General features: G+C 44.3%; 2 protein-coding genes across 2 annotated transcripts; one reads left to right on the top strand and one right to left on the bottom strand.

The window, feature by feature from the left end:
• Nucleotides 1–14,490: 14,490 nt before the first annotated feature.
• On the bottom strand, nucleotides 14,491–17,022 carry LOC115124453 (trypsin inhibitor ClTI-1-like). Its single transcript, XM_029653887.2, has 4 exons — nucleotides 16,916–17,022; nucleotides 16,628–16,668; nucleotides 14,981–15,090; nucleotides 14,491–14,891 (listed from the first exon to the last, which is right to left on the bottom strand). The coding sequence occupies exons 1-4, from the start codon at nucleotides 16,959–16,961 to the stop codon at nucleotides 14,846–14,848; spliced, it is 243 nt and encodes an 80-aa protein (XP_029509747.1). The 5' UTR covers nucleotides 16,962–17,022; the 3' UTR covers nucleotides 14,491–14,845.
• Nucleotides 17,023–22,563: 5,541 nt separating this feature from the next.
• LOC115127259 (uncharacterized) lies at nucleotides 22,564–71,787 on the top strand. Its single transcript, XM_065019014.1, has 11 exons — nucleotides 22,564–24,865; nucleotides 33,292–33,424; nucleotides 47,165–48,003; nucleotides 48,482–48,975; nucleotides 49,396–49,511; nucleotides 52,521–52,651; nucleotides 52,857–53,017; nucleotides 57,678–57,764; nucleotides 57,945–57,967; nucleotides 58,018–58,096; nucleotides 69,242–71,787. Exons 1-11 carry the CDS (start codon nucleotides 24,731–24,733, stop codon nucleotides 70,203–70,205), a joined length of 3,162 nt encoding a protein of 1,053 aa, XP_064875086.1. The 5' UTR covers nucleotides 22,564–24,730; the 3' UTR covers nucleotides 70,206–71,787.
• Nucleotides 71,788–72,089: the final 302 nt, after the last annotated feature.

Below are 72,089 nucleotides of genomic sequence, written 5' to 3'. Positions count from 1 at the left end.
GTTTCCTCTAGTTATATTCAGTTTCCTCTAGTTATATTCAGTTTCTTCTGGTTATATTCAGTTTCTCTAGTTATATTCAGTGTCTCTAGTTATATTCAGTTTCCTCTAGTTATATTCAGTTTCCTCTAGTTATATTCAGTTTCCTCTAGTTATATTCAGTTTCCTCTAGTTATATTCAGTTTCTCTAGTTATATTCAGTTTCCTCTAGTTATATTCAGTTTCTCTAGTTATATTCAGTTTCCTCTAGTTATATTCAGTTTCCTCTAGTTATATTCAGTTTCCTCTAGTTATATTCAGTTTCCTCTAGTTATATTCAGTTTCCTCTAGTTATATTCAGTTTCCTCTAGTTATATTCAGTTTCCTCTAGTTATATTCAGTTTCCTCTAGTTATATTCAGTTTCTTCTGGTTATATTCAGTTTCTCTAGTTATATTCAGTGTCTCTAGTTATATTCAGTTTCCTCTAGTTATATTCAGTTTCTTCTGGTTATATTCAGTTTCCTCTAGTTATAATCAGTTTCCTCTAGTTATAATCAGTTTCCTCTAGTTATATTCAGTTTCTCTAGTTATATTCAGTTTCCTCTAGTTATATTCAGTTTCTCTAGTTATATTCAGTTTCCTCTAGTTATATTCAGTTTCCTCTAGTTATATTCAGTTTCTCTAGTTATATTCAGTTTCCTCTAGTTATATTCAGTTTCTCTAGTTATATTCAGTTTCCTCTAGTTACATTCAGTTTCTCTAGTTATAATCAGTTTCCTCTAGTTATATTCAGTTTCCTCTAGTTATATTCAGTTTCCTCTAGTTATATTCAGTTTCCTCTAGTTATATTCAGTTTCCTCTAGTTATAATCAGTTTCCTCTAGTTATAATCAGTTTCCTCTAGTTATATTCAGTTTCCTCTAGTTATATTCAGTTTCCTCTAGTTATATTCAGTTTCCTCTAGTTATATTCAGTTTCCTCTAGTTATATTCAGTTTCTCTAGTTATATTCAGTTTCTTCTGGTTTGAAACTGTTTTTTTATGTAGCTTATTTATTTGTGAATCAGGGTGAACATTATATCCTAATGAAACATGAAGAACATTCAGTTTCAGGGAACGTTCTAGTTCAGATGAAATTCAGGGTTTCTAGTAAAGTCAGATGAAATGTTTCAGGGAACTCTAGTTCAGATGAAATGTGTTCAGGGAACGTTCTAGTAAAGTCAGATGAAATGTTTCAGGGAACGTTCTAGTAAATTCAGAGTTTCCTCTAGTTAGATTAAAGTGTTCAGGGAACGTTCTAGTTCAGATGAAATGTGTTCAGTTTCTCTAAAGTTAGATGAATGTGTTCAGGGAGCGTTCTAGTTATATGAAATGTGTTCCGTTCTAGTTCAGATGAAATGTGTTCAGGAACGTTCTAGTAAAGTCAGATGAAATGTGTTCAGGGAACGTTCTAGTTATAAGTCAGATGAAATGTGTTCGTTCTAGTTAAAGTCAGATGAAATGTAGTTTCAGGGAATCGTTCTAGTAAAGTCAGATGAAATGTATATTCAGTTTCGTTCTAGTAATATTCAGATGAAATGTGTTCTAGTTCAGATGAAATGTGTTCAGGGTTTCCGTTCTAGTTATATTCAGTTTCTCTAAAGTCAGATGAAATGTTCACGTTTCTCAGATGAAATGTGTTCAGGGAAACTGTTTAGTAAAGTCAGATGAAATGTGTTAGGGAACGTTCTAGTAAAGAATCAGATGAAATGTGTTTATATCTAATGAAGTCAGATGAAATGAAGGGAACGAGTAAAGTCAGATGAAATGTGTTCAGGGAACGTTCTAGTAAAGTCAGATGAAATGTGTTCAGGGAACGTTCTAGTAAAGTCAGATGAAATGTGTTCAGGGAACGTTCTAGTAAAGTCAGATGAAATGTGTTCAGGGAACGTTCTAGTAAAGTCAGATGAAATGTGTTCAGGGAACGTTCTAGTAAAGTCAGATGAATGTGTTCAGGGAACGTTCTAGTAAAGTCAGATTAAATGTGTTCAGGGAACGTTCTAGTAAAGTCAGATGAATGTGTTCAGGGAACGTTCTAGTAAAGTCAGATGAAATGTGTTCAGGGAACGTTCTAGTAAAGTCAGATGAAATGTGTTCAGGGAACGTTCTAGTAAAGTCAGATGAAATGTGTTCAGGGAACGTTCTAGTAAAGTCAGATGAATGTTTTTCCTATAAGGAACACTGTATAATCATCTGCACAACTGGACAGTTTTTGTGTTTTAGGAACATATCTCTTGTGATGTCACCACAATGTTCCCCCCTGACTGTTCCCCCCAGACTGTTCCCCCAGACTGCCTCCCCCAGACTGTTCCCCCCAGACTGTTCCCCCCAGACTGCCCCCCCCCAGACTGTTCCCCCCAGACTGTTCCCCCCAGACTGTTCCCCTCAGACTGTTTCCCCCAGACTGTTCCCCACCAGACTGTTCTCCCAGACTGTTCCCCCAGACTGTTCCCCCAGACTGTTCCCCCAAACTGTTCCCCCCAGACTGTTCCCCCAGACTGTTCCCCCAGACTGTTCCCCCAGACTGTTCCCCCAGACTGTTCCCCCCAGACTGTTCCCCCCAGACTGTTCCCCCAAACTGTTCCCCCAGACTGTTCTCCCCAGACTGTTCCCCCCAGACTGTTCCCCCAGACTGTTCCCCCAGACTGTTCCCCCAGACTGTTCCCACCAGACTGTTCCCCACCAGACTGTTCCCCCAGACTGTTCTCCCCAAACTGTTCCCCCCTGACTGTTCCCCCAGACTGTTCCCCCAGACTGTTCTCCCCAGAATGTTCCCACCAGACTGTTCCCAACAGACTGTTCCCCACCAGACTGTTCCCCCAGACTGTTCCCCCAGACTGTTCCCCCAGACTGTTCCCATCAGTCTGTTCCCCCAAACTGTTCCCCCAAACTGTTCCCCCAGACTGTTCCCGTCAGACTGTTCCCTCCCAGACTGTTCCCCACCAGACTGTTCCCCACCAGACTGTTCCAGACAGACTGTTCCCCACCAGACTGTTCCCCCCAGACTGTTCCCACCAGACTGTTCCAGACAGACTGTTCCAGACAGACTGTTCCCCTCAGACTGTTCCCCTCAGACTGTTCCCACCAGACTGTTCCCACCAGACTGTTCCCACCAGACTGTTCCAGACAGACTGTTCCCATCAGACTGTTCCCATCAGACTGTTCCCCCCACAACCTAATGAAACATTCTGGGAACCTTTAAAGAACATATTGACTGTGTTCCAGGAACATTCTCACAACACCAACCTAATGAAACATTCTGGGAACCTTTAAAGGGCATATTGACTGTGTTCCAGGAACATTCTGGGAACCTTTAAAGGACATATTGACTGTGTTCCAGGAACATTCTGGGAACCTTTAAAGGACATATTGACTGTGTTCCAGGAACATTCTGGGAACCTTTAAAGGACATATTGACTGTGTTCCAGGAACATTCTCACAACACCAACCTAATGAAACATTCTGGGAACCTTTAAAGGACATATTGACTGTGTTCCAGGAACATTCTCACAACACCAACCTAATGAAACATTCTGGGAACCTTTAAAGGACATATTGACTGTGTTCCAGGAACATTCTGGGAACCTTTAAAGGACATATTGACTGTGTTCCAGGAACATTCTCACAACACCAACCTAATGAAACATTCTGGGAACCTTTAAAGGACATATTGACTGTGTTCCAGGAACATTCTGGGAACCTTTAAAGGACATATTGACTGTGTTCCAGGAACATTCTGGGAACCTTTAAAGGACATATTGACTGTGTTCCAGGAACATTCTGGGAACCTTTAAAGGACATATTGACTGTGTTCCAGGAACATTCTGGAACATTTTATAATCAGCACAACTGGACAGTTTTGTGTTATTAGAACATTTCCACAACTGGACAGTTTTGTGTTATTAGAACATTTCCACAACTGGACAGTTTTGTGTTATTAGAACATTTCCACAACTGGACAGTTTTGTGTTATTAGAACATTTCCACAACTGGACAGTTTTGTGTTATTAGAACATTTCCACAACTGGACAGTTTTGTGTTATTAGAACATTTCCGCGACCTAACAAAATGTTCTGGGAACTTTCACAGAATCAATTTTGGTTTGCTGGGTGGGCTAGCCTGGATGGATTTTATAATACCACATTAGGTACATTATACAGGAATTAAACATTTAAGGAAGTTTTTAAATTCTGTAGCCAAAACAATGACAATATCTCTTCATAAGTAAGTGGCTTCTTGGTGGGAAGCATATCCACCCACAAGTAGTCCAACTGTTGTTCTGTCAGAGAGTGTAGGGTTGTGTCCTAAATGCCAACCTATTCTCTAGCCATTTGGGAATCAACCTAGTGGTGTAGTTCACTTCTACAAGGCAACGTTCTTCTAATCTTGGTTCCACAGTTTTACAGGGGCATGCATGCTTTTGTTCCCACCCAGCACAAACACACCTGATTCTACTAATCAAGGTGAGTAATTAATTAGTTAAATTGGGTGGGTTAGTGCTGGGCTGGAACTAAAGCCTGGAGCTCTCCAGAACACTGTTAACTCTCTCCTGAGTCCTGCTGGTAGACATGGCTCCCCCTAGTGTTGAAACACAGTTAACTCTCTCCTGGGTCCTGCTGGTAGACATGGCGCCCGCTAGTGTTGAAACACAGTAAACTCTCTCCTGGGTCCTGCTGGTAGACATGGCGCCCCCTAGCGGTGAAACACAGTAAACTCTCTCCTGGGTCCTGCTGGTAGACATGGCGCCCCCTAGCGGTGAAACACAGTAAACTCTCTCCTGGGTCCTGCTGGTAGACATGGCGCCCCCTAGTGTTGAAACACAGTAAACTTCCTCCTGGGTCCTGCTGGTAGACATGGCGCCCCCTAGCGGTGAAACACAGTAAACTCTCTCCTGGGTCTTGCTGGTAGACATGGCGCCCCCTAGTGTTGAAACACAGTAAACTCTCTCCTTTTATTTTTTTATTTTTTTATTTTTTTATTTCACCTTTATTTAACCAGGTAGGCTAGTTGAGAACAAGTTCTCATTTGCAACTGCGACCTGGCCAAGATAAAGCATAGCAGTGTGAACAGACAACACAGAGTTACACATGGAGTAAACAATTAACAAGTCAATAACACAGTAGAAAAGAAATGGGCAGTCTATATACAATGTGTGCAAAAGGCATGAGGAGGTAGGCAAATAATACAATTTTGCAGATTAACACTGGAGTGATAAATGATCAGATGGTCATGTACAGGTAGAGATATTGGTGTGCAAAAGAGCAGAAAAGTAAATAATTTTTTTTTTTTTTAAATTAAAAATAAATAAAAAAACAGTATAAAAACAGTATGGGAATGAGGTAGGTGAAAATGGGTGGGTTATTTACCAATAGACTATGTACAGCTGCAGCGATCGGTTAGCTGCTCGGATAGCTGTTGTTTGAAGTTGGTGAGGGAGATAAAAGTCTCCAACTTCAGCGATTTTTGCAGTTCGTTCCAGTCACAGGCAGCAGAGTACTGGAACGAAAGGCGGCCAAATGAGGTGTTGGCTTTAGGGATGATCAGTGAGATACACCTGCTGGAGCGCGTGCTACGGATGGGTGTTGCCATCGTGACCAGTGAACTGAGATAAGGCGGAGCTTTACCTAGCATGGACTTGTAGATGACCTGGAGCCAGTGGGTCTGGCGACGAATATGTAGCGAGGGCCAGCCGGTAGACATGGCGCCCCCTAGTGTTGAAACACAGTAAACTTCCTACTGCAGTTAGACATGGCGCCCCCTAGCGGTGAAACACAGTAAACTCTCTCCTGGGTCCTGCTGGTAGACATGGCGCCCCCTAGTGTTGAAACACAGTAAACGTCCTACTGCTGGTAGACATGGTATGTGAGCGCCCCTTAGTCTTGAAAACGTAGAGCTACTGCTGTTCTCTCATTGTGATGTGTGTTTTGTCCTATATTTATATTGTATTTATTTTTTATTTTTTAAATCCCAGGCCCCAGTCCCAGCAGGAGGCCTTTTGCCTTTTGGTAAACTGTCATTGTAAATAAGAAATTGTTCTTAACTGACTTGCCTAGTTAAATAAAGGTTCAATAAAGAAATGAAACAAGTATTTGTTTTCCACCACATGGCAGTTAAGAGCTCGTTCCTCTCCACGTGTATCACTGCAATATGATCAGAAAGATGATTTATACTTGATAACTTCAAAGGGATATAACTTTATTAACAACACCACATTATGACATTATGTTCTCAGGCCGTCATTGAAAATAAGAATTTGTTCTTAACTGATTTGCCTAGTTAAATAAAGGTCAAATATATATATATATAAATGCAAAAGCTGACACTTGACTTTAACTGCCCAGAGTGTCAAGTCACTTGACTACTGAATGGTTGGCCAAGATTATTCTGAGCCATGGAGCCATTAGAGATGAGGTGAAATGAAATATGTCTGACTGTATACTAATGGGACATAAATAACCCTGGGACCAGTGTGATGTGCTGCGTGTCACTATCTATCTAGTCGGCAAGGCTACATTGAAGGTAGGTAGGGAGGACCCTGAAAGAGGACAGGCAGGCAGGGCCCTGAAAGAGGGCAGGCAGGTAGGAAGGCAGGGCCCTGAAAGAGGGCAGGCAGGTAGGAAGGCAGGGCCCTGAAAGAGGGCAGGCAGGCAGGAAGGCAGGACCCTGAAAGAGGACAGGCAGGCAGGAAGGCAGGGCCCTGAAAGAGGACAGGCAGGTAGGAAGGCAGGGCCCTGAAAGAGGGCAGGCAGGTAGGAAGGCAGGGCCCTGAAAGAGGGCAGGCAGGTAGGAAGGCAGGGCCCTGAAAGAGGGCAGGCAGGTAGGAAGGCAGGGCCCTGAAAGAGGACAGGCAGGCAGGAAGGCAGGGCCCTGAAAGAGGACAGGCAGGTAGGAAGGCAGGGCCCTGAAAGAGGACAGGCAGGTAGGAAGGCAGGGCCCTGAAAGAGGACAGGCAGGTAGGAAGGCAGGGCCCTGAAAGAGGACAGGCAGGTAGGAAGGCAGGGCCCTGAAATCGAACAGGCAGGTAGGAAGGCAGGGCCCTGAAAGAGGACAGGCAGGTAGGAAGGCAGGGCCCTGAAAGAGAACAGGCAGGTAGCCCCGTTTATACCTGGTGCTTTGTCCTGATCTCTCTGGCCCCGTTTATACCTGGTGCTTTGTCCTGATCTTGTCTACATTCTGATTGTGCCCACATTTCCAGAAATATGTCTACACGTGGTATTAACATGCGTCTGTTATCCGTCCGCTGTGTCTGCATCCTGACCAGACTAATTGGTCCTTTCCTTTATGCAAATTATTTCACAGCTCTTCTTCCAAAACAATATTTATTTATTTATTGTAAGATACCTAGATTAAATCAATCAATGGAGCCACCAGTCAATGATTTTAGAGTGCAGAATAATTATGATTTAAATGGTTTCTCTGTCCAGATCTGTCTACACTTGTAAAATATCCAGACACAATGAATGTGTCTGACTACCTCTGGAGGTGATCAGGAAGATCTGATCACAATGTGTCTTTTGTTTGTCCACGTCAGTCTAAAAAAATGTGGGCACAGTCAGAATGTGGACAAGATCAGGATAAAGGACGAAGTTAGAACCAGGTATAAACAGGGCTTCTGTGAGAGGATAGAGACAGGATGCATTTAGTTAATTCACCCCTAGGGGTCAGCCTCTGCATTGAGACGTGATAACCATCCTTAATCAAGAGTCCGCACTATGGCGATCACTACATTTTGTATATATATATATTTTTTTTAACATTTTCTATTCCCACTGTACCTTTGTAGGAATCATAATGACTAAACAAAAATAACCAGACGTCATGGACCCAGCTGAACCAGTTCCTTACACATTTCAGCCATCCATCCGGACCCTTCCAGTTGACAAGGAAACAACAGAACCTTCTAGTTGAAAGTGTTGTGGAGTTAACTAAGAAGTACATTGGTCACAGTAGGCAGATTTATGCAACAAAATAAGAAGACTGTCTGTAATGTAAATGAGAACAAGATAGAACCGAATGATGGTTTATTGTTCAGGGCTTTTAACTATGAAGTATTCATACCCCTTGAGTTGTTACAGCCTGAATTTAAAATGGATTAAATTGATTTTCTTCTCCCACCCATCCTTGGGGTATGTCTATCAGCTGAGAGTCGTCTTGGGGTATGTCTATCAGCTGTGAGTCGCCTTGGGGTATGTCTATCAGCTGTGAGTCGTCTTGGGGTATGTCTATCAGCTGTGAGTCGTCTTGGGGTATGTTTGTATAAACTTTGAGTCCTCTCGGGTATGTCTTTATCTGCTTTGTACATCTGGATTTGGGGATTTTCTCCCATTCTCCCTTGCAGATTTTCTCGAGCTCTCAAGTTAGATGGTGACTTTCGGGGAACAGCAATCTTCAAGTCGTTCCACAGGTTTTCAATGGGATTCACTTCTGGGCTTTGCTATAAGCCACTCAAGGACGCTCACATTCTGAAGCCATTCCAGCGTTGCTTTGGCTGTATGCTGATTGGTCACATTGTCCTGTTGAAACGTAAATCTGCACCCCATTCTAAGGTCGTTTGAATTCTGAAGCAGGTTTTCATCAAGGATTTGCCGGTATTTGGGTCCATTCATTGTTCCCCTCTATTCTTACTAGTATCCCAGTCCCTGCCACTGAAAAACATCCCCATAGCATGATGCTGCCACCACCATGCTTCATGGTAGGGATGATGTTAGACAGGTGATGAGCTACGCCTGTTGTTTTTCTCCGTACATAGCACTTTGCATTCAGGACAAAGAGTTCTGTTTTGTCTCATCAGACCACAGAATCTTTTGCCTTATGATCTGTCTTTCACGTGCCTTTTGCAAACTCCTGGTGTGATGTCACGTGCCTTTTGCAAACTCCGGGTGTGATGTCACGTGCCTTTTGCAAACTCCGGGTGTGATGTCACGTGCCTTTTGCAAACTCCGGGTGTGATGTCACGAGCCTTTTGCAAACTCCGGGTGTGATGTCATGAGCCTTTTGCAAACTCCGGGTGTGATGTCATGAGCCTTTTGCAAACTCCGGGTGTGATGTCATGAGCCTTTTGCAAACTCCGGGTGTGATGTCATGAGCCTTTTGCAAACTCCGGGTGTGATGTCATGAGCCTTTTGCAAACTCCGGGTGTGATGTCATGAGCCTTTTGCAAACTCCGGGTGTGATGTCATGAGCCTTTTGCAAACTCCGGGTGTGATGTCATGAGCCTTTTGCAAACTCCGGGTGTGATGTCATGAGCCTTTTGCAAACTCCAGGTGTGATGTCATGAGCCTTTTGCAAACTCCAGGTGTGATGTCATGAGCCTTTTGCAAACTCCAGGTGTGATGTCATGAGCCTTTTGCGAACTCCAGATGGGATGTCATGAGCCTTTTGCAAACTCCGGGTGTGATGTCATGAGCCTTTTGCAAACTCCAGGTGTGATGTCATGAGCCTTTTGCAAACTCCGGGTGTGATGTCATGAGCCTTTTGCAAACTCCAGGTGTGATGTCATGAGCCTTTTGCAAACTCCAGGTGTGATGTCATGAGCCTTTTGCAAACTCCAGGTGTGATGTCATGAGCCTTTTGCGAACTCCAGATGGGATGTCATGAGCCTTTTCTAAGGAATGGCTTCCATCTGGCCACTCTCTCATGAAGCCCAGATTAGTGAAGTGCTGCAAAGACTGTTGTCCTTCTGGCAGGTTCTCCCATCTCAGCCAAGGAACTCTGTAGTTCTGTCAGAGTGGTCATTGGGTTGTTGGCCACCTCCCTGACCAAGATCCTTCTTGTCCGGTTGTTCAGTTTGATCGGACAGCCAGCTCTAGGCATAGTCTGGGTAGTTCCATATTTTTTCCAATTCCCAATAATGTAGACCCCTGTGCTCTCAGAAACTTTCAACACTCTAGACATTGTTTAATACCCTTCCCCAGATATATGCCTCATCACAATTATATCTCAGAGATCTACAGACAGTGGGACCTTATATAGACAAGTGTGTTTCTTTCCAAATCATGTCCAAACAATTGAATTGGCCACAGGTGGACTCCAATCAAGTTGTAGAAACATCTCAAGGAAGATCAATGGAAACAGGATGCACCTGAACTCAATCTGGAGTATCATAGCAAAGGGGTGTGAATAGTTTTTCTACTGAGCAGTAGAAAAAGAGTGGTTGGGCTGCAATTAGCAGTGACTTCAATGCAAATGTAAATGTAAACCACAAGAAGGTAAACCACAAGAAGGTAAACCACAACTTCAGGTGAGATATCTTCATTCTTAACAGTATTTCACATTTCTCATATTCATATTTTTGTGACAGCACTTATATTGAATGATACAGTATCTTATAGACTGTGGAAGAACCTTAAAAACTGGCTTTAAGGGCTTCCCGGGTGGCGTAGTGGTCTTAGGCACTGCATCACAGTGCTAGCTGCGCCACCAGAGACTCTGGGTTCGAGCCCAGGCTCTGTCGTGACCAGCCGTGACTGGGAGGTCCATGGGGAGACGCACAATTGATCTAGCGCCGTCCGGGTTCGGGAGGGTTTGGACGGTAGGGATATCCTTGTCTCATCGCGCACTAGGGACTCCTGTGGAGGGGCCGGGCTCAGTGCATGCTGACCAGGTCTATGGGTGCACACTGTTTCCTCCGACACGTTGTTGCGGCTGGCTTCCGGGTTGGATGCATCGCTGTGTTAAGAAGCAGTGCGGCTTGGTTGGGTTGTGTTTCGGAGGACGCATGGCTCTCGAACTTCATCTCTCCCGAGCCCGTATGGGATGATGACCAACCTCTGGATGGTATACCAGACGACGACCAACCTCTGGATGGTATACCAGATGACGACCAACCTCTGGATGGTATACCGGACAATGACCAACCTCTGGATGGTACACCGGACAATGACCAACCTCTGGATGGTATACCGGACAATGACCAACCTCTGGATGGTATACCAGATGATGGCCAACCTCTGGATGGTATACCAGATGATGGCCAACCTCTGGATGGTATACCAGATGATGGCCAACCTCTGGATGGTATACCAGATGATGGCCAACCTCTGGATGGTATACCAGACGATGGCCAACCTCTGGATGGTATACCAGACGATGGCCAACCTCTGGATGGTATACCAGACGATGGCCAACCTCTGGATGGTATACCAGACGATGGCCAACCTCTGGATGGTATACCAGACGATGGCCAACCTCTGGATGGTATACCAGACGATGGCCAACCTCTGGATGGTATACCAGACGATGGCCAACCTCTGGATGGTATACCAGACGATGACCAACCTCTGGATGGTATACCAGATGATGACCAACCTCTGGATGGTATACCAGGTGATGACCAACCTCTGGATGGTATATCAGATGATGACCAACCTCTGGATGGTATATCAGATGACGACCAACCTCTGGATGGTATATCAGATGACGACCAACCTCTGGATGGTATACCAGATGATGGCCAACCTCTGGATGGTATACCAGGTGATGACCAACCTCTGGATGGTATACCAGGTGATGACCAACCTCTGGATGGTATACCAGGTGATGACCAACCTCTGGATGGTATACCAGGTGATGACCAACCTCTGGATGGTATACCAGGTGATGACCAACCTCTGGATGGTATACCAGATGATGACCAACCTCTGGATGGTATACCAGGTGACGACCAACCTCTGGATGGTATACCAGGTGATGACCAACCTCTGGATGGTATACCAGGTGCTGACCAACCTCTGGATGGTATACCAGGTGATGACCAACCTCTGGATGGTATACCAGGTGATGACCAACCTCTGGATGGTATACCAGATGATGACCAACCTCTGGATGGTATATCAGATGACGACCAACCTCTGGATGGTATACCAGGTGATGACCAACCTCTGGATGGTATACCAGGTGATGACCAACCTCTGGATGGTATACCAGGTGATGACCAACCTCTGGATGGTATACCAGGTGATGACCAACCTCTGGATGGTATACCAGGTGATGACCAACCTCTGGATGGTATACCAGATGACGACCAACCTCTGGATGGTATACCAGGTGACGACCAACCTCTGGATGGTATACCAGATGACGACCAACCTCTGGATGGTATACCAGATGACGACCAACCTCTGGATGGTATACCAGATGACGACCAACCTCTGGATGGTATACCGGATCACGATTTGGACAGTTCAGATGAAGAATGGAGCACAAATGGTACGTATACAAAATAAACTAAATTAGTTACTTCCTTTGGTGAATATATTCCACCGTCTGTGTCAATCTTTATTATTATTTCATTCTAAGGACGATATGAGTTTATTTGTGCTTTTAACTGTGTTTTTTTTTCCAGAGGAAAGGAATTTGAACAGGTTGGAAGAGCCAGTACATAGTGGGGGTGTAATGTGAACAGGTTGGAAGAGCCAGTACACAGTGAGGGTGTAATGTGAACAGGTTGGAAGAGCCAGTACACAGTGAGGGTGTAATGTGAACAGGTTGGAAGAGCCAGTACACAGTGAGGGTGTAATGTGAACAGGTTGGAAGAGCCAGTACACAGTGAGGGTGTAATGTGAACAGGTTGGAAGAGCCAGTACACAGTGAGGGTGTAATGTGAACAGGTTGGAAGAGCCAGTACACAGTGAGGGTGTAATGTGAACAGGTTGGAAGAGCCAGTACACAGTGGGGGTGTAATGTGAACAGGATGTAAAGACTCCTCAGTTCACAAAATGGCCCCCTGTAGCCTTTACAGTTGGCTTGGCCCACAGCATCAGGAAACTAGATGTAAGAACTCGGTTCACAAAATGGCCCCCTGTAGACTTTACAGTTGGCTTGGCCCGCAGCATCAGGAAACTAGATGTAAGGACTCAGTTCACAAAATGGCCCCCTGTAGACTTTACAGTTGGCTTGGCCCGCAGCATCAGGAAACTAGATGTAAGGACTCAGTTCACAAAATGGCCCCCGCAGACTTTGAACTATTCTACACGCAATTGCTTCACTGGCACCACACAAACCACCACTTTCACGATGAATGGTCACCGATGCCAAAAACCTCAACATGATCAGAACTTGGAGAGAGATAGTTGGACGGAGAGCAAAGTCTAGCCTCAAGCAAAGATATCTCCAATACATTTCTTTGTACATATGAAAGTGGTCTCAAAGTAAATTAAGAGATGACTCCTACCCACAAGTACTGGTCTAGCCTCTGTAGTGCATGTTAGTCTTCATTTAGACATTCCACATAGGCCAGGCTCCCTCACATACAGCACGAAGCAGAAGTTAAACCTGCCTCTTTCAAAGGATTAATGTAAGCTTTAATTCAGTCCTAGAGTAGCTCTAATCCTGCCTCTTTCAAAGGATTAATGTAAGCTTTAATTTAGTCCTAGAGTAGCTCTAAACCTGCCTCTTTCAAAGGATTAATGTAAGCTTTAATTCAGTCCTAGAGTAGCTCTAAACCTGCCTCTTTCAAAGGATTAATGTAAGCTTTAATTCAGTCCTAGAGTAGCTCTAATCCTGCCTCTTTCAAAGGATTAATGTAAGCTTTAATTTAGTCCTAGAGTAGCTCTAAACCTGCCTCTTTCAAAGGATTAATGTAAACTTTAATTCAGTCCTAGAGTAGCTCTAAACCTGCCTCTTTCAAAGGATTAATGTAAACTTTAATTCAGTCCTAGAGTAGCTCTAAACCTGCCTCTTTCAAAGGATTAATGTAAACTTTAATTCAGTCCTAGAGTAGCTCTAAACCTGCCTCTTGCAAACAACTTTGTTTAATACAGAACAAGCCAAATCTACAACTAAAATATATCTGTGCAAGTCACTTCGAGTTAACATAGCTCAAAACAGGCATTTTAGTCTGGTACTAGGTTTAAGCATTGTCTGTGAAAACAGCCCTAAGACTATCAGTGAAGAATGGCTAATATTGAACTTGCTATTAAAAAGTGAGGTCAATGCAAAGTCAAGAGAGAAGAATGTTTCAAAACACACACACGTGCACTTAGAAAGGTAGGCAGGCCTAAACCAAACCATTCAGGCAAATTTAAAACCAGGTCAAACCCTTGGAGGTCACACAAGGGGAGTTCAGAGAAAGTATTGTGAGGACCACATTTTCATAGGGCTCTATTCAATCCCCATCCCAGAAGTTCGGCTTTACAGTGTGATTGCCATTTAACAAGGCAACGGTCCTGCGGTGGTGGAGGTGTCGGATCAATTACCTTCATGGGATCTGTAACACTTCAGCTTTACAGATTGAAGAGAACCCATATTCTATGGTGGACAGGAATCAAGATGTGATTGAGGGCGTTTTCACTAACAAAGGAACATCCCCCTAACTTATTGCAGGTGTTTAGTGAGCATGGTGGATTTATTCCCACTGTACCTTTGTAGGAATCATAATGACTAAACAAAAACAACCAGACTACATGGACCCAGCTGAACCAGTTTCTCCACATTTCAGCCAGTCATCCAGACCCTTCCAGTTGACAAGGAAACAATATACTTGGCTAAAATAGTTTTAATTACAGATTAAAAAGGTAGGCAAGTAACATACACATGAAGACTATACCATTTAAAATACCATTTTACCAACAAGTACACTACACAAGTCTTAAAAGACTAGGTAGTGAAGGGTTAAGTCCTCTACGACAGACAGGAAGCCCATACGGTTTGGAAAAGAAAGCAGGTGGTGAGGAACTGGTTCAAACGATATTGAGTCACTTGACAGGTTGTTTACTGACCCCTTAGTATTTAGAACGCAAAAATAAAAATGTCATTGTTTTTGACAAGGCAACAGGAAATGGTTCAAAGTAATGTTGAAGGCCTGGTGTGTCACTGAGACGGCCATGTTTGGTTCAGCACTCCCCTTTACTCCTGATGTGAATGTTACTCTTCTGCTCCCTGGGAACACACACACACACACACAAATTAAAAAACATGCAAAGCAAGAGAAAAACAAAGTCAGTTGAAAGCTTTAGTTGGATACTTACATGTTTTCAAAGCACAGCATGCATTCATTAGAGTAGTTGGTGCCGTCGCTTCCACACACTGGCTCGTAGTTGCGGGGGCACATGGGCAAGTTGTACTGGGAACAGTCAGCCTGTTGGACAAAGACCATGAGGTGTTGGTAATATAGTGTACTGGGAACAGTCAGCCTGTTGGACAAAGACCATGAGGTGTTGGTAATATAGTGTACTGGGAACAGTCAGCCTGTTGGACAAAGACCATGAGGTGTTGGTAATATAGTGTACTGGGAACAGTCAGCCTGTTGGACAAAGACCATGGGGTGTTGGTAATATAGTTGTACTGGGAACAGTCAGCCTGTAGGACAAAGACCATGAGGTGTTGGTAATATAGTGTACTGGGAACAGTCAGCCTGTTGGACAAAGACCATGAGGTGTTGGTAATATAGTGTACTGGGAACAGTCAGCCTGTAGGACAAAGACCATGAGGTGTTGGTAATATAGTTGTACTGGGAACAGTCAGCCTGTAGGACAAAGACCATGAGGTGTTGGTAATATAGTTGTACTGGGAACAGTCAGCCTGTTGGACAAAGACCATGAGGTGTTGGTAATATAGTTGTACTGGGAACAGTCAGCCTGTAGGACAAAGACCATGAGGTGTTGGTAATATAACTGGGAACATAGCCTTGGACAAAGACCATGAGGTGTTGGTAATATAGTTGTACTGGGAACAGTCAGCCTGTAGGACAAAGACCATGAGGTGTTGGTAATATAGTTGTACTGGGAACAGTCAGCCTGTTGGACAAAGACCATGAGGTGTTGGTAATATAGTTGTACTGGGAACAGTCAGCCTGTTGGACAAAGACCACACTATGTAATAAAGGACTTTGGTCTCAATAAATAAGAGCGAGGTATTGGTGATAGTGTTCTGGTATGACACCATTATGAAGAGAACAGATGACAGGGAACAAACCTTACGTTTCCACATCCACAGTGCACCCGGGGAAAATTCATTAGTTGGATTCTATTACAAAACGTTTCACAATGGAAAATTATTTTAAAACTAGAAATCAAACAGACCAACAAAACAAAGATGTACAATATAAATTCTCATTTGTTGAAAAACATTGAGTACACTGTTCGTTGCCAAATGTTCTGCAATGGAATCGGACTCTTAAGCTTCCCTTCCCCCGGATCTGGGAGATCTGCTGCAGCCCTCATCCTCCACCCGTTCTGCCATCGCATTGTGTTAGATGTCCCCAAAGCAAACATCCCTGGGGCGCTCCTCTTTTCAGTTCGCTGCAGCTAGAGACTGGAACGAGCTGCAACAAACACTCAACCATGGACAGTTGTGACTGCTTTGTATGGTGTACTGTTGTCACTAGTTCTTGACCTTTGTGCTGTTGACTTTGCCCAATAATGTCTGTGCTGCTACCATGTTGTGTTGTAATGTTGTCTTAAGTCTTTGTGGTTTTGTGATGTAAGTTGTCCTATATTTATATTTTATTATTTATTTGTTTAATGTCAGAGTGGCATAGACGAAGATACATTTTATTGTACACCTGTATTCTACTGTAACATAACTACTGTTAATTAATCGAGCACATAGGACAAGTGTTTAATGAATGCGCAGTCTTTCACTCCCCCATAAAACAAAGAGTTCCGGCTGCTTACCTCGGTGGTGCCGTCAGGGAGACTCGCTCCCCGTGCCAAAACTACAAATACAGAAAGATGTCAAGTCTTACACTCATTATGATTTTAACGGCAGATTTCCAATCTAACCGACAGACGGTGCCTGTTTATCTAGTCATACATTTGCGCGTTACCCAACAAAGGCAGTCCGCCGGTAGTATCGACGGTTTGTCTAAAGAAGTCTGCTCTTAGAAGTTAATGTACAGTTATTTAATATAACTATTCGACTGCCTCTTGAAACGAATTAGGTAAAAGTTAAACAACACTCACCGGCAACACAGACAAGGGCGAGAATCAGCCGTGTAAAGTTCAACATTTTCCCGTTGTGAAGGTGGGTAGACAAGTGACGCTGTCCCGCACCGGAGCGGTAGTTATCCGGTGTAGGTCTCCACCCCCTAAGGTTCGTCACTTGTTACCACAATCACAAAGTCATAAACCTAGCCCATCTAACCTTACCTTACCTGAATTTTTACGAAATAGTAACAGTTTTTTAATGATACGTTTTAACAATGCACTGCAATGTAAAAATATCCGCCAAAAGATGTCACGCGTTTTCCAAAACACCATGCAGTGTACTCCTTACAGAGTGAAACTTTACTGCATCGTTACAGGATCTGTCCAGTACTGAAATTGATTCCTGTCTAAACGGCTCACTGTACCTTAATTCAATCATTTATGGCTGTTTAAATGGTATTTTTATTTTTTTTACACAAAACTGTTTTCCAATCAAGAGAATACATGTTCGGCAGTCTATAATGTATTGAAGTGTCTGTATTGTGTTGGCCATGTGTTCTGTATTCTAAGTGTTTGTATTGTGTTGGCCATGTGTTCTGTATTCTAAGTGTTTGTATTGTGTTGGCCATGTGTTCTGTATTCTAAGTGTTTGTATTGTGTTGGCCATGTGTTCTGTATTCTAAGTGTTTGTATTGTGTTGGCCATGTGTTCTGTATTCTAAGTGTTTGTATTGTGTTGGCCATGTGTTCTGTATTCCAAGTGTTTGTATTGTGTTGGCCTGTATTCTAAGTGTTTGTATTGTGTTGGCCTGTATTCTAAGTGTTTGTATTGTGTTGGCCATGTGTTCTGTATTCTAAGTGTTTGTATTATGTTGTCCTGTATTCTAAGTGTTTGTATTGTGTTGGCCATGTGTTCTGTATTCTAAGTGTTTGTATTGTGTTGGCCATGTGTTCTGTATTCTAAGTGTTTGTATTATGTTGGCCATGTGTTTGTATTGTGTTGGCCATGTGTTCTGTATTCCAAGTGTTTGTATTGTGTTGGCCTGTATTCTAAGTGTTTGTATTGTGTTGGCCATGTGTTCTGTATTCTAAGTGTTTGTATTATGTTGGCCTGTATTCTAAGTGTTTGTATTGTGTTGGCCATGTGTTCTGTATTCTAAGTGTTTGTATTGTGTTGGCCATGTGTTCTGTATTCTAAGCGTTTGTATTGTGTTGGCCGTGTGTTCTGTATTCTAAGTGTTTGTATTATGTTGGCCTGTATTCTAAGTGTTTGTATTGTGTTGGCCATGTGTTCTGTATTCTAAGTGTTTGTATTGTGTTGGCCATGTGTTCTGTATTCTAAGTGTTTGTATTGTGTTGGCCATGTGTTCTGTATTCTAAGTGTTTGTATTGTGTTGGCCTGTATTCTAAGTGTTTGTATTGTGTTGGCCTGTATTCTAAGTGTTTGTATTGTGTTGGCCATGTGTTCTGTATTCTAAGTGTTTGTATTGTGTTGGCCATGTGTTCTGTATTCTATTTGTTTGTATTGTGTTGGCCATGTGTTCTGTATTCTAAGTGTTTGTATTGTGTTGGCCATGTGTTCTGTATTCTAAGTGTTTGTATTGTGTTGGCCATGTGTTCTGTATTCTATTTGTTTGTTTGTTGTTTGTATTGTTGGCCATGTGTTCTGTATTCTATTGTGTTGGCCATGTGTTCTGTATTCTAAGTGTTTGTATTGTGTTGGCCATGTGTTCTGTATTCTAAGTGTTTGTATTGTGTTGGCCATGTGTTCTGTATTCTAAGTGTTTGTATTGTGTTGGCCATGTGTTCTGTATTCTAAGTGTTTGTATTGTGTTGGCCTGTATTCTAAGTGTTTGTATTGTGTTGGCCATGTGTTCTGTATTCTAAGTGTTTGTATTGTGTTGGCCATGTGTTCTGTATTCTAAGTGTTTGTATTGTGTTGGCCATGTGTTCTGTATTCTAAGTGTTTGTATTGTGTTGGCCATGTGTTCTGTATTCTAAGTGTTTGTATTGTGTTGTAATGAAATGCTTACTAATAACCTCTTTCAGAGATATCACACCACACACACTTTTTATTTATTTACGTGTATATTTTATTTAACCTTTATTTAACGAGGTAAGTCAGTTAAGAACAAGTTCTTATTTACACTGGCGGCCTACTAAAAGGGAAAGGGCCTCCTGCGGGGATGGGGGCTGTGGTTTTTCACCTTGTTGGCTTGGAGATTTGAACTAGCAACATTTCGGTTACTGGTCCAACACTCTACCCGCTAGGCTACTTGCCATGTGTGTTGCTGCCATGCTATGTTGTTGTCTTAGGCCTCTCTTTGTGTAGTGTTGTGTTGTCTCTCTTGTCGTGATGTGTGTTGCTGCCATGCTATGTTGTTGTCTTAGGCCTCTCTTTGTGTAGTGTTGTGTTGTCTCTCTTGTCGTGATGTGTGTTGCTGCCATGCTATGTTGTTGTCTTAGGCCTCTCTTTGTGTAGTGTTGTGTTGTCTCTCTTGTCGTGATGTGTGTTGCTGCCATGCTATGTTGTTGTCTTAGGCCTCTCTTTGTGTAGTGTTGTGTTGTCTCTCTTGTCGTGATGTGTGTTGCTGCCATGCTATGTTGTTGTCTTAGGCCTCTCTTTGTGTAGTGTTGTCTCTCTTGTGATGTGTTGCTGCCATGCTATGTTGTTGTCTTAGGCCTCTCTTTGTGTAGTGTTGTGTTGTCTCTCTTGTCGTGATGTGTGTTGCTGCCATGCTATGTTGTTGTCTTAGGCCTCTCTTTGTGTAGTGTTGTCTCTTGTGTGATGTGTGTTGCTGCCATGCTATGTTGTTGTCTTAGGCCTCTCTTTGTGTAGTGTTGTCTCTCTTGTGTGATGTGTGTTGCTGCCATGCTATGTTGTTGTCTTAGGCCTCTCTTTGTGTAGTGTTGTCTCTCTTGTCGTGATGTGTGTTGCTGCCATGCTATGTTGTTGTCTTAGGCCTCTCTTTGTGTAGTGTTGTCTCTCTTGTCGTGATGTGTGTTGCTGCCATGCTATGTTGTTGTCTTAGGCCTCTCTTTGTGTAGTGTTGTCTCTCTTGTCGTGATGTGTGTTGCTGCCATGCTATGTTGTTGTCTTAGGCCTCTCTTTGTGTAGTGTAGTGTTGTCTCTCTTGTCGTGATGTGTGTTGCTGCCATGCTATGTTGTTGTCTTAGGTCTCTCTTTGTGTAGTGTTGTCTCTCTCGTCGTGATGTGTGTTGCTGCCATGCTATGTTGTTGTCTTAGGCCTCTCTTTGTGTAGTGTTGTGTTGTCTCTCTTGTCGTGATGTGTGTTGCTGCCATGCTATGTTGTTGTCTTAGGCCTCTCTTTGTGTAGTGTTGTGTTGTTGTCTTAGGCCTCTCTTTGTGTAGTGTTGTGTTGTCTCTCTTGTCGTGATGTGTGTTGCTGCCATGCTATGTTGTTGTCTTAGGCCTCTCTTTGTGTAGTGTTGTGTTGTTGTCTTAGGCCTCTCTTTGTGTAGTGTTGTGTTGTTGTCTTAGGCCTCTCTTTGTGTAGTGTTGTGTTGTCTCTCTTGTCGTGATGTGTGTTGCTGCCATGCTATGTTGTTGTCTTAGGCCTCTCTTTGTGTAGTGTTGTGTTGTCTCTCTTGTCGTGATGTGTGTTGCTGCCATGCTATGTTGTTGTCTTAGGCCTCTCTTTGTGTAGTGTTGTGTTGTTGTCTTAGGCCTCTCTTTGTGTTGTGTTGTGTTGTTGTCTTAGGCCTCTCTTTGTGTAGTGTTGTGTTGTCTCTCTTGTCGTGATGTGTGTTGCTGCCATGCTATGTTGTTGTCTTAGGCCTCTCTTTGTGTAGTGTTGTCTCTCTTGTCGTGATGTGTGTTGCTGCCATGCTATGTTGTTGTCTTAGGCCTCTCTTTGTGTAGTGTTGTGTTGTTGTCTTAGGTCTCTCTTTGTGTAGTGTTGTGTTGTTGTCTTAGGCCTCTCTTTGTGTAGTGTTGTCTCTCTTGTCGTGATGTGTGTTGCTGCCATGCTATGTTGTTGTCTTAGGCCTCTCTTTGTGTAGTGTTGTGTTGTTGTCTTAGGCCTCTCTTTGTGTAGTGTTGTGTTGTTGTCTTAGGCCTCTCTTTGTGTAGTGTTGTGTTGTTGTCTTAGGTCTCTCTTTATGTAGGGTTGTGTTGTTGTCTTAGGTCTCTCTTTATGTAGGGTTGTGTTGTTGTCTTAGGCCTCTCTTTGTGTAGTGTTGTGTTGTTGTCTTAGGCCTCTCTTTGTGTAGTGTTGTGTTGTCTCTCTTGTCGTGATGTGTGTTGCTGCCATGCTATGTTGTTGTCTTAGGCCTCTCTTTGTGTAGTGTTGTGTTGTTGTCTTAGGTCTCTCTTTGTGTAGTGTTGTGTTGTTGTCTTAGGTCTCTCTTTGTGTAGTGTTGTGTTGTTGTCTTAGGTCTCTCTTTGTGTAGTGTTGTCTCTCTTGTCGTGATGTGTGTTGCTGCCATGCTATGTTGTTGTCTTAGGCCTCTCTTTGTGTAGTGTTGTGTTGTTGTCTTAGGCCTCTCTTTGTGTAGTGTTGTGTTGTTGTCTTAGGCCTCTCTTTGTGTAGTGTTGTGTTGTTGTCTTAGGCCTCTCTTTGTGTAGTGTTGTGTTGTTGTCTTAGGCCTCTCTTTGTGTAGTGTTGTGTTGTTGTCTTAGGCCTCTCTTTGTGTAGTGTTGTGTTGTCTCTCTTGTCGTGATGTGTGTTGCTGCCATGCTATGTTGTTGTCTTAGGCCTCTCTTTGTGTAGTGTAGTGTTGTCTCTCTTGTCGTGATGTGTGTTGCTGCCATGCTATGTTGTTGTCTTAGGCCTCTCTTTGTGTAGTGTTGTGTTGTTGTCTTAGGCCTCTCTTTGTGTTGTGTTGTGTTGTTGTCTTAGGCCTCTCTTTGTGTAGTGTTGTGTTGTTCTCTTTCGTGATGTGTGTTGCTGCCATGCTATGTTGTTGTCTTAGGCCTCTCTTTGTGTAGTGTTGTCTCTCTTGTCGTGATGTGTGTTGCTGCCATGCTATGTTGTTGTCTTAGGCCTCTCTTTGTGTAGTGTTGTGTTGTCTCTCTTGTCGTGATGTGTGTTGCTGCCATGCTATGTTGTTGTCTTAGGCCTCTCTTTGTGTAGTGTTGTGTTGTTGTCTTAGGTCTCTCTTTGTGTAGTGTTGTGTTGTTGTCTTAGGCCTCTCTTTGTGTAGTGTTGTCTCTCTTGTTGATGTGTGTTGCTGCCATGCTATGTTGTTGTCTTAGGCCTCTCTTTGTGTAGTGTTGTGTTGTTGTCTTAGGCCTCTCTTTGTGTAGTGTTGTGTTGTTGTCTTAGGCCTCTCTTTGTGTAGTGTTGTGTTGTTGTCTTAGGTCTCTCTTTATGTAGGGTTGTGTTGTTGTCTTAGGTCTCTCTTTATGTAGGGTTGTGTTGTTGTCTTAGGCCTCTCTTTGTGTAGTGTTGTGTTGTTGTCTTAGGCCTCTCTTTGTGTAGTGTTGTGTTGTCTCTCTTGTCGTGATGTGTGTTGCTGCCATGCTATGTTGTTGTCTTAGGCCTCTCTTTGTGTAGTGTTGTGTTGTTGTCTTAGGTCTCTCTTTGTGTAGTGTTGTGTTGTTGTCTTAGGTCTCTCTTTGTGTAGTGTTGTGTTGTTGTCTTAGGTCTCTCTTTGTGTAGTGTTGTCTCTCTTGTCGTGATGTGTGTTGCTGCCATGCTATGTTGTTGTCTTAGGCCTCTCTTTGTGTAGTGTTGTGTTGTTGTCTTAGGCCTCTCTTTGTGTAGTGTTGTGTTGTTGTCTTAGGCCTCTCTTTGTGTTGTGTTGTGTTGTTGTCTTAGGCCTCTCTTTGTGTAGTGTTGTGTTGTCTCTCTTGTCGTGATGTTTTGTCCTATATTTTTTATTTGATGTATTTTTATTTCCCCCGTCACCGCAGAAGGCCTTTTGCCTTTTGGTAGGCCCTCATTGCAAATATGAATTTGTTCTTTAACTGACTTGCCTCGTTAAATAAAGTTTAAATAAAGGTTAAATAAAGGTTAAATAAAATATACAATTGAATAACAAAAAAGTGTGCTCGGTATGATATCTCTGAAAGAGCTTTATAAGTAAGCATTTCACTTCAAGGTCTACCTACACCTGTTGTATCAACGCATGTGATAAATACAAAGTTTATTGATCGCGTGCACAAATTTGCAAATGGTATCGTAGGTACAGCGAAATTATGTTTCTAACTCCAACAATAGCTCCACATCATCCAAAAAGTAAAAAAAAAATGAAGAAATACCAGAACGAGCAATGTAAGAGTCCGTAATGTCAAGAGTCCAGAATCATTTTTGCAAAATTGTTTTACCTTATTTACATAAGTATTCAGACCCCTTGCTATGAGACTCGAAATTAAGCTCAGGTGCATCCTGTTTCCATTGATTATCCTTGAGATGTTTCTACAACTTGATTGAAGTCCACCTGTGGTAAATTCAATTGATTGGACATGATTTGGAAAGGCACACACCTGTCTATATAAGGTCCCACAGTTGACAGTGCATGTCAGAGCAAAAACCAAACCATGAGGTCGAAGGAATTGTCCGTAGAGCTCCCAGACATGATTGTGTCGAGGCACAGATCTGGGGAAGGGTACCAAAACATTTCTGCATCATTGAAGGTCACACATTAGCCTCCATCATTCTAAAATGGAAGAAGTTTGGAATCGCCAAGACTCCACCCGGCCAAACTGTGCGATCAGGGAAGAAGGGCCATTGTCAGGAAGGTAAACAAGAACCCGATGGTCACACTGACAGAGCTCCAGAGTTCTTCTGTAGAGATGGGAGAACCTTCCAGAAGGACAACCATCTCTGCAGCACTACACAAATCAGGCCTTTATGGTAGAGTGACCAGACGGAAGCCACTCCTCAATAAAAGGCACATGACAGCCTGCTTGGAGTTTGCCAAAAGGCACCTAAAGACTCGCAGACCATGAGAAACAAGATTCTCTAGTCTGATGAAACCAAGATTGAACTCTTTGGCCTGAATGCCAAGCCTCACGTCTGGAGGACACCTGGCACCATACCTACGGTAAAGCATGGTGGTGGCAGCATCATGCTCCCAGGGACTAGAAGACTAGTCAGGATCGAGGGGAAGGATGATCGGAGCAAAGTAGAGATCTTTGATGCAAACCTGCACCAGATTGCTCAGGACCTAAAACTGGGGCGCAGGAGTGGCTTCGGGACAAGTCTCTGAATGTCCTTGAGTGTCCCAGCCAGAGCCCGGACTTGAACCCGATCTAACATCTCTGGAGAGACCTGAAAATAGCTCTGCAGAGGACGCTCCCCATCCAACCTGACAGAGCTTGAGAGGATCTGCAGAGAAGAATGGGAGAAACTCCCCAAATACAGGTGTGCCAAGCTTGTAGCGTCATACCCAAGAAGACCAGAGGCTGTAATTGCTGCCAACGGTGCTTCAACAAAGTACTGAGTAAAGGGTCTGAATACTGATGGAAATGTTTTATTTTTAATAGAGGTCACACCAGATACTGACCGGTTTTCTGATCCATGCCCCTACATTTTTTATTTTATTTGTGACCAACACATGCATATCTGTATTCCCAGTAATGTGAAATCCATAGATTAGAGCCTCATTTATTTATTTCAACTGACTGATTCCCTTATATGAACTGTAACTTATTAAAACCTTTGAAATTGTTGCATGATGCTTATATTTTTTGTTTTCGACAGTGTGCTCTCTGAATTGACCTATGACCCAGAGCACACTCTGATCCACTGGAGGCAATTTACGAACGCACCCATAATTTCGGCCACGCCGCCATTATACCTCAAAGAAGAATAAAATGAAGTGACACGCTGTCAGATTACATTCTCAAATAAAACGTTTTGGTCCAGCCTCATCAGTCACTATAATGCCGCTGCAGCAGAGTCCTGTGTGGCTTCCCACCGACCTCAATGTCACCAAAAGATGTATAATGTACAAACTGCTCGTCTTGGAGGACGCCAGGAATACACTGGACAAACAACTACGACATTTAACCGAAAAGGTAATTAGCTAACTACAGCTAGTTCAATAGCTCCATCTGTAGACAGCAAAGCATGATTGAACTAGCTGGCTATGCTAACACTAGCTGGAAACGTGTGAATGCAGAGTTGTGACCCAGCTACCTAGTCAACTTGATTGAGCTAAATATACTGGTAAATGTCCCATTTGGTCTGTGATTTTAAACGTTCAATCATGACTTACTCATTGAATGATAACTAGGTTGTAAGGTAATGAATGTGGTAGTTGGTTAGTTAGTGAACTTTTAGGCAGTTTTGGGGAGTAGTGAACTACTCCGGGTGTGCCTAACTCGTCACAGTCGTGATTGGAAACCCGGTAGTGCGCTTTACTGCTCAAGAACATATCAGAGCGCATCATTATGTTCCTTCACTTATTCCCATACAATGTTCAAAAATAAACGACCCCGACAGATGAAAATGCACGATTCAGTCCTATTTAATTCTCAACTAAATAGTCTGAATAGCCCAATGTGTGGTTGGTTACTACTGTCATCATTTATTCCAGACACTGATTTAGGTGAAGGTAGATTTTTAGGTGAAGGTAGATTTTTAGGTGAAGGTAGATTTTTAGGTGAAGGTTGATTTTTAGGTGAAGGTAGATTTTTGTTGATTTTTAGGTGAAGGTTGATTTTTAGGTGAAGGTAGATTTTTAGGTGAAGGTTGATTTTTAGGTGAAGGTAGATTTTTGTTGATTTTTAGGTGAAGGTTGATTTTTAGGTGAAGGTTGATTTTTAGGTGAAGGTTGATTTTTAGGTGAAGGTTGATTTTAGGTGAAGGTTGATTTTTAAGTGAAGGTTGATTTTAGGTGACGGTTGGCTAATTCGCTTGCCCCCAAACGGTTCATTTTAGAGAGGAGTTAAACTTCTCTCCCGACACTTACGACACAACATTTGAACAATCTACATTTGTAATTTTATTTTCTAATGATCTGTTGCTCAGTAAACATGCATTTTCAAAGTGATATAATAATGGCTAGTATGGGCTTGGATACAGACAGTCATCATCAGCAATGAAATAATTATACTGACAAACAAAGTACTTTATTTAACTAGGCGAGTCAGTTAAGAACAAATAATTATTTACAATGATGGGCGACCCTGGACGACCCTGGGACCCTGGGCCAGTTGTGCACTGGCCGACGTGACTCCCGATTACGGCCGGTTGTGATACAGCCCGGGATCGAACCTGGGTCTGTAGTGACAGCTCTAGCACTGTGATGGATTGCCTTAGACCGCTGCGCCACTCAGGATCCCAAAGTTGGCCTACTAAACAACGCCAAGTAGACAGACAAAAACAACCACGTGGCCCCATAAAAGTCTACAGGAAATAACTAGATTGACCAACTGACTAGCTACAGATTCTGATTCATACAGGATGACTTGTACCCTGAGACAACACAAGTCACACGAGTTAGGAGTTAGGCACGCCGTGGCTCTGTTTGTCTGGTGATGAGAGCGGCTTGTTCTAGTCCAGTCGTTGCAGCAGGCTCAATCGATACCCCGCTCGTTTCTTTACAGACAGAATAACTAGCCAATATTTGTTTTGAGCACGTTGTGCCTCATACTGTTTGACTGGTGAATGAGAGAGGCTTCCTCTACCCTCAACCATCTATTACTGATGTCCTTCCTCTACCCTCAACCATCTATTACTGATGTCCTTCCTCTACCCTCAACCATCTATTACTGATGTCCTTCCTCTACCCTCAACCATCTATTACTGATGTCCTTCCTCCACCCTCACCCATCTATTACTGATGTCCTTCCTCTACCCTCCCCCATCTATTACTGATGTCCTTCCTCTACCCTCAACCATCTATTACTGATGTCCTTCCTCTACCCTCAACCATCTATTACTGATGTCCTTCCCTCACCCTCACCCATCTATTACTGATGTCCTTCCCTCACCCTCACCCATCTATTACTGATGTCCTTCCTCTACCCTCCCCCATCTATTACTGATGTCCTTCCCTCACCCTCACCCATCTATTACTGATGTCCTTCCTCTACCCTCAACCATCTATTACTGATGTCCTTCCTCTACCCTCAACCATCTATTACTGATGTCCTTCCTCTACCCTCAACCATCTATTACTGATGTCCTTCCTCCACCCTCACCCATCTATTACTGATGTCCTTCCTCTACCCTCCCCATCTATTACTGATGTCCTTCCTCCACCCTCACCCATCTATTACTGATGTCCTTCCTCTACCCTCCCCCATCTATTACTGATGTCCTTCCTCTACCCTCCCCCATCTATTACTGATGTCCTTCCTCTACCCTCAACCATCTATTACTGATGTCCTTCCTCTACCCTCAACCATCTATTACTGATGTCCTTCCTCTACCCTCTCCCATCTATTACTGATGTCCTTCCTCTACCCTCAACCATCTATTACTGATGTCCTTCCTCTACCCTCAACCCTCTATTACTGATGTCCTTCCTCTACCCTCAACCTCTCCCATCTATTACTGATGTCCTTCCTCTACCCTCAACCATCTATTACTGATGTCCTTCCTCTACCCTCAACCATCTATTACTGATGTCCTTCCTCTACCCTCAACCATCTATTACTGATGTCCTTCCTCTACCCTCAACCATCTATTACTGATGTCCTTCCTCTACCCTCAACCATCTATTACTGATGTCCTTCCTCTACCCTCAACCATCTATTACTGATGTCCTTCCTCTACCCTCAACCATCTGTTACTGATGTCCTTCCTCTACCCTCAACCATCTATTACTGATGTCCTTCCTCTACCCTCAACCATCTATTACTGATGTCCTTCCTCTACCCTCAACCATCTATTACTGATGTCCTTCCTCTACCCTCAACCATCTATTACTGATGTCCTTCCTCTACCCTCAACCATCTATTACTGATGTCCTTCCTCTACCCTCAACCATCTATTACTGATGTCCTTCCTCTACCCTCAACCATCTATTACTGATGTCCTTCCTCCACCCTCAACCTCTCCCATCTATTACTGATGTCCTTCCTCTACCCTCCCCCATCTATTACTGATGTCCTTCCTCTACCCTCCCCCATCTATTACTGATGTCCTTCCTCTACCCTCCCCCATCTATTACTGATGTCCTTCCTCTACCCTCAACCATCTATTACTGATGTCCTTCCTCTACCCTCAACCATCTATTCCTGATGTCCTTCCTCTACCCTCTCCCATCTATTACTGATGTCCTTCCTCTACCCTCTCCCATCTATTACTGATGTCCTTCCTCTACCCTCAACCATCTATTACTGATGTCCTTCCTCTACCCTCAACCCTCTATTACTGATGTCCTTCCTCTACCCTCAACCTCTCCCATCTATTACTGATGTCCTTCCTCTACCCTCAACCATCTATTACTGATGTCCTTCCTCTACCCTCAACCATCTATTACTGATGTCCTTCCTCTACCCTCAACCATCTATTACTGATGTCCTTCCTCTACCCTCCCCATCTATTACTGATGTCCTTCCTCTACCCTTTCATTTGCCATCTTTACTGATGTTCTTCCTCCAGTCCTCAACCTCTCCCATCTATTACTGATGTCCTTCCTCTACCCTCCCCATCGTGTTGTTATTACTGATGTCCTTCCTCAACCCTCCCCCATCTATTACTGATGTCCTTCCTCTCCCTCAACCATCTATTCTGATGTCCTTCCTCTACCCTCAACCATCATACTGATGTCCTTCCTCTACCCTCTCCCATCTATTACTGATGTCCTTCCTCTACCCTCTCCCACTGATGTCCTTCCTCTACCCTCCCCCATCTATTACTGATGTCCTTTCTATTTGCCATATCTTTCAAACTGTGTTCTTTCACAAAAGTCCTGAACCTATATATGTTTTACGGACACAGTATGTTGTACATTAGTTATCGTGTTGTTATTAGTTATTATTCCCAACCCTCCCATCTATCTCTGAACACCATCCAGTCCTTCAGCTCCATTCAGCCCCTCCCATCTATCTCTCAACACCATCCAGTCCCTTCAGCTCCATTCAACCCCTCCCATCTATCTCTCAACACCATCCAGTCCCTTCAGCTCCATTCAACCCCTCCCATCTTTCTCTCAACACCATCCAGTCCCTTCAGCTCCATTCAACCCTTCCCATCTATCTCTTAACACCATCCAGTCCCACCCTTCAGCTCCATTCAACCCCTCCCATCTTTCTCTCAACACCATCCAGTCCCTTCAGCTCCATTCAACCCCTCCCATCTTTCTCTCAACACCATCCAGTCCCTTCAGCTCCATTCAACCCCTCCCATCTTTCTCTCAACACCATCCAGTCCCTTCAGCTCCATTCAACCCCTCCCATCTATCTCTGAACACCATCCAGTCCCCCTTCAGCTCCATTCAACCCCTCCCATCTATCTCTCAACACCATCCAGTCCCTTCCTTCAGCTCCATTCAACCCCTCCCATCTATCTCTTAACACCATCCATATTGGATTTCTGTTTGATATATTTTTCAACTGTGCTGTGATTAAAAAAAAGTTCTTAACCTTTTCTATTCTCATAGTTTCTACCGATTTTGTACATTTAAAATACATATGTCATCCACGACAGAGAACGGTGGATTGTCAAGGGCAATGAATTCCATTATCTTGACTTTAATGGATTTCGCCTTTTGAGTTGTCTCACTGAAATTCTGTTACTCTTTCAAACGACTGCTCGAGATGTTGATGGCTCGATCCACACATCAGACATTGTGGGCTAGTTCAGGAATGCTGTGTTGAACATTTTTCGCGGCATCATCACGTCATCTAGCTATGTTAATATAGGCATGCACTAGAGGTCGACCGATTAATCGGAATGGCCGATTTCAAATTTTCATAACAACCGAAAATCTATATTTTTGGACACCGATTTAGGCGTTTTTTAAAATTTGTAATTTAAAAAAAACAAAAAACATTTGAAACATTTTATTTAATTTGAATTTTTTACACCTTTTATTTTACGAGGCAAGTCAGTTAAGAACACATTCTTATTTTCAATGACGGCCTGGGAACGGTGGGTTAACTGCCTTGTTCAGGGGCAGAACGACAGATTTTTACCTTGTCAGCTCTGCAATTCAAACTGGCAACCTTACGGTTAACTAGTCCAACGCTCTAACCACCTGCCTCTCATTGCACTCCACGAGGAAGCCTGCCTGTTACGCGAATGCAGTAAGAAGCCAAGGTAAGTTGCTAGCTAGCATTAAACTTATCTTATAAAAAAACAATCTGTCAATCAATCATAATCACTAGTTAACTATGATATTGATTTGATATTACTAGTTTATCTAGCGTGTCCTGCGTTGCATATAATCGATGCGGTGCGCATTCGTGAAAAAGGACTGTCGTTGCTCCAATGTGTACCTAACTATAAACATCAATGCCTTTTTAAAATCAATACACAAGTATATATTTTTAAACCTGCATATTTAGTTAATATTGCATGCTAACATAAAATTATTTTAACTCAGGTAATTGTGTCGCTTCTCTTGCAACAGAGTCAGGGTATATGCAGCAGTTTGGGCCGCCTGGCTCGTTGCGAACTGTGTGAAGACTATTTCTTCCTGACAAAGACAGACAACGTCGTCAAACGGGGGATGATTTAACAAAAGCGCATTTGCGAAATAAGCATAATCATTGCACGACTGTACCTAACCATAAACACCAATACACAGAGGTATATATTTTTTAACCTGCATATCTAGCTAAAATAAATCCAGGTTAGCAGGCAATATTAACCAGGTGAAATTGTGTCACTTCTCTTGTGTTCATTGCACGCAGAGTCAGGATATATGCAACAGTTTGGGCCGCCTGGCTCGTTGCGAACTAATTTGCCAGAATTTTACATAATTATGACATAAAATTGAAGGTTGTGCAAGGTAGCAGGAATATTTAGACTTATGGATGCCACCCATTAGATAAAATATGGAACGGTTCCGTATTTCACTGAAAGAATAAACGTTTTGCTTTCGAAATGATAGTTTCTGGATTCGACCATATTAATGACCAAAGGCTTGTATTTCGAGGGTGGCTGTTGTCGATGTGTTCCTGGTTCGAGCCCAGGTAGGGGCGAGGAGAGGGACGGAAGCTATACTGTTACTCTGGCAATATTAAAGTGCCTATAAGAACATCCAATAGTCAGTCCAAGGTATATGAAATACAAATGGTATAGAGAGAAATGGTCCTATAATTCCTATAACTACAACCTAAAACTTCTTACCTGGGAATATTGAAGACTCATGTTAAAAGGAACCACCAGCTTTCATATGTTCTCATGTTCTGAGCAAGGAACTTAAACATTAGCTTTCTTACATGGCACATATTGCACTTTTACTTTCTTCTCCAACACTTTGTTTTTGCATTATTTAAACCAAATTGAACATGTTTCATTATTTATTTCAGGCTAAATTGATTTTATTGATGTATTATTTTAACTTACAACAATACTGAACAAACACTTATTTTAATTGTCATTTTTACAAATAAAAATAAATCGCAGATTTTAATCGGTATCAGCTTTTTTGGGTCCTCCAATAATCTGTATCGGCGTTGAAAAATCATAATCGGTCGACCTCTAGTATGCACGTCAACTTCGACATCGGTTTTGCACATCAGCGTTAAACTAGACATCATGCCGATGTTGGCATTAATAGCTAATATTGTCCGATTCCGATATGGCCACCGATTTTTATCATTAAATATGTCCGTAAACACACCAGCCAGCGGGTCTGCGAAGGCTCTGAGGACGCGGCTAGGGATGCCGTCTGGGCCTGCAGCCCTGCGAAGGTTAAAACGTTTAAATGTTTTACTCACGTTGACTGCGGTGAAGGAGAGCCCGCAGGTTTTGGTAGCGGGCCATGTAGGTGGCACTGTATTGTCCTCAAAGCGAGCAAAGAAGTTGTTTAGTTTGTCTGGGAGCAAGCCATCGTGGTCCAAATACTAATTGAGTGTATGTAAACTTCTGAACCACTGGGAATGTGATGAAAGAAATAAAAGCTGAAATAAATCATTCTCTCTGCTATTATTCTGACATTTCACATTCTTAAAATAAAGTGGTGATCCTAACTGACCTAAGACAGGGAATTTTTACTAGGATTAAATGTCAGGAATTGTGAAACTGAGTTTAAATGTATTTAGCTAAGGTGTATGTAAACTTCCGACTTCAACTGTACTTACAAAAGACGACATTGAATGTTTCAAAGTGGCATATTTACAGTTTTGACTTAAATCGGCTTGACAATCTTTGGCAAGACATGAAAATGGCTGATCATTGATCAACAACCAACTTGACGGAGCTTGAATAATATAACAAATAATAATGTGCAAATATTTTACAATCCAGGTGTGCAAAACTCATAGACTTACCCGATGTTGTAACTTTAATGTGTTACAGAGTTAATGTTTAAGTTAACTCATTGAGCTGTATCTAAAGACATTTCTTTACAGTTATTTACATATGTAATTGTATTGGTTAGTATTGAATTACGCTTTTGACTGCAAGTTCCAGAATGCCTTGCGACAGGAATGAGAGAACGCGCCAATTATGTGCAGGTGATTAGGGATTAAGCTGACTTTCCGCTAGCATCTTACCTGCATTGCTCTGTAGAATCTAAAGTTGTTAAATGTAACGTGAATAAGTATTCTTACTAAAATAAACTTTCATATCAAACCGACGTCCCGAGTCACTACTTTGAAGTTAGTTAATCTAAAACCCAGAAAGACTCACGGCTGTAATCGCTCTTAGAGACTTACCCAGAAAGACTAACGGCTGTAATCGCTCTTAGAGACTTACCCAGAAAGACTCACGGCTGTAATCGCTCTTAGAGACTTACCCAGAAAGTAATCGCTCTTAGAGACTTACCCAGAAAGACTAACGGCTGTAATCGCTCTTAGAGACTTACCCAGAAAGACACGGCTGTAATCGCTCTTAGAGACTTACCCAGAAAGACTAACGGCTGTAATCGCTCTTAGAGACTTACCCAGAAAGACACGGGTGTGAATGCTTACGTAAATGAGATTTCTGTAAAATGTTCTAAAAACATGTTTTCATTATGGTGTGTAGATGGGTGAGACCTGTTTTTGAATTCAGGGCTGTAACACAACAGAATGTGGAATAAGTCAAGGGGTCTGAATACTTCCTGAAGGCACTGTAGGTATTCACTGTATCACATTTTGTCACAAAGTTGTTTGGATGTAGTGATCTACTTTTTTCCCCAAAGTAACTAGTTACGTAAACTATATTTCTCTTAAGGTAGATTTAGTGTAGCTTAGCTTCTTCCATTGTTTAGTTATGTCTAGCTTGGTAAACTATATTTTCAGACGTATTTACCTAACTCTGTCTTTGTTGGGTAACTATATAAACTATATTTTCTAATAAAAGTTCCCAATACTGACACGTTTCTGAATTCCTACAGGCCAACGTGGAAGTCCGAAGCTTCCTGAGCGCGCCTCATCCTATCAATATGCTGGACAACCTCGTCAGGTCTTTGGATGCTAAATGTTATGCCATTGAGAAACTTTCAACTGCACTCAAAAACCTGACGACCGGTAAGTTCCGTTGAGTGATTGTTATGACGACCGGTAAGTTCCGTTGAGTGATTGTTATGACGACCGGTAAGTTCCGTTGAGTGATTGTTATGACGACCGGTAAGTTCCGTTGAGTGATTGTTATGACGACCGGTAAGTTCCGTTGAGTGATTGTTGTGACGACCGGTAAGTTCCGTTGAGTGATTGTTATGACGACCGGTAAGTTCCGTTGAGTGATTGTTGTACACAATAAGGTTTACGGTAGTACCGGCTAAGTACACAATAAGGTTTACGGTAGTACCGGCTTAGTACACAATAAGGTTTGCGGTAGTACCGGCTAAGTACACAATAAGGTTTACGGTAGTACCGGCTTAGTACACAATAAGGTTTGCGGTAGTACCGGCTAAGTACACAATAAGGTTTGAACAGTAGCCAACTAAATTAGCTAAGTAGCACAATAAGGTTTGAGCACAGAGTACCATTTACTAAGTACACAATAAGGTTCGGAGCAGACTGGGGGAGGGGCCGACTGGGGGAGGGGCCGACTGGGGGAGGGGCAGACGGGCCATAAACACAAGGAAATGAAAATGACAGTAGTAGCTGTACAGATAACTGATCCAAAGGGCTGATCCAGTACTGACACACTAGTACATGTGAGCACATGAGCACAGAAAATGTACATTTACTGTACGAGAGACGTTATGCAACAGTCTGTCTGGAGTCGCTAGGGCAACAGGCGACTAAGTACACAATAAGGTTTGTAGTAGCTGTAGTACCGCTTTGCTCAAAAGTGACACAATAAGGATTTGCACCTTTATTCATTTAGCCACTTGCTTAGATAGCAAGTTAAACTAGGGGTTGTGATAACAGACTATTTTGCTGTTTTCATTTTGTGCTTCAGTTGCACTTCTAAATAAGGTTTACTGCATGCTCTGACTGGCATAAGTACAGACAGACTGAAGGTTTTCCATCAAAAATGAACAGAATGCCAACTAAATTAGCACAAGTAATAGAGCATTTCCATGGAGGCTGCTAGCTACACATGCTAATGAGCACAGACGAAAATGTACATTTACTGTACGAGAGACGTTATGCAACAGTCTGTCTGGAGACAGACTGAGGGCAACAGGCATCATTCTCAGCAGCAGACTGATGGGGAGGGGCCATCATTCTGGGGAGGGGCCATCACAGGGGATGTGGAGGCAGATCGGGCCATAAACACAAGGAAATGAAAATGACAGTAGTAGCTGTACAGATAACTGATCCAAAGGGCTTTGACTTCTCAAACACGGCAGAAAGCTGACACACTATGATGTCTATCAGCAGACAGCCTGATGTGGAGCTCCTGTTCTCCATCATTCTACCAGCACCTTTGGAGCTACTGTTCTCCATTTAGCCACTTCTTAGATAGCAAGTTAAACTAGGACAGTTGTGATAACAGACTATTTTGCATAATTTTCATTTTGTGCTTCAGTTGCACATTCTAAACAGACTGATGTGGAAATTCTATCGAACAGCATGCTCTGACTGGCATTCTCCATCATTCATCAGACAGACTGATGATGTGGAGCTACTGTTCTCCATCATTCTATCAGCAGACAGACTGATGTGGAGCTACTGTTCTCCATCATTCTATCAGCAGACAGCACTCTGACTGATGTGGAGCTACTGTTCTCCATCATTCTATCAGCAGACAGACTGATGTGGAGCTGCTGTTCTCCATCATTTTATCAGCAGACAGCACTCTGATGTGGAGCTACTGTTCTCCATCATTCTACCAGCAGACAGACTGATGTGGAGCTACTGTTCTCCATCATTCTATCAGCAGACAGCACTCTGATGTGGAGCTACTGTTCTCCATCATTCTATCAGCAGACAGCACTCTGACTGATGTGGAGCTACTGACAGCACTCTGACTGATGTGGAGCTACTGTCTCTCCATCATTCTATCAGCAGACAGACTGATGTGGAGCTACTGTTCTCCATCATTCTATCAGCAGACAGCACTCTGATGTGGAGCTGCTGTTCTCCATCATTCTATCAGCAGACAGCACTCTGATGTGGAGCTACTGTTCTCCATCATTCTATCAGCAGACAGACTGATGTGGAGCTACTGTTCTCCATCATTCTATCAGCAGACAGCACTCTGATGTGGAGCTACTGTTCTCCATCATTCTATCAGCAGACAGACTGATGTGGAGCTGCTGTTCTCCATCATTCTATCAGCAGACAGCACTCTGATGTGGAGCTACTGTTCTCCATCATTCTATCAGCAGACAGCACTCTGACTGATGTGGAGCTTCTCAGGTAGTTTTCTCAGCGTTGCTAGCCTACTTTTCACCGGTAAAATGCAAGTCTAACTTTAAGCAAAACACTAGGAAATGTAGCTGGCTACATTCTTTCTATGATAGGCCTAAACATTTGAAAAATTATGGCCAAGCGTCTTTTTGCCCCAAAAAAAGGACCTTGCTTTTTCATTCTCCTGCTTTCTCCCGTTTTACGAACGAACACGTGACTGTCTCAACTGAGCTGGGGAACTAACTTCATAATGTGACAGGTGAGATACGATTGGATTCTGCTTTACGTCCTAATGCACAAGTTGACTGCAAGTATTTACAAAAAAAAATAAAATAGCTACAGATATTTAAAATGCATTTAAAAAAGTTAAAAAAAAAATAGTTTTGATGGTATTGAAAAACCATCCTGTGGCTATTTGCAAATACACCGGTAGACAGTATACTGCCCAAGAGTAATTGCACACTAGAATCTTCTCTTATCTCCACAAGTGTGAGGTGATCTAAGGTCACCAACCTTTTCTGAGTCCAGATCACTTTGAGTCCCAAAGAAAGCAGAGATCCACCAATCGGATGTGTCTAAAAAAAAAAAAAAAAAAAAACAGGTCTTAAAAAGTGTGAGCTGTTGCAACGTCAACCATTTTAAAAACAGATCTAGAGCACTAAGGTTTGTGCAGTAGACCAAATACATTATGACTGCATATTGTCTGTGAATTGCCCTATCAGTATTGTTCTTCTCATACCATTTATATTTTTTAATTGTAATACAGGACATTCAGAAAGTATTCAGACCCTTTGACTTTTTTCCACATTGTTACGTTACAGCTTTTTCAAAAATGGATTAAAATGTTTTTTTTCCCCCCCCTTCAATCTACAATCCCCATAATGACAAAGAAAACAGGTTTTCTAAATGTATTTGCCAATGCCTTATTTACATAAGTATTCAGACTCTTTTCTATGAGACTTGAAATTGAGCTCGGGTGCATCCTGTTCCCATTGATCATCCTTCAGATGTTTCTACAACTTGGAGTCCAACGGTGGTCAATTAAATTGATTGTCTGGAAGAAACCTGGCACCATCCTGACGGTGAAGCATGGTGGTGGCAGCATCATGCTGTGGGGATGTTTTTCAGTGGCAGGGACTGGGAGTCTAGTCAGGATTCGAGGGAAACATTTTTTTTATTTTTTTTATTTCACCTTTATTTAACCAGGTAGGCAAGTTGAACAAGTTCTCATTTACAATTGCAACCTGGAAACATGAACAGAGCAAAGTACAGAGAGATCCTTGATGAAAATGTGCTCAGGACCTCAGACTGAGGCGAAGGTTCACCTTTACAACAAGCCTAAACACACAGCCAAGACAACGCAGGAGTGACTTCGGGACAAGTCCCTGAATGTCCTTGAGTGGCCCAGCCAGAACCCGGACTTGAACCCGATCGAACATCTCTGGAGAGACCTGAAAATAGCTGTGCAGCGACGCTCTCCATCCAACCTGACAGAGCATGAGAAGATCTGCAGAGAAGAATGGGAGAAACTCCTCAAAAACAGGTTGCCAAGCTTGTAGCATCATACCCAAGAAGACTCGAGGCTGTAATCACTGCCAAAAGGTGATTCGCCAAAGTACTGAGTAAAGGGTCTGAATACTTATGGAAATGTGATATTGAGGGGGGAAACAATTGAATCCATTTTAGAATAAGGCTGTAACGTAATTTTTTATTTTTTTTAAGTCAAGGGGTAATAGATAATTAGTTATATTACTTGTGAGGCCCAGCTGAGTTACTGGACTGACGGGCTCCTTCTGATGCTCAGTCTGAGGGAGGGATCAGTGGTGAGGCTGCCTCTCACCTGACTCACCGTCCCTCCGCTGAAGAAAGGGGACGCCGTCCCTCCGCTGAGGAAAGGGGACGCCGTCCCTCCGCTGAGGAAAGGGGACGCCGTCCCTCCGCTGAGCAAAGGGGACGCCGTCCCTCCGCTGAGCAAAGGGGACGCCGTCCCTCCGCTGAGCAAAGGGGACGCCGTCCGCGGAGGGACGCCGTCCCTCCGCTGAGCAAAGGGGACGCCGTCCCTCCGCTGAGGAAAGGGGACGCCGTCCCTCCGCTGAGGAAAGGGGACGCCGTCCCTCCTCTGAGGAAAGGGGACGCCGTCCCTCCTCTGAGGAAAGGGGACGCCGTCCCTCCTCTGAGGAAAGGGGACGCCGTCCCTCCTCTGAGCAAAGGGGACGCCGTCCCTCCGCTGAGCAAAGGGGACGCCGTCCCTCCGCTGAGCAAAGGGGACGCCGTCCCTCCGCTGAGCAAAGGGGACGCCGTCCCTCCGCTGAGGAAAGGGGACGCCGTCCCTCCGCTGAGGAAAGGGGACGCCGTCCCTCATCCTCGATGGAGAAACTCAAGTTGCATTATTTCTGCTTCATGCACCAATTCATGTTCCTCCTATGACCAGTGACCGTGAAATATTCCTCTTCATTAAAAAGACAAGCCTCTAATAAAAACAGCCAATCTTATTGGAACACGTTGCCATACTCATTCATTACAGCCGTACTCATTCATTACAGCTGCAGTGATGGTTGTAGTCATTCATTACAGCCGTACTCATTCATTACAGCCGTACTCATTCATTACAGCCGTACTCATTCATTACAGCCGTACTCATTCATTACAGCTGCAGTGATGGTTGTACTCATTCATTACAGCTGCAGTGATGGTTGTACTCATTCATTACAGTGATGGTTGTTCTCATTCATTACAGTGATGGTTGTACTCATTCATTACAGCTGCAGTGATGGTTGTACTCATTCATTACAGTGATGGTTGTTCTCATTCATTACAGTGATGGTTGTACTCATTCATTACAGCTGCAGTGATGGTTGTACTCATTCATTACAGTGATGGTTGTACTCATTCATTACAGTGATGGTTGTTCTCATTCATTACAGTGATGGTTGTACTCATTCATTACAGTGATGGTTGTAATCATTCATTACAGTGATGGTTGTACTCATTCATTACAGCTGCAGTGATGGTTGTACTCATTCATTACAGTGATGGTTGTACTCATTCATTACAGCTGCAGTGATGGTTGTAATCATTCATTACAGTGATGGTTGTACTCATTCATTACAGCTGCAGTGATGGTTGTACTCATTCATTACAGCTGCAGTGATGGTTGTACTCATTCATTACAGTGATGGTTGTTCTCATTCATTACAGTGATGGTTGTTTACATTTACATTTAACATTTAAGTCATTTAGCAGACGCTCTTATCCAGAGCGACTTACAAATTGGTGCTTTCACCTTATGTATGACATCCAGTGGAACAGCCACTTTACAATAGTGCATCTAGGTCTTTTAAGGGGCGGGGGGGGGAGGGGGGGGTGAGAAGGATTACTTTATCCTATCCTAGGTATTCCTTAAAGAGGTGGGGTTTCAGGTGTCTCCGGAAGGTGGTGATTGACTCCGCTGTCTTGGCGTCGTGAGGGAGTTTGTTCCACCATTGGGGGGCCAGAGCAGCGAACAGTTTTGACTGGGCTGAGCGGGAACTGTACTTCCTCAGTGGTAGGGAGGCGAGCAGGCCAGAGGTGGATGAACGCAGTGCCCTTGTTTGGGTGTAGGGCCTGATCAGAGCCTGGAGGTACTGAGGTGCCGTTCCCCTCACAGCTCCGTAGGCAAGCACCATGGTCTTGTAGCGGATGCGAGCTTCAACTGGAAGCCAGTGGAGAGAGCGGAGGAGCGGGGTGACGTGAGAGAACTTGGGAAGGTTGAACACCAGACGGGCTGCGGCGTTCTGGATGAGTTGTAGGGGTTTAATGGCACAGGCAGGGAGCCCAGCCAACAGCGAGTTGCAGTAATCCAGACGGGAGATGACAAGTGCCTGGATTAGGACCTGCGCCGCTTCCTGTGTGAGGCAGGGTCGTACTCTGCGGATGTTGTAGAGCATGAACCTACAGGAACGGGCCACCGCCTTGATGTTATTTGAGAACGACAGGGTGTTGTCCAGGATCACGCCAAGGTTCTTAGCGCTCTGGGACGAGGACACAATGGAGTTGTCAACCGTGATGGCGAGATCATGGAACGGGCAGTCCTTCCCCGGGAGGAAGAGCAGCTCCGTCTTGCCGAGGTTCAGCTTGAGGTGATGATCCGTCATCCACACTGATATGTCTGCCAGACATGCAGAGATGCGATTCGCCACCTGGTCGTCAGAAGGGGGAAAGGAGAAGACTAATTGTGTGTCGTCTGCATAGCAATGATAGGAGAGACCATGTGAGGTTATGACAGAGCCAAGTGACTGGAATAGGAGAGGGCCTAGAACAGAGCCCTGGGGGACACCAGTGGTGAGAGCACGTGGTGAGGAGACGGATTCTCGCCACGCCACCTGGTAGGAGCGACCTGTCAGGTAGGACGCAATCCAAGCGTGGGCCGCGCCGGAGATGCCCAACTCGGAGAGGGTGGAGAGGAGGATCTGATGGTTCACAGTATCGAAGGCAGCCGATAGGTCTAGAAGGATGAGAGCAGAGGAGAGAGAGTTAGCTTTAGCAGTGCGGAGCGCCTCCGTGATACAGAGAAGAGCAGTCTCAGTTGAATGACTAGTCTTGAAACCTGACTGATTTGGATCAAGAAGGTCATTCTGAGAGAGATAGCGGGAGAGCTGGCCAAGGACGGCACGTTCAAGAGTTTTGGAGAGAAAAGAAAGAAGGGATACTGGTCTGTAGTTGTTGACATCGGAGGGATCGAGTGTAGGTTTTTTCAGAAGGGGTGCAACTCTCGCTCTCTTGAAGACAGGAGGGACGTAGCCAGCGGTCAGGGATGAGTTGATGAGCGAGGTGAGGTAAGGGAGAAGGTCACCGGAGATGGTCTGGAGAAGAGAGGAGGGGATAGGGTCAAGCGGGCAGGTTGTTGGGCGGCCGGCCGTCACAAGACGCGAGATGTCATCTGGAGAGAGGGGAGAAAGAGGTCAGAGCACAGGGTAGGGCAGTGTGAGCAGAACCAGCGGTGTCGTTTGACTTAGCAAACGAGGATCGGATGTCGTCGACCTTCTTTTCAAAATGGTTGACGAAGTCATCTGCAGAGAGGGAGGAGGGGAGGGGGGAGGAGGATTCAAGAGGGAGGAGAAGGTGGCAAAGAGCTTCCTAGGGTTAGAGGCAGATGCTTGGAATTTAGAGTGGTAGAAAGTGGCTTTAGCAGCAGAGACAGAGGAGGAAAATGTAGAGAGGAGGGAGTGAAAGGATGCCAGGTCCGCAGGGAGGCGAGTTTTCCTCCATTTCCGCTCGGCTGCCCGGAGCCCTGTTCTGTGAGCTCGCAATGAGTCGTCGAGCCACGGAGCGGGAGGGGAGGACCGAGCCGGCCTGGAGGATAGGGGACATAGAGAGTCAAAGGATGCAGAAAGGGAGGGAGAGGAGGGTTGAGGGAGGCAGAATCAGGAGATAGGTTGGAGAAGGTTTGAGCAGAGGGAAGAGATGATAGGATGGAAGAGGAGAGAGTAGCGGGGGAGAGAGAGCGAAGGTTGGGACGGCGCGATACCATCCGAGTAGGGGCAGTGTGGGAAGTGTTGGATGAGAGGGAAAAGGATACAAGGTAGTGGTCGGAGACTTGGAGGAGTTGCAATGAGGTTAGTGGAGGAACAGCATCTAGTAAAGATGAGGTCGGCGTATTGCCTGCCTTGTGAGTAGGGGGAAGGTGAGAGGGTGAGGTCAAAAGAGGAGAGGAGTGGAAAGAAGGAGGCAGAGAGGAATGAGTCAAAGGTAGACGTGGGGAGGTTAAAGTCGCCCAGAACTGTGAGAGGTGAGCCGTCCTCAGGAAAGGAGCTTATCAAGGCATCAAGCTCATTGATGAACTCTCCGAGGGAACCTGGAGGGCGATAAATGATAAGGATGTTAAGCTTGAAAGGGCTAGTAACTGTGACAGCATGGAATTCAAAGGAGGCGATAGACAGATGGGTAAGGGGAGAAAGAGAGAATGACCACTTGGGAGAGATGAGGATCCCGGTGCCACCACCCCGCTGACCAGAAGCTCTCTGGGTGTGCGAGAGCACGTGGGCGGACGAAGAGAGAGCAGTAGGAGTAGCGGTGTTGTCTGTGGTGATCCATGTTTCCGTCAGAGCCAAGAAGTCGAGGGACTGGAGGGAGGCATAGGCTGAGATGAACTCTGCCTTGTTGGCCGCAGATCGGCAGTTCCAGAGGCTACCGGAGACCTGGAACTCCACGTGGGTCGTGCGCGCTGGGACCACCAGATTAGGGTGGCCGCGGCCATGCGGTGTGGAGCGTTTGTATGGTCTGTGCAGAGAGGAGAGAACAGGGATAGACAGACACATAGTTGACAGGCTAGAGAAGAGGCTACGCTAATGCAGAGGAGATTGGAATGACAAGTGGACTACACGTCTCTAATGTTCAGAGAGTTAAGCTTACGTAGCAAGAATCTAATTGACTAAAATGATTAAAATGATACAGTACTGCTGGGGTAGGCTAGCTGCGTTGTTGACACTACCCTAATCAAGTCGTACCGTTGAGTGTGAAGTTTCTACAATGCTGCTTTTCGGGGGCTAGCTAGCAGTGTTGGTTACGTTACGTTGCGTTAGGAGAACGACAATAGCTGGCTAGCTAACCTAGAAAATCGCTCTAGACTACACAATTATCTTTGAAACAAAGACGGCTATGTAGCTAGCTATGTAGCTAGCTACGATCAAACAAATCACACCGTTGGGACTGTAATGAAATGAAATGAAAATGTGATACTACCTGTGGAGCGAAGCGGAATGCGACCGGAATGCGAAAGTTCTATGTTCTCATTCATTACAGTGATGGTTGTTCTCATTCATTACAGTGATGGTTGTACTCATTCATTACAGTGATGGTTGTACTCATTCATTACGGTGATGGTTGTACTCATTCATTACGGTGATGGTTGTACTCATTCATTACGGTGATGGTTGTACTCATTCATTACGGTGATGGTTGTACTCATTCATTACGGTGATGGTTGTACTCATTCATTACGGTGATGGTTGTACTCATTCATTACAGTGATGGTTGTACTCATTCATTACAGTGATGGTTGTACTCATTCATTACAGTGATGGTTGTACTCATTCATTACAGTGATGGTTGTACTCATTCATTACAGTGATGGTTGTACTCATTCATTACAGTGATGGTTGTACTCATTCATTACAGTGATGGTTGTACTCATTCATTACAGTGATGGTTGTACTCATTCATTACAGTGATGGTTGTACTCATTCATTACAGTGATGGTTGTACTCATTCATTACAGTGATGGTTGTACTCATTCATTACAGTGATGGTTGTACTCATTCATTACAGTGATGGTTGTACTCATTCATTATAGTGATGGTTGTACTCATTCATTACAGTGATGGTTGTTCTCATTCATTACAGCTGCAGTGCTGGTTGTTCTCATTCATTACAGTGATGGTTGTACTCATTCATTAGTGATGGTTGTACTCATTCATTACAGTGATGGTTGTACTCATTCATTACAGTGATGGTTGTTCTCATTCATTACAGTGATGGTTGTTCTCATTCATTACAGTGATGGTTGTACTCATTCATTACAGCTGCAGTGATGGTTGTACTCCTTCATTACAGTGATGGTTGTAATCATTCATTACAGTGATGGTTGTGGTCATTCATTAGTGATGGTTGTTCTCATTCATTACAGCTGCAGTGATGGTTGTACTCATTCATTACAGTGATGGTTGTACTCATTCATTACAGTGATGGTTGTACTCATTCATTACAGTGATGGTTGTTCTCATTCATTACAGTGATGGTTGTTCTCATTCATTACAGTGATGGTTGTACTCATTCATTACAGTGATGGTTGTACTCATTCATTACAGTGATGGTTGTACTCATTCATTACAGTGATGGTTGTACTCATTCATTACCGTGATGGTTGTACTCATTCATTACCGTGATGGTTGTTCTCATTCATTACAGTGATGGTTGTTCTCATTCATTACAGCTGCAGTGATGGTTGTACTCATTCATTACAGTGATGGTTGTACTCATTCATTACAGTGATGGTTGTACTCATTCATTACGGTGATGGTTGTACTCATTCATTACGGTGATGGTTGTACTCATTCATTACGGTGATGGTTGTACTCATTCATTACGGTGATGGTTGTACTCATTCATTACGGTGATGGTTGTACTCATTCATTACGGTGATGGTTGTACTCATTCATTACGGTGATGGTTGTACTCATTCATTACGGTGATGGTTGTACTCATTCATTACGGTGATGGTTGTACTCATTCATTACGGTGATGGTTGTACTCATTCATTACGGTGATGGTTGTACTCATTCATTACGGTGATGGTTGTTCTCATTCATTACGGTGATGGTTGTTCTCATTCATTACAGCTGCAGTGATGGTTGTACTCATTCATTACAGTGATGGTTGTACTCATTCATTACAGTGATGGTTGTACTCATTCATTACAGTGATGGTTGTACTCATTCATTACAGTGATGGTTGTGGTCATTCATCACAGCTGCAGTGATGGTTGTTCTCATTCATTACAGTGATGGTTGTACTCATTCATTACAGTGATGGTTGTACTCATTCATTACAGTGATGGTTGTACTCATTCATTACAGTGATGGTTGTACTCATTCATTACAGTGATGGTTGTACTCATTCATTACAGTGATGGTTGTTCTCATTCATTACAGTGATGGTTGTTCTCATTCATTACAGCTGCAGTGATGGTTGTACTCATTCATTACAGTGATGGTTGTACTCATTCATTACAGTGATGGTTGTACTCATTCATTACAGTGATGGTTGTACTCATTCATTACAGTGATGGTTGTACTCATTCATTACAGTGATGGTTGTGGTCATTCATCACAGCTGCAGTGATGGTTGTTCTCATTCATTACAGTGATGGTTGTACTCATTCATTACAGTGATGGTTGTACTCATTCATTACAGTGATGGTTGTACTCATTCATTACAGTGATGGTTGTACTCATTCATTACAGTGATGGTTGTACTCATTCATTACAGTGATGGTTGTTCTCATTCATTACAGTGATGGTTGTTCTCATTCATTACAGCTGCAGTGATGGTTGTACTCATTCATTACAGTGATGGTTGTACTCATTCATTACAGTGATGGTTGTACTCATTCATTACAGTGATGGTTGTACTCATTCATTACAGTGATGGTTGTACTCATTCATTACAGTGATGGTTGTACTCATTCATTACAGTGATGGTTGTGGTCATTCATCACAGCTGCAGTGATGGTTGTTCTCATTCATTACAGTGATGGTTGTACTCATTCATTACAGTGATGGTTGTACTCATTCATTACAGTGATGGTTGTACTCATTCATTACAGTGATGGTTGTACTCATTCATTACAGTGATGGTTGTTCTCATTCATTACAGTGATGGTTGTACTCATTCATTACAGTGATGGTTGTACTCATTCATTACAGTGATGGTTGTACTCATTCATTACAGTGATGGTTGTACTCATTCATTACAGTGATGGTTGTAATCATTCATTACATTGATGGTTGTGGTCATTCATTAGTGATGGTTGTTCTCATTCATTACAGCTGCAGTGATGGTTGTACTCATTCATTACAGTGATGGTTGTACTCATTCATTACAGTGATGGTTGTAATCATTCAGTACAGCTGCAGTGATGGTTGTACTCATTCATTACAGTGATGGTTGTAGTCATTCATTACAGTGATGGTTGTACTCATTCATTACAGCTGCAGTGATGGTTGTTCTCATTCATTACAGTGATGGTTGTACTCATTCATTACATTGATGGTTGTGGTCATTCATTAGTGATGGTTGTTCTCATTCATTACAGCTGCAGTGATGGTTGTACTCATTCATTACAGTGATGGTTGTACTCATTCATTACAGTGATGGTTGTAATCATTCAGTACAGCTGCAGTGATGGTTGTACTCATTCATTACAGTGATGGTTGTAGTCATTCATTACAGTGATGGTTGTACTCATTCATTACAGCTGCAGTGATGGTTGTTCTCATTCATTACAGTGATGGTTGTACTCATTCATTACAGTGATGGTTGTACTCATTCATTACAGTGATGGTTGTACTCATTCATTACAGTGATGGTTGTACTCATTCATTACAGTGATGGTTGTACTCATTCATTACAGTGATGGTTGTACTCATTCATTACAGTGATGGTTGTGATGGTTGTACTCATTCATTACAGTGATGGTTGTACTCATTCATTACAGTGATGGTTGTACTCATTCATTACAGTGATGGTTGTACTCATTCATTACAGTGATGGTTGTACTCATTCATTACAGTGATGGTTGTACTCATTCATCACAGTGATGGTTGTAGTCATTCATTACAGCTGCAGTGATGGTTGTACTCATTCATTACAGTGATGGTTGTAGTCATTCATTACAGCTGCAGTGATGGTTGTACTCATTCATTACAGCTGCAGTGATGGTTGTAGTCATTCATTACAGTGATGGTTGTACTCATTCATTACAGCTGCAGTGATGGTTGTACTCATTCATTACAGCTGCAGTGATGGTTGTACTCATTCATTACAGCTGCAGTGATGGTTGTACTCATTCATTACAGTGATGGTTGTACTCATTCATTACAGTGATGGTTGTACTCATTCATTACAGCTGCAGTGATGGTTGTACTCATTCATCACAGTGATGGTTGTAGTCATTCATTACAGCTGCAGTGATGGTTGTACTCATTCATCACAGCTGCAGTGATGGTTGTTCTCATTCATTACAGTGATGGTTGTAGTCATTCATTACAGCTGCAGTGATGGTTGTACTCATTCATTACAGCTGCAGTGATGGTTGTAGTCATTCATTACAGTGATGGTTGTACTCATTCATTACAGCTGCAGTGATGGTTGTACTCATTCATTACAGCTGCAGTGATGGTTGTACTCATTCATTACAGCTGCAGTGATGGTTGTACTCATTCATTACAGTGATGGTTGTACTCATTCATTACAGCTGCAGTGATGGTTGTACTCATTCATTACAGCTGCAGTGATGGTTGTACTCATTCATTACAGCTGCAGTGATGGTTGTACTCATTCATTACAGTGATGGTTGTACTCATTCATCACAGCTGCAGTGATAAATAACAACTTTAACCAACTTATAAAAACAACTTTTCTGTATTCGTAGAGTCACAGTATCAGCTTTGTTACCATCTCCTATCCTACCCACCTTAGTGTTGGCCACTGGTCTAAAGCAAGGATCCTGCCCCCCACACTGGGTGAATGTATGAGTTTTTCACCTAGCACTACATATCTGTTGTTGTTTTTTAAAATCTGCTGTGTAGTGCGAAGGCAACAACTCAAATGGGCACCCAGGGGGGGGAACCCTGGTCCAAGGGAACATTTGGGATGGTCTGTATTTCTTAAAAGATATTTTCTCTCCCCCTGCCATTGGCTCCACAGATCCACAATTCAGTGCCCCAGCTTCCACCAGACCCCTAAACAGCCTGTTGCAGCCAGCGCTATCCAGAGGCCGAGGCATCATGACATCGTCAGACGTGCTGAAGTTTGGTCCCATGCTGCAGAACGTCTTCATGGCCGGCTCCATCACCAAGGCAGTACAGATGCTGGGAGCCTTGCCTGCCCTACAGCAACTCAAACTCTTCTGCTCCTCTTCCTCCTCTCAAGATGAAGACTTCCAGAAGGATCAGGTCTTTATATGCAGCATCTCCTCCTCCAGCAAAGTAGCAAAGCTCCCAATCCCCAGCTCCTCAACCAGCGTAGCCAGTCTGAATCTGACCAAAGACAATGGGATCTTTATCTCCAAGGAGAAGACCCCGCAGCAGCCAAATACAACGACGGTTACAACCTCTCAAATGAAAGAGAACAGTCAAATCAAACAAACACCTGGAGCGACAGATCTAGACCTACCTGTCCCAGGTGAGCTCCTCTCAGGGTTCAGTAACCCAGCCTACCAGATGACAGCCCTGGCTCCTCCCCCTCTAGATTCAGGAAGTGACACCAGAGTGCAGCACCAGAAGCAAACGTCCTCTCAGCTCATGCAATTCCTGCGAACCAATTGCAGGAATGAGCCGTTCATGGAGTTGGCCGCTTTCTTCCAGCACACCAGCTACTACCAGTACACCTCTGATTCCACTGCCCCGGCAATGACCTCTGACCCCCTCCCGGAAACAAAGCATGCCCAGGAAACCCAGAATGTTCTAGAAACTAAGAACCACAACGTCAGCGTCCCAAAGAAGGAGCTGTTTTCAGAGCTGCCAGATAACCAGCTGAACCAATATGTATGTATTATGTTGAGTGTAATGTAAAGTCTCTTTTTTTTTTATATACACCACTACTGTGTGTCTGAAACTATTTTCACCTCAGGACGTTCAAGATAATCATGTCCTCTCTTACCCTCTCCTATCTTCTCCTACCCTACCGTCTCCTATCTTCTCCTCCCCTACCCTCTCCTATCTTCTCCTCCCCTACCCTCTCCTATCTTCTCCTCCCCTACCCTCTCCTATCTTCTCCTACCCTACCCTCTCCTATCTTCTCCTACCCTACCCTCTCCTATCTTCTCCTACCCTACCCTCTCCTATCTTCTCCTACCCTACCCTCTCCTATCTTCTCCTACCCTATCCTCTCCTATCTTCTCCTACCCTATCCTCTCCTATCTTCTCCTACCCTACCCTCTCCTATCTTCTCCTACCCTATCTTCTCTTCTCCTACCCTACCCTCTCCTATCTTCTCCTACCCTATCCTCTCCTCCCCTCCCAGGCCCCGGTGTTCACAGTAAAGCGTGTGGAGTCTGGAGGCTCTCTGATCTTCAGCTGTATCATTGCCACCAAGACGGAGCTCTGGGACATAGGAGACGTCTTTACCGAGGCGACAAGGAGCGGTCCTTCCTCTGACGTCGTCACCACCTCGGAGAACAAGATGTCTGCCGCTAGTCTCCAGTGTCGGAGTGTAGAGATCTCTAATAAGACCCTCCAACCCCCAGCTCCATCCATCCACAGCCTACAGATCAAAGAGGGACATGTGACGGGGGAGGTTCAGGAAGATATCAACAATATCAGTCTGACTCCAGAACTCCAGAGATTCCAGAACTGTTGTTCCTTGGTTACCCCAGGCAACCAGTGTCTGAACATTCCAGAGTTCCAGATCCGTAAATTTGAGGAGATGGCGGTGGTGGTGAGTCACGTGGTGCATCCTGGGAACTTCTACATCCAACAGGCCGACGCCACCCTCCAGCTGGAGGACCTCAACACTGAGTGAGTTATATTGGGTGTCCAAGATGGTACCCTATTCCCTATATAGTGCACTACTTTCCACCAGGGCCCAATGGTACCCTATTCCCTATATAGTGTGCACTACTTTTCACCAGGGCCCAATGGTACCCTATATAGTGCACTACTTTTCACCAGGGCCCGTATAGTGCCACATTGAGCTAATAACATTTGTACTCCATAGTACCCTTCTCCTCAAAGTGTGCTCTTATCCACTCCCTCTCAAGAAGCATTGGATTGGTGTAAGACGAATAGTAGACACACTCAGGGTGCATCCTAAATGGAAGCCTATTCCTGATGTAGTGCACTACCTTTAAGCAGAGGTCAAGTCTAAAACAGGACTTGACCCAAGTTCTTTTCATTTAGTCATTTTCTCAACCCTGTCGTTGGCTGGTTGTCTTGCAGTAGTTTAGCAGAGCTGAAGTGTACTCCAGACATCGGGACCTACGTCATGGCTTGGTTCCCCCAACAGGAGAGGTGGTGTCGGGCACAGGTGGCCAAGATATGTGGCATGAGTGGAGGTAAGATATGTTTCATGATGAGTGGAGGTTAGTGTTGGGCCAGCAACCAAAAGGTTGCTAGTTCGAATCCCCGAGCCGACAAGATGAAAAATCTGATGTGCCCTTGAACAAGGCGATGAACTCTAATTGCGTCTGTAAATCGCTCTGGAAAGAGTGTCTGCTAATTGACGTAAATGTAAAACATGAGGTAAATGTTAATAATCCCTAGGACGCTGCGGAATGTTAGTAATCCCTAGGACGCTGCGGAATGTTAATAATCCCTAGGACGCTGCGGAATGTTAATAATCCCTAGGACGCTGCGGAATGTTAATAATCCCTAGGACGCTGCGGAATGTTAATAATCCCTAGGACGCTGCGGAATGTTAATAATCCCTAGGACGCTGCGGAATGTTAGTAATCCCTAGGACGCTGCGGAATGTTAGTAATCCCTAGGACGCTGCGGAATGTTAGTAATCCCTAGGACGCTGCGGAATGTTAATAATCCCTAGGACGCTACGGAATGTTAATAATCCCTAGGACGCCGCGGAATGTTAGTAATCCCTAGGACGCCGCGGAATGTTAATAATCCCTAGGACGCCGCGGAATGTTAATAATCCCTAGGACGCCGCGGAATGTTAGTAATCCCTAGGACGCCGCGGAATGTTAGTAATCCCTAGGACGCCGCGGAATGTTAGTAATCCCTAGGACGCCGCGGAATGTTAGTAATCCCTAGGACGCCGCGGAATGTTAGTACTCCCTAGGACGCCGCGGAATGTTAGTAGTCCCTAGGACGCCGCGGAATGTTAGTAGTCCCTAGGACGCTGCGGAATGTTAGTAATCCCTAGGACGCTGCGGAATGTTAATAATCCCTAGGACGCTGCGGAATGTTAATAATCCCTAGGACGCCGCGGAATGTTAGTAGTCCCTAGGACGCCGCGGAATGTTAATAATCCCTAGGACGCCGCGGAATGTTAATAATCCCTAGAATGTTAATAATCCCTAGGACGCCGCGGAATGTTAGTAGTCCCTAGGACGCCGCGGAATGTTAGTAGTCCCTAGGACGCCGCGGAATGTTAGTAGTCCCTAGGACGCCGCGGAATGTTAATAGTCCCTAGGACGCCGCGGAATGTTAATAATCCCTAGAACGCCGCGGAATGTTAGTAATCCCTAGGACGCTGCGGAATGTTAATAATCCCTAGGACGCTGCGGAATGTTAGTAGTCCCTAGGACGCCGCGGAATGTTAGTAGTCCCTAGGACGCCGCGGAATGTTAGTAGTCCCTAGGACGCTGCGGAATGTTAATAGTCCCTAGGACGCTGCGGAATGTTAATAAGTCCCTAGGACGCCGCGGAATGTTAGTAGTCCCTAGGACGCCGCGGAATGTTAATAATCCCTAGGACGCCGCGGAATGTTAATAATCCCTAGAATGTTAATAATCCCTAGGACGCCGCGGAATGTTAATAATCCCTAGGACGCCGCGGAATGTTAGTAGTCCCTAGGACGCCGCGGAATGTTAGTAGTCCCTAGGACGCCGCGGAATGTTAGTAGTCCCTAGGACGCGCCGCGGAATGTTAATAGTCCCTAGGACGCCGCGGAATGTTAATAATCCCTAGAACGCCGCGGAATGTTAGTAATCCCTAGGACGCTGCGGAATGTTAATAATCCCTAGGACGCTGCGGAATGTTAGTAATCCCTAGGACGCTGCGGAATGTTAATAATCCCTAGGACGCTGCGGAATGTTAGTAATCCCTAGGACGCCGCGGAATGTTAGTAATCCCTAGGACGCCGCGGAATGTTAATAATCCCTAGGACGCCGCGGAATGTTAATAATCCCTAGGACGCCGCGGAATGTTAATAATCCCTAGGACGCCGCGGAATGTTAATAATCCCTAGGACGCTGCGGAATGTTAATAATCCCTAGGACGCCGCGGAATGTTAGTAATCCTGCTATAACAGCCTCCACTATTCTGGGAAGGCCCCTTATTTATAGTGAAGGGAAATCTTAACGCTACAGCATACAATGACATTCTAGACGATTCTGTGCTTCCAACTTTGTGGTAACAGCCCTAAGCTGTTTTAGTATGACAATGTCTCTGTGCACAAAGACCGGTTCGTACAGAAATGGTTTGTTGAGATCGGTGTGAAAGAACTTGACAGACCTGCACAGAGCCTTGACCTCAACCCCATCGAACACCTTTGGGATGAATTGGAACGCTGACTGTGAGCCAGGCCTAATCACCCCCAACATCAGTGACCGACCTCACTAATGCTCTTGTGGCTGAATTGAAGCAAGTCCCCGCAGCAATGTTCCAACATCTAGTGGAAAGCCTTCCCAGAAGGCTGCCCCTGAACAGGCAGTTAACCCACTGTTCCTAGGCCGTCATTGAAATTAAGAATTTGTTCTTAACTGACTTGCCTAGTTAAATAAAGGTACAATTTTAAAAATAAAAAATGTTAGTAAATGTTAGTAAAAAATGCTGTTATAGCAGCAATGTTCCTACATCTAGTGGAAAGCCTTCCCAGAAGAGTGGAGGCTGTTATAGCAGCAATGTTCCTACATCTAGTGGAAAGCCTTCCCAGAAGAGTGGAGGCTGCTATAGCAGCAATGTTCCAACATCTAGTGGAAAGCCTTCCCAGAAGAGTGGAGGCTGTTATAGCAGCAATGTTCCTACATCTAGTGGAAAGCCTTCCCAGAAGAGTGGAGGCTGTTATAGCAGTAATGTTCCAACATCTAGTGGAAAGCCTTCCCAGAAGAGTGGAGGCTGTTATAGCAGTAATGTTCCAACATCTAGTGGAAAGCCTTCCCAGAAGAGTGGAGGCTGTTATAGCAGCAATGTTCCAACATCTAGGGGAAAGCCTTCCCAGAAGAGTGGAGGCTGTTATAGCAGCAAAGGGGGGACCAACTCCATATTAATGCCCATGATTTTGGAATGAGATGTTAAACGAGCAGGTGTCCACATACTTTTGGTCATGTAGTGTACTACTCCTCGCTCGGTAAGGGAAACTTCTATATTTCTCCTCTGTCTGTCAGACATCAATGAGGTGGAGGTGAGGAGGCTGGACTACGGAGACACTTCCTGTCTGTCTCTATGTAACATCAAGGAACTCAGTGCTGAGATGACATCACTTCCTCTACAGGCCATACAGGTCTCCCTGGCTAATGTGAGTGGTTCTCCCTGGTTGTTGTCAGGTTCTACTGTGGCCAATACTTAACCACACCACAATTTATCCCTATAACCGTACCGGCATATAACATCACTTGACTGGATAAATAAAGGTTTAAAAAATGAGTTATTTAGTTGAGAGGGTCATATCTTTTTACTTGTCTCCTGTATTATATGACCCCAAGTTACTGGTCTCATCCCAGGTGCGCCCAGTGGACGAGTGTGGCTGGACCCAACAGGCAGTATATTGGTTCAGAGACGTGGTGGGCAACAGGACGCTGTACGCACGGCTCTACCCTCAGGGAGAGAGACACAACCCCATGGTGGAACTCTTCATGGAGAAGGGAAAATTGGGGTCCATGAGGTATGAGGTTATAACTGGGGTCCTTGAGGTATGAGGTTATAACTGGGGTCCTTGAGGTATGAGGTTATAACTGGGGTCCATGAGGTATGAGGTTATAACTGGGGTCCATGAGGTATGAGGTTATAACTGGGGTCCATGAGGTATGAGGTTATAACTGGGGTCCATGAGGTATGAGGTTATAACTGGGGTCCATGAGGTATGAGGTTATAACTGGGGTCCATGAGGTATGAGGTTATAACTGGGGTCCATGAGGTATGAGGTTATTATAACTGGGGGGACGTGAGGTATGAGGTTATTATAACTGGGGGGACGTGAGGTATGAGGTTATAATAACTGGGGGGACGTGAGGTATGAGGTTATAATAACTGGGGGACGTGAGGTTATTATAACTGGGGGACGTGAGGTTATTATAACTGGGGGACGTGAGGTTATTATAACTGGGGTGAGGTTATTATAACTGGGGGTGACGTGGAGGTTATTATAACTGGTGGACGTGAGGTTATAATAACTGGGGGACGTGAGGTATGAGGTTATATAACTGGGGGATGTGCGGTTATTATAACTGGGGAGCTATGAGGTTATTATAACTGGGGGACGTGAGGTTAGGTTATTATAACTGGGGGCGTGAGGTTATTATACTGAGGTTATTATAACTGGGGGCGTGAGGTTATTATAACTGGGGGCGTGAGTTATTATATGAGGTTATTATAACTGGGGGCGTGAGGTTATTATAACTGGGGACGTGAGGTTATTATAACTGGGGGACATGAGGTATGAGGTTATTATAACTGGGGACGTGAGGTTATTATAACTGGGGGACGTGAGCTATGAGGTTATTATAACTGGGGGCCGTGAGGTTATTATAACTGGGGGCCGTGAGGTTATTATAACTGGGGGACATGAGGATATTATAACTGGGGGCGTGAGGTTATTATAATGAGGTTATTATAACTGGGGGTTATTATAACCGTGGGGTTATTATAACTGGGGGCCGTGGGGTTATTATAACTGGGGACGTGAGGTTATTATAACTGGGGGCCGTGAGGTTATTATAACTGGGGGGGGTTATTATAACTGGGGGTGGGGTTATTATAACTGGGGCCGTGGAGGTTATTATAACTGGGGGACGTGAGGTTATTATAACTGGGGGACGTGGGGTTATTATAACTGGGGGACGTGGGGTTATTATAACTGGGGGACGTGAGGTTATTATAACTGGGGGACGTGAGCTAACTGGGGGAGGTTATTATAACTGGGGGTTATTATAACGTGAGGTTATTATAACTGGGGGCGTGAGCTATGAGGTTATTATAACTGGGGACGTGAGGTTATTATAACTGGGGGGGGGTTATTATAACGTGAGGTTATTATAACTGGGGACGTGAGGTTATTATAACTGGGGGACGTGAGGTTATTATAACTGGGGGACGTGAGGTTATTATAACTGGGGACGTGAGATTATTATAACTGGGGGACGTGTGGGTTATTATAACTGGGGGACGTGGGGTTATTATAACTGGGGGTTATTATAACTGGGGGACGTGGGGTTATTATAACTGGGGGCGTGAGTTATTATAATGAGGTTATTATAACTGGGGGCCGTGAGGTTATTATAACTGGGGGACGTGAGGTTATTATAACTGGGGGCGTGAGGTTATTATAACTGGGGGCGTGAGGTTATTATAACTGAGGTTATTATAACTGGGGGCGTGTTATTATAACTGGGGTATGAGGTTATTATAACTGGGGGACGTGAGGTTATTATAACTGGGGCGTGGGGACATGAGGTTATTATAACTGGGGACGTGAGGTTATTATAACTGGGGGCGTGAGGTTATTATAACTGGGGTTATTATTATAACTGGGGGCCGTGGGGTTATTATAACTGGGGGACGTGGGGTTATTATAACTGGGGGCCGTGAGGTTATTATAACTGGGGGCCGTGAGGTTATTATAACTGGGGGCCGTGAGGTTATTATAACTGGGGGACGTGGGGTTATTATAACTGGGGGCCGTGAGGTTATTATAACGTGAGGTTATTATAACTGGGGGCGTGACTGGGGTATGAGGTTATTTTAACTGGGGGACGTGAGGTTATTTTAACTGGGGGACGTGAGGTTATTTTAACTGGGGGCCGTGAGGTTATTATAACTGGGGGCCGTGAGGTTATTATAACTGCGGGCCGTGAGGTTATTATAACTGCGGGCCGTGAGGTTATTATAACTGGGGGCCGTGAGCTATGAGGTTATTATAACTGGGGGCCGTGAGCTATGAGGTTATTATAACTGGGGGCCGTGAGCTATGAGGTTATTATAACTGGGGGACGTGAGGATATTATAACTGGGGGACGTGAGGTTATTATAACTGGGGGACGTGAGGTTATTATAACTGGGGGACGTGAGGTTATTATAACTGGGGGGACGTGAGCTATGAGGTTATTATAACTGGGGGACGTGAGCTATGAGGTTATTATAACTGGGGGCCGTGAGCTATGAGGTTATTATAACTGGGGGACGTGAGCTATGAGGTTATTATAACTGGGGGACGTGAGGTTATTATAACTGGGGGACGTGAGGTTATTATAACTGGGGGTTATTATAACTGGGGGCCGTGAGGTTATTATAACTGGGGGCCGTGAGGTTATTATAACTGGGGGACGTGAGGTTATTATAACTGGGGGCCGTGAGGTTATTATAACTGGGGGCCGTGAGGTTATTATAACTGGGGACGTGAGGTTATTATAACTGGGGGCCGTGAGGTTATTGTAACGGGGACGTGAGGTTATTACAACTGGGGGCCGTGAGGTGTGAGTTTATTGTAAAAGTCAACCTGAGTACCAGAATGCACTATACTGTACATCTTGATTGGAGTCCACCTGTGGTAAATTCAATTCATTGGACAAGATTTAGAAAGGCACACACCTGTCTATAGAAGGTCTCACAGTTGTCAGAGCAAAAACCATGTCATGAGGTTGAAGGAATGGTCCGTAGAGCTCCGAGACAGGATTGTGTCGAGACGCAGATCTGGGGAAGGGTACCAAAACATTTCTGCAGCATTGAAGGTCCCCAAGATCAGTGGCCTCCATTTTTAAATGAAAGATGTTTGGAACCACCAAGACTCTTCCTAGAGCTGGTCGCCCGGCCAAACTGAGCAATCGGGGGAGAAGGGTCTTGGTCAGGGAGGTGACAGAGAACCCGATGGTCACTCTGACAGAGCTCCAGAGTTCCTCGATGGAGATGAGAACCTTCCAGAAGGACAACAATCTCTGCAGCACTCCACCAATCAGGTCTTTATTGTAGAGTGGCCAGAAGGAAGCCACTCCTTCGTAAAAGGCACATGACATCCTGCTTGGAGTTTGCCAAAAGACACCTAAAGGACTCTGACTATGAGAAACAAGATTATCTGGTCTGATGAAACCAAGATTGAACTCTTTGGCCTGAATGCCAAGAGTCACCTCTGGAGGAAACCTGTCACAATCCCGACAGTGAAGCATGGTGGTGGCAGCATCACTATGGTGAAGCATGGTGGTGGCAGCATCACTATGGTGAAGCATGGTGGTGGCAGCATCATGCTGTGGAGATGTTTTTCAGAGGCAGGGACTGGGAGACTAGTCAGGATCGAGGGAAAGATGAACGGAGCAAAGTACAGGGAGATTCTTGATGAGAACCTGTTCAAGACAACACAGGAGTGGCTTTGGGACATGCCTCTGAATGTCCTTGAGTGGTCCAGCCAAAACCCGGACTTGAACCCGATCGAACATCTCTGGAGAGACCTGAAAATAGCTGTGCAGCGACGCTCTCCATCCAACCTGACAGAGCATGAGAAGATCTGCAGAGAAGAATGAGAGAAACTCCCCAAATACAGGTGTGCCAAGCTTGTAGCGTCATACCCAAGAAGACCAGGGGCTGTAATCACTGCCAAAGGTGCTTCAACAAAGTACTGAGTAAAGGGTCTGAATTCTTGTGTAAATGTGATATTTCAGTTTATATATATTTTTTATATACATTTGCAAACATTTTCTAAAAACATGTTTTTGTCATTATGGGGTTTTGTGATGTCATTATGGGGTATTGTGATGTCATTATGGGGTATTGTGATGTCATTATGGGGTATTGTGATGTCATTATGAGGTTTTGTGTGTAGATTGATGAGGGGGGAAAAAGGATTTAATCCATTTTAGAATAAGGCTGTAACTTAACAAAATGTGGAAAAAGTCAAGGGGTCTGAATACTTTCCGAATGCACTGTGTTTATCTCACATGGTAAATAAACTGAAATATGTTTATCACATGGTAAATAAACTGAAATGTGTTTATCACATGGTAAATAAACTGAAATATGTTTATATCACATGGTAAATAAACTGAAATATGTTTATATCACATGGTAAATAAACTGAAATGTGTTTATCACATGGTAAATAAACTGAAATGTGTTTATCACATGGTAAATAAACTGAAATGTGTTTATCACATGGTAAATAAACTGAAATGTGTTTATCACATGGTAAATAAACTGAAATGTGTTTATCACATGGTAAATAAACTGAAATGTGTTTATCACATGGTAAATAAACTGAAATGTGTTTATCTCACATGGTAAATAAACTGAAATGTTTAAGCACCGAGTGATTCTGTAATGAAATGTTTTGTCTGTTTCAGGAGAGGAGCCTCTCTGTCTCTGAGACTGGCTCAGAATGGACATGCTAAACATGACAAGCTGAGGAATCTGGGATTCAAGAGAAGTAGGTGCCTTCTACTTTGTTGTCCCGGTGATCATTCTGAGCTTCTCCACTAGAGGGCAGCAGCTTATATACAATAGTCTTGAAGCTCAACTCTCATTGTGGTCCTCGCTCTCTCACTCTGCCTGTCTCATGTGTCTGCCTCTCTCTGTCTCTCTGCCTCTCTCTGTCTCTGTGTTGTAGGTAGTGCGCAGGAGCGAACCAAGAAATGTCAGTCTGCCTGTCTCATGTGTCTGCCTCTCTCTGTCTCTGTGTTGTAGGTAGTGCGCAGGAGCGAACCAAGAAATGTCAGTCTGCCTGGAACAAGTACCTTATTTCCTGTTACACCCAGAATAAGAAGTAATCAGGCTGATGAAGGTGTTGTAGTTCATTCCCCCTCACCTCCCCTTCATGAGCCACCTGCCTCCATTAACCAGCCTTGATACAGGTGGTCACTATGTGGCCAAATTGGAAGCCCAGCCTTGTTCTAAAATGTTCTGCCATTGTAAATCCTTTTGGCGGGCAGTGTCATCTTTTTTTACTTTTGACTATTTTCTACGTTGTAGAATAATAGTCAAGACATCAAAACTATAAAGTAACACATATGGAATCATGTAATAACCAAAAAAGTGTTAAACAAATCAAAAATATTTTTGAGATTCTTCAAATAGCCACCCTTTGCCTTGATGACAGCTTTGCACACTCTAGGCATTCTCTCAACCAGCTTCACCTGAAATGCTTTTCCAACATACTTGAAGGAGTTGCCACATATGCTGAGCATTTGTTGGCTGCTTTTCCTTCACTCTGAGGTCCAACTCATCCCAAACCATCTCAACTGAGTTGAAGTCGGGTAATCTGATGCAGTCCATCACTCTCCTTCTTGGTAAAATAGCCCTGATACAACCTGGAGGTGTGTTGGGTCATCGTCCTGTTGAAAAACAAATGATCGTCCCACTAAGCCCAAACCAGATGGGATGGCGTATCTCTGCAGAATGCTGTGGTAGCCATGCTGGTTAAGTGTACCTTGACTTCTAAATAAATAACTGTGTCACCATCAAAGCACCATCACACCTCCTCCTCCATGCTTCAAGGTGGGAACCACACACCATCACACCTCCTCCTCCATGCTTCACGGTCGGAACCACACATGTAGAGATCATCCGTTCACCTACTCGGCGTCTCACAAAGGCTCAGCGGTTGGAACCAAAAATCAAAAATTTGGACTCTTCAGACGAAAGGACAGATTTCCACCTGTTTAATGTCCGTTGCTCATGTATCTTGGCCCAAGCAAGTCTCTTCTTATTGGTGTCCTTGTAGTGGTTTCTTTGAACAGTTGAGATGTCTGTTACTTGAACTCCGTGAAACATTTATTTTGGATGCAATTTCTGAGGCTGGTAACTCTCTAATGAACTTATCCTTTGCAGCAGAGGTAACTCTGGGTCTTCCTTTCCTGTGGCGGTCCTCATGAGAGTCAGTTCTATCATTGTGCTTGATGCTTTTTGCGACTGCACTTGAAGAAACTTTCAAAGTTCTTGAAATGTTCTGTATTGACTGACCTTCATGTCTTAAAGTAATGATGGACTGTTGTTTCTCTTTGCTTATTTGAGTTGTTCTTGCCATAATATGGACTTGGTCTTTTACCAAAAATGGCTATCTTCTGTGTACCACCTACCTTCTCACAACACAACTGATTGGCTCAAACGCAAATGAACTTTTAACGAGGCACACCTGTTAATTGAAATGCCTTCCAGGTGACTACCTCATGAACTAGGGCTCCTGAGTGGCTCAGCAGTCTAAGACACAGCCTCTCAATGCAAGATGCCTCACTACAGTCCTTGGTTCGAATCCAGGCTGTATCACATCCGGCCGTGATTGGGAGTCCCATAGGACGGCCACACAATTAGCCCAGCATCGTCCGGGTTTGGCCGGGGTGGGCCGTCATTGTAAATAAGAATCTGTTCTTAACTGACTTGCCTAGTTAAATGAAGGTTACACAATCTGGTTGAGAAAATGCCAAAGGGTGGCTACTTTGAAGTATCTCAAATATAAACTATATATTTTGATTTGTTTAACACTTTTTAGGTTACTACATGATTCCATATGTGTTATTTCATAGTTTTGATGTCTGCACTATTATTCTACAATGTAGAAAGTAGTCAAATAAAGAAAAACCCTTGAATGAGTAGGTGTGTCCAAACGTTTGACTGGTACTGTATATTTTCATTTTTAAATACATTTTCGTGAAGGACAAACTAAAACCAGATGAAGATTTTATTTTATTTTTTATTTATTTTACCTTTATTTTACTAGGCAAGTCAGTTAAGAACAAATTCTTATTTTCAATGAGGGACTAGGAACAGTGGGTTATATCTGCCTGTTCAGGGGCAGAACGACAGATTTGTACCTTGTCAGCTCGGGGGTTTGAACTTGCAACCTTCCGGTTACGAGTCCAACGCTCTAACCACTAGGCCACCCTAACATGTAATGTAGATAATGGTAACTGTTCATAAAACCAGATGAAGTAATGTAGATAATGAAGCTAGCTGTTCATAATATATTCTCTGAAAACTACCACTCACCAAAATAAAAGCTGGACATTCGGGGAGAAATATAAAATTACAAGAACAATTTAGCATTATTGATATTGTTTATATTTGAGCAAAATAACACATTACCCATGGAGAAATGCATTGCATGAAATTCCTTTTAAAACTGTAAACATTTCTCTCCGCTCCTTGGTGAAATTTGTATAGAATTGCAGGAAATTTTTGTGAAAATGCATTTCTCTACATCACCAAGATGAGGCTTGATTTTTCTCTCTGATGCCAAAAGGTGGGCCTTTAAAATGTTCCTTCCCAGGGTGCACTATGGGTGTCATGGGTGACCGTTGGCTGTCTTTAGTCAGCCAACAGACCAACAGTCATTAGTCAGCCAGCAGACCGGCTGTCTTTATTTAGTCAGCCAGCAGACCGGCTGTCTTTATTTAGTCAGCCAGCAGACCGGCTGTCTTTATTTAGTCAGCCAGCACACCGGCTGTCTTTATTTAGTCAGCCAACACACCGGCTGTCTTTATTTAGTCAGCCAGCACACCGGCTGTCTTTATTTAGTCAGCCAGCAGACCGGCTGTCTTTATTTAGTCAGCCAGCAGACCGGCTGTCTTTATTTAGTCAGCCAGCACACCGGCTGTCTTTATTTAGTCAGCCAGCACACCGGCTGTCTTTATTTAGTCAGCCAGCACACCGGCTGTCTTTATTTAGTCAGCCAGCACACCGGCTGTCTTTATTTAGTCAGCCAGCACACCGGCTGTCTTTATTTAGTCAGCCAGCACACCGGCTGTCTTTATTTAGTCAGCCAGCACACCGGCTGTCTTTATTTAGTCAGCCAGCACACCGGCTGTCTTTATTTAGTCAGCCAGCACACCGGCTGTCTTTATTTAGTCAGCCAGCACACCGGCTGTCTTTATTTAGTCAGCCAGCACACCGGCTGTCTTTATTTAGTCAGCCAGCACACCGGCTGTCTTTATTTAGTCAGCCAGCACACCGGCTGTCTTTATTTAGTCAGCCAGCACACCGGCTGTCTTTATTTAGTCAGCCAGCACACCGGCTGTCTTTATTTAGTCAGCCAGCAGACCGGCTGTCTTTATTTAGTCAGCCAGCAGACCGGCTGTCTTTATTTAGTCAGCCAGCACACCGGCTGTCTTTATTTAGTCAGCCAGCACACCGGCTGTCTTTATTTAGTCAGCCAACAGACCGGCTGTCTTTATTTAGTCAGCCAACAGACCGGCTGTCTTTATTTAGTCAGCCAGCAGACCGGCTGTCTTTATTTAGTCAGCCAACAGACCGGCTGTCTTTATTTAGTCAGCCAACAGACCGGCTGTCTTTATTTAGTCAGCCAACAGACCGGCTGTCTTTATTTAGTCAGCCAACAGACCGGCTGTCTTTATTTAGTCAGCCAACAGACCGGCTGTCTTTATTTAGTCAGCCCTCATAATCCTGCAAATGTAGGAGGATGATCCATTCTGTGTATTTGACAACAGTTCTTCACTGTGAACTTTCCTTTTATGACTTTAAATGACGCTGTGGCGTGTTATTTTTCCTTCACTAAGTTTGCAATGTTTTTGCCTTCTGTCATATTATTAGCTACTTTTCTGACCATTTTACATATTTGATATGTATCTGTGTGTTGAATAATAAATGGTTTATTCATTACAGGATCTCTCACTGGTCTTCATTTTGTATTTGACAGAACAATTCAAATGTACCATATTGTCCTCAAGTCTCCATAACTCATTACGATGTTGTATTCTCTCAGGTCTCCATAACTCATTACGATGTTGTATTCTCTCAGGTCTCCATAACTCATTACGATGTTGTATTCTCTCAGGTCTCCATAACTCATTACGATGTTGTATTCTCTCAGGTCTCCATAACTCATTACGATGTTGTATTCTCTCAGGTCTCCATAACTCATTACGATGTTGTATTCTCTCAGGTCTCCATAACTCATTACGATGTTGTATTCTCTCAAGTCTCCATAACTCATTACGATGTTGTATTCTCTCAGGTCTCCATAACTCATTACGATGTTGTATTCTCTCAGGTCTCCATAACTCATTACGATGTTGTATTCTCTCAGGTCTCCATAACTCATTACGATGTTGTATTCTCTCAGGTCTCCATAACTCATTACGATGTTGTATTCTCTCAGGTCTCCATAACTCATTACGATGTTGTATTCTCTCAGGTCTCCATAACTCATTACGATGTTGTATTCTCTCAGGTCTCCATAACTCATTACGATGTTGTATTCTCTCAGGTCTCCATAACTCATTACGATGTTGTATTCTCTCAGGTCTCCATAACTCATTACGATGTTGTATTCTCTCAAGTCTCCATAACTCATTACGATGTTGTATTCTCTCAGGTCTCCATAACTCATTACGATGTTGTATTCTCTCAGGTCTCCATAACTCATTACGATGTTGTATTCTCTCAGGTCTCCATAACTCATTACGATGTTGTATTCTCTCAGGTCTCCATAACTCATTACGATGTTGTATTCTCTCAGGTCTCCATAACTCATTACGATGTTGTATTCTCTCAGGTCTCCATAACTCATTACGATGTTGTATTCTCTCAAGTCTCCATAACTCATTACGATGTTGTATTCTCTCAGGTCTCCATAACTCATTACGATGTTGTATTCTCTCAAGTCTCCATAACTCATTACGATGTTGTATTCTCTCAAGTCTCCATAACTCATTACGATGTTGTATTCTCTCAGGTCTCCATAACTCATTACGATGTTGTATTCTCTCAGGTCTCCATAACTCATTACGATGTTGTATTCTCTCAGGTCTCCATAACTCATTACGATGTTGTATTCTCTCAGGTCTCCATAACTCATTACGATGTTGTATTCTCTCAGGTCTCCATAACTCATTACGATGTTGTATTCTCTCAGGTCTCCATAACTCATTACGATGTTGTATTCTCTCAGGTCTCCATAACTCATTACGATGTTGTATTCTCTCAGGTCTCCATAACTCATTACGATGTTGTATTCTCTCAAGTCTCCATAACTTGTATTAACCAACAACAGGATGAACCTGACCCTCCCACCTCTTTATCACAACTGATGCAGGAACAGCCCTGGGCATCGAGATGTAGAATAATGGTACAGTGAACTGATTCTAGGTCATCTGATATCACAGGACAAACAGGTGTTGTTTCTGTAGCCTGAGTGACAGTCTGTTTCTGCCGTCAGGCCAACTCCTCGGTCTGTTTCTGCCGTTAGGCCAACTCCTTGGTCTGTTTCTGTCGTCAGGCCTACTCCTTGTTATGCCAATTGGCTTGACAATGACTGCAATGGAGTACTAGATCACACACAGATCTGGGACCAGGCTAGCTTTTAACTGTAAATATTTGTTTCCATAAAGTCTATTTTGCTCAGGGGGCATCTGCGCTGAATCAACTCTTTCAGATGAGCTGATGGTGCCATGACGGAGGGCGACGCAGGAGTGAGGTCAACTGTTTTCATCTTTCTGTCTCGGGAATAGGACACTCCTGACCTGTAAAACAACTAACCAAAAATCGAGCTGAGTACCAGCACCTCAAATTTTGTACTGCTTGAGCTCCTGTTCCTCTTAGAGAATATCAGCTCAACAGTGTTGTGGATCTCCTGCACCTAAATATAAAACAGTACCGGCACCGATTACAGTCCAAGTCGAGCGCTGCCATTACCTTCTCCCTAATTTGAACCAATTCTGAAATGAAATGTTGGTTTGCAGGTCAGGAGTGTCCGTATAGCCTGTTCCGTTTGTCTCTGCAGCCGTCATGTTGAGGATATATGGATGAGTCTAAAATGGTGCCTTATTCCCTAATGGGCTCTGCTCAAACGTACTTCACTGTATAGGGAACACGCTAGCATTTTGCCTGGAGCTTTTCTGTGGTGGAACCATCTAATGGATAGATCAGTGGAACAAGCCAATCAGAACCATCTAATGGATAGATCAGGGGAACAAGCCAATCAGAACCATCTAATGGATAGATCAGGGGAACAAGCCAATCAGAACCATCGAATGGATAGATCAGGAGAACAAGCCAATCAGAACCATCTAATGGATAGATCAGGGGAACAAGCCAATCAGAACCATCTAATGGATAGATCAGGGGAACAAGCCAATCAGAACCATCTAATGGATAGATCAGGGGAACAAGCCAATCAGAACCATCTAATGGATAGATCAGGGGAACAAGCCAATCAGAACCATCTAATGGATAGATCAGGGGAACAAGCCAATCAGAACCATCTAATGGATAGATCAGGGGAACAAGCCAATCAGAACCAGCTAATGGATAGATCAGGGGAACAAGCCAATCAGAACCAGCTAATGGATAGATCAGGGGAACAAGCCAATCAGAACCAGCTAATGGATAGATCAGGGGAACAAGCCAATCAGAACCATCTAATGGATAGATCAGGGGAACAAGCCAATCAGAACCATCTAATGGATAGATCAGGGGAACAAGCCAATCAGAACCATCTAATGGATAGATCAGGGGAACAAGCCAATCAGAACCATCTAATGGATAGATCAGGGAACAAGCCAATCAGAACCATCTAATGGATAGATCAGGGAACAAGCCAATCAGAACCATCTAATGGATAGATCAGGGGAACAAGCCAATCAGAACCATCTAATGGATAGCTCAGGGGAACAAGCCAATCAGAACCATCTAATGGATAGATCAGGGGAACAAGCCAATCAGAACCATCTAATGGATAGATCAGGGGAACAAGCCAATCAGAACCAGCTAATGGATAGCTCAGGGGAACAAGCCAATCAGAACCATCTAATGGATAGATCAGGGGAACAAGCCAATCAGAACCATCTAATGGATAGATCAGGGGAACAAGCCAATCAGAACCATCTAATGGATAGATCAGGGGAACAAGCCAATCAGAACCATCTAATGGATAGATCAGGGGAACAAGCCAATCAGAACATCAGGGGAACAAGCCAATCAGAACCATCTAATGGATAGATCAGGGGAACAAGCCAATCAGAACCATCTAATGGATAGATCAGGGGAACAAGCCAATCAGAACCAGCTAATGGATAGATCAGGGGAACAAGCCAATCAGAACCATCTAATGGATAGATCAGGGGAACAAGCCAATCAGAACCATCTAATGGCTAGATCAGGGGAACAAGCCAATCAGAACCATCTAATGGATAGCTCAGGGGAACGAGCCAATCAGAACCATCTAATGGATAGATCAGGGGAACGAGCCAATCAGAACCATCTAATGGATAGCTCAGGGGAACGAGCCAATCAGAACCATCTAATGGATAGCTCAGGGGAACGAGCCAATCAGAACCATCTAATGGATAGCTCAGGGGAACGAGCCAATCAGAACCATCTAATGGATAGCTCAGGGGAACAAGCCAATCAGAACCATCTAATGGATAGCTCAGGGGAACAAGCCAATCAGAACCATCTAATGGATAGCTCAGGGGAACAAGCCAATCAGAACCATCTAATGGATAGCTCAGGGGAACAAGCCAATCAGAACCATCTAATGGATAGCTCAGGGGAACAAGCCAATCAGAACCATCTAATGGATAGATCAGGGGAACAAGCCAATCAGAACCATCTAATGGATAGATCAGGGGAACAAGCCAATCAGAACCATCTAATGGATAGATCAGGGGAACAAGCCAATCAGAACCATCTAATGGATAGCTCAGGGGAACAAGCCAATCAGAACCATCTAATGGATAGATCAGGGGAACAAGCCAATCAGAACCATCTAATGGATAGATCAGGGGAACAAGCCAATCAGAACCATCTAATGGATAGATCAGGGGAACAAGCCAATCAGAACCATCTAATGGATAGATCAGGGGAACAAGCCAATCAGAACCAGCTAATGGATAGATCAGGGGAACAAGCCAATCAGAACCATCTAATGGATAGATCAGGGGAACAAGCCAATCAGAACCATCTAATGGATAGATCAGGGGAACAAGCCAATCAGAACCAGCTAATGGATAGATCAGGGGAACAAGCCAATCAGAACCATCTAATGGATAGATCAGGGGAACAAGCCAATCAGAACCATCTAATGGATAGCTCAGGGGAACAAGCCAATCAGAACCATGTAATGGATAGATCAGGGGAACAAGCCAATCAGAACCATCTAATGGATAGATCAGGGGAACAAGCCAATCAGAACCATCTAATGGATAGATCAGGGGAACAAGCCAATCAGAACCATCTAATGGATAGATCAGGGGAACAAGCCAATCAGAACCATCTAATGGATAGATCAGGGGAACAAGCCAATCAGAACCATCTAATGGATAGCTCAGGGGAACAAGCCAATCAGAACCATCTAATGGATAGCTCAGGGGAACAAGCCAATCAGAACCATCTAATGGATAGCTCAGGGGAACAAGCCAATCAGAACCATCTAATGGATAGCTCAGGGGAACAAGCCAATCAGAACCATCTAATGGATAGCTCAGGGGAACAAGCCAATCAGAACCATCTAATGGATAGATCAGGGGAACAAGCCAATCAGAACCAGCTATTCCCTAAATAAACACCCAGTATATAGCACAAAGACATTGACTGTCCACGTCTGGAACTGTTTGATTCATAGTTTCTTGAATGATTTTGCAAACATCTCATTTTGCCCACTGCCCGCCTTGTTCCCCTGCTCTCTCGCTCAGGGGTTCGGGTCAGAAGCCCTCTGCCCTCCCCTCCCAGCACCATAAATAATGTGGCATGGAGCTCAGGTCTTTTGTGTCCACACAGATTCTTTCTACTGCATGTTCCGCTGGGGGTAGGCAGAAACCAGGGCGTTTCATCAGAATAACACAGAGTCTTGTTGGGGCTCTGATAAAGGGCAGCATTGTATGGTAATAGTTTATATAAGACCATATGACCGCTGTGCTGCGCTGGGCTCTGCTACGGTGCAGGGTAGTGGCTAGTGTCGCGGGAATGATTAGCATTTTACCAACGCATCGTGTTCACAAGCCAAGAGCCTTCTGATTCCATGATAAAATAAACACATTTAATTGAACCCTTCTTTGTACACATTTTGTGTACCACCACAGCTGAAGGTAAAATCCATCATATCTCTGATTCTCTTTATTAACCTTTGGGATGATGATGTGTTGAGATTCCGGAGGAAAAGGAAAGAGATTCTGAGGTGTTCTGGAGTTCTCTGAGAATTCTAGAATTCCAGACTAGATTCTAGAATGGTTCTGCAGAAAGACAGTAGTTATTGATATGAAACATCTGTTCACTCGATACAATAACTTCTCTTGGTTTGATCTGGGTGTATTTTATGATTGGTATAGTTTAAAGACTGTTTTGAGATTGGTTATATTTCTTCAGTTACAGTAGAGGTCTTAGACAGTGTCTGTCTGAAGTTAGATGTAAGATTCTTCTAGTGAGATGGATGTTTTGAGTCGTTGCTTGGAGAATATATCTTGGCCTGCCTGTCTGGTGTAGCCGTGTCCGTTTGTCCGTCTGTCTGAAGGTCAGGTTACGGTCAGTCAGTATTAATACTTGTTGAATGGATCACATGTCTCCGTTATCGTTTCTCTATTGGCTATCGGACCGTTACGTGGCGTGACGTTACGCCCGTGTTAGGCCATCGCCCCGAGGTTCTTAAAGCGCAGGCCAGGGATTGGCTGAGTCTTGTTTGCCGTTGCTGTGACCCGACCGCTCCAGCTCCATGGCCAGGCTACACCTGACGGTGGTGGTTTAAGGACCTGGTGCTGCCGCCGCGGCCGGCGGAGACTGGTAGGACCAACAGCTCAGGGAGTACTGGGGCTGCTTTCTAAATCACACCCTATTCAATGGGTCCTGGTTGAAAGTAGGGCAATTTTCTAGGTGCAGACAAGGGTGTGTTTTGTTGGGGGTTGTTGACTATATAGGAGGAAGGTTCTGTTTAAGTCCACGTTAGTACGTTTGAGAATGGGGGTTTTCTGTCCGACGTGTCTAGGTGCAGACAAGGGTGTGTTTTGTTGGGGGTTGTTGACTATATAGGAGGAAGGTTCTGTTTAAGTCCACGTTAGTACGTTTGAGAATGGGGTTTTTCTGTCCGACGTGTCTGGTGTTTTAGTGATTTGAGCTCAAGCATTACGGATGATTGTTGATTGGATACATACAGTACACCTGTGGGGTTATTTAAGAACTCTCTCTTCCTCACTACAGGTTTGATTGATTGCCTTTATTAAGGGTTGACTCAGAGATTGTACAGTTTCAATGACTATATCAATATGTTACCAACGTGATGTCCCCTAATTCCTTTATTACATGTTTCCTCGTTCTTCTAGAGAATGACCACCAGTGTGATCGAACGTCAGCTTGTATTTCATTTACCTTTTAGTTAACTAATTCTTATTTTCAATGAGGGCCTAGAAACAGTAGGTTAACTGGTCTAGGAACAGTAGGTTAACTGGTCTAGGAACAGTGGGTTAACTGGTCTAGGAACTGTGGGTTAACTGGTCTAGGAACAGTAGGTTAACTGGTCTAGGAACAGTGGGTTAACTGGTCTAGGAACAGTGGGTTAACTGGTCTAGGAACTGTGGGTTAACTGGTCTAGGAACAGTGGGTTAACTGGTCTAGGAACAGTGGGTTAACTGCCTGTTCAGGGGCAGAACGACAGATTTGTCAGCTCGGGGATTTGAACTTGCAACCTTTCGGTTACTAGTCCAACACTCTAACCACTAGGCTACCCTGCCACCTCTACACTCTAACCACTAGGCTACCCTGCCGCCCCAGTGAGATGCATTGTTTCCTAAGTCCTATATTCTTCTAAGGAAAAGTTAGTCTCCTGAGTGTGATCATCAGCTTGACATTTCTCCTTTCCAGACTGGTCTTGAGAAAAGCTTTCAGAGCTGAAACAGTAAACAGTCTGAACTATATCCCTTCTTGTTTCTCCTTTCCAGACTGGTCTTGAGAAAAGCTTTCAGAGCTGAAACATTAAACAGTCTGAACTATATCCCTTCTTGTTTCTCCTTTCCAGACTGGTCTTGAGAAAAGCTTTCAGAGCTGAAACATTAAACAGTCTGAACTATATCCCTTCTTGTTTCTCCTCTCCAGACCTGGAATCGAAAATGAACTGGGGGTCCTTTTACGCCGTAATCAGCGGCGTAAACAGGCATTCTACCGGCATCGGCCGCATCTGGCTGTCTGTCATCTTCATCTTCAGAATCCTGGTCCTCGTGGTGGCGGCCGAGTCTGTCTGGGGCGACGAGAAGTCTGGCTTCACCTGCAACACCCAGCAGCCCGGCTGCAACTCTGTCTGCTATGACCAGTTCTTTCCCATCTCACACATCCGCCTGTGGGCCTTGCAGCTCATCCTGGTGTCCACGCCTGCTCTCCTAGTGGCCATGCATGTAGCCCATCGCAGACACATCAACAAGAGGATCCTGAAGAAGTCCGGGCGCGGTTCCCCTAAGGAGCTGGAACAACTCAAGAACCAGAAGTTTGCGATCACAGGCGCCCTCTGGTGGACCTACATGATCAGTGTGCTGTTTAGGATCGTTCTGGAAGTCTGCTTCCTGTATATATTCTACTTGATCTACCCTGACTTCAAGATGTTCCGTCTGGTCAAGTGTGACTCGTACCCCTGCCCCAACACTGTGGACTGCTTCGTGTCGCGACCCACGGAGAAAACCATCTTCACCGTGTTCATGCTCTCCGTGTCGGGGGTGTGTGTTCTCCTCAACCTGGCCGAGGTGGCCTACCTGATTGGCAGAGCCTGTCTGAGGTGTATCCATGGTAACCAGGAAGAGACTAAGGTAGCATGGATCGGTCAGAAACTGTCCTCCTACAAACAGAATGAAATAAACCAGATGATCGCTGACCAGTCGAAGTTCAAGTTCAACATGGGAGCTAGGAAGACCTCTATGGAGAAGGGAGAGAGGTGTTCTGCTTTCTGATAGGCTGCCCTGGAAGGGAGAGTGGTGCTCTGCTTTCTGATAGGCTGCGCTGGAAGGGAGAGTGGTGCTCTGCTTTCTGATAGGCTGCCCTGGAAGGGAGAGAGGTGCTCTGCTTACTAATAGGCTGCCCTGGAAGGGAGAGAGGGGCTCTGCTTTCTAATAGGCTGCCCTGGAAGGGAGAGAGGGGCTCTGCTTTCTAATAGGCTGCCCTGGAAGGGAGAGAGGTGCTCTGCTAACTAATAGGCTGCCCTGGAAGGGAGAGAGGTGCTCTGCTTTCTAATAGGCTGCCCTGGAAGGGAGAGAGGTGCTCTGCTTTCTAATAGGCTGCCCTGGAAGGGAGAGAGGTGCTCTGCTTTCTAATAGGCTGCCCTGGAGGGAGAGAGGTGCTCTGCTTTCTAATAGGCTGCCCTGGAGGGAGAGAGGTGCTCTGCTTTCTAATAGGCTGCCCTGGAGGAAGAGAGGTGCTCTGCTTTCTGATAGGCTGCCCTGGAAGGGAGAGAGGTGCTCTGCTTTCTAATAGGCTGCCCTGGAAGGGAGAGAGGTGCTCTGCTTTCTAATAGGCTGCCCTGGAAGGGAGAGAGGTGCTCTGCTTTCTAATAGGCTGCCCTGGAGGGAGAGAGGTGCTCTGCTTTCTAATAGGCTGCCCTGGAGGAAGAGGTGCTCTGCTTTCTGATAGGCTGCCCTGGAAGGGAGAGAGGTGCTCTGCTTTCTAATAGGCTGCCCTGGAAGAGAGAGAGGTGCTCTGCTTTCTAATAGGCTGCCCTGGAGGGAGAGAGGTGCTCTGCTTTCTGATAGGCTGCCCTGGAAGGGAGAGAGGTGCTCTGCTTTCTGATAGGCTGCCCTGGAAGGGAGAGAGGTGCTCTGCTTTCTAATAGGCTGCCCTGGAGGAAGAGAGGTGCTCTGCTTTCTGATAGGCTGCCCTGGAAGGGAGAGAGGTGCTCTGCTTTCTGATAGGCTGCCCTGGAAGGGAGAGAGGTGCTCTGCTTTCTGATAGGCTGCCCTGGAAGGGAGAGAGGGGTTCTCACTCCTTTTCACTGCTTCAAACTAAAGAACTAACCAGCTTGGAACCATACTGTAGAGAAATCCTCATACAATAGCTCCATCTAGTCATAACGCCAATCATCATTTATTTCTTGCCTCATTTATTTGGGTGACTGGTGCTAGGTTCTGGTAGGATATGAAGAACAAACAGACCCAGGATGGGATGGGCCCCCAAAAAATAAAACTAACCCGGACAAACTCGATGCTGGATTGGAGGGAGAATTTTGTTTCATCGTGATCGACACAGTCGCTGTTTTCTCCCAACCTTGGGGCAGGAACTAGTGGATAAAGGAACATTTGTTTCAGCACATGACTTGACAAACCCATTGTATTGGAACTCACTGAGTCTCCTACAGCGGGGAGACTGCTCCTACAGCACGGAGACTGCTCCTACAGCGGGGAGACTTCTCCTACAGCACGGAGACTTCTCCTACAGCGGGGAGACTGCTCCTACTGCTCCTACAGCGGGGAGACTGCTCCTACAGCGGGGAGACTGCTCCTACAGCGGGGAGACTTCTCCTACAGCACGGAGACTTCTCCTACAGCGGGGAGACTTCTCCTACAGCGGGGAGACTTCTCCTACAGCACGGAGACTGCTCCTACAGCGGGGAGACTGCTCCTACAGCGGGGAGACTTCTCCTACAGCGGGGAGACTTCTCCTACAGCGGGGAGACTTCTCCTACAGCGGGGAGACTGCTCCTACAGCGGGGAGACTGCTCCTACAGCGGGGAGACTTCTCCTACAGCGGGGAGACTGCTCCTACAGCGGGGAGACTGCTCCTACAGCACGGAGACTGCTCCTACAGCGGGGAGACTGCTCCTACAGCGGGGAGACTGCTCCTAC

Source organism: Oncorhynchus nerka, linkage group LG5 (assembly GCF_034236695.1).
Source record: "Oncorhynchus nerka isolate Pitt River linkage group LG5, Oner_Uvic_2.0, whole genome shotgun sequence".
In the NCBI taxonomy this organism is placed as follows: Eukaryota; Metazoa; Chordata; class Actinopteri; order Salmoniformes; family Salmonidae; genus Oncorhynchus; species Oncorhynchus nerka.
Note: the sequence above shows the minus strand (reverse complement) of the source record. Positions and strands in the feature narration are given on the sequence as shown.

Bases quoted from the DNA above. Each gene is read 5' to 3' on its own strand.
- LOC115124453 (XM_029653887.2), bottom strand. From the start codon at position 16,961: ATGTTGAACTTTACACGGCTGATTCTCGCCCTTGTCTGTGTTGCCG. The intron at 15,091-16,627 runs GTAAGCAGCCGG...TTTGTCCAACAG, and splicing joins TCCCTGACGGCACCACCGAG to GCTGACTGTTCCCAGTACAA. The intron at 14,892-14,980 runs GTAAGTATCCAA...GTGTGTTCCCAG, and splicing joins ATGCTGTGCTTTGAAAACAT to GGAGCAGAAGAGTAACATTC.
- LOC115127259 (XM_065019014.1), top strand. From the start codon at position 24,731: ATGCCGCTGCAGCAGAGTCCTGTGTGGCTTCCCACCGACCTCAATGTC. The intron at 33,425-47,164 runs GTAAGTTCCGTT...TTGGCTCCACAG, and splicing joins ACTCAAAAACCTGACGACCG to ATCCACAATTCAGTGCCCCA. The intron at 48,976-49,395 runs GTGAGTTATATT...GTTGTCTTGCAG, and splicing joins CTGGAGGACCTCAACACTGA to TAGTTTAGCAGAGCTGAAGT.